General features: G+C 49.9%; 2 protein-coding genes across 2 annotated transcripts; both read right to left on the bottom strand.

Moving 5' to 3' along the window:
- Positions 1 to 11,477: 11,477 nt before the first annotated feature.
- LOC144929096 (uncharacterized) lies at positions 11,478 to 36,153 on the bottom strand. Its single transcript, XM_078848898.1, has 2 exons — positions 34,619 to 36,153; positions 11,478 to 15,002 (listed from the first exon to the last, which is right to left on the bottom strand). The coding sequence occupies exons 1-2, from the start codon at positions 35,676 to 35,678 to the stop codon at positions 14,077 to 14,079; spliced, it is 1,986 nt and encodes a 661-aa protein (XP_078705024.1). The 5' UTR covers positions 35,679 to 36,153; the 3' UTR covers positions 11,478 to 14,076.
- Positions 36,154 to 45,550: 9,397 nt separating this feature from the next.
- Positions 45,551 to 62,832, bottom strand: LOC140904635 (uncharacterized). The gene is given in 5 exon segments (XM_073327038.2): positions 45,551 to 47,624; positions 47,626 to 48,472; positions 49,147 to 51,061; positions 58,048 to 58,179; positions 62,486 to 62,832. Coding segments are annotated over 3 exon segments (2,646 nt in total). The 5' UTR covers positions 50,900 to 51,061; positions 58,048 to 58,179; positions 62,486 to 62,832; the 3' UTR covers positions 45,551 to 47,578.
- Positions 62,833 to 71,599: the final 8,767 nt, after the last annotated feature.

Raw genomic sequence — 71,599 nt, 5'->3', positions numbered from 1 at the left:
AGAGACAACTGGACTGGGACTATTCCTGGCTCTGCCACTGGCCTGCTGGATGACCTTGAGCAAGTCACTTTACCACTCTGTGTCTCAATTTCTCATCTGTAAAATGAGGATAATAATGTAAAGTTCTTTGGGATCTATTTATCAAAAGTGCTACGTAATGGATACATATGTAATGGATACATAAAAGCTAGGTTTTTTGGTCATTACCTAGCCACAGAAGCAATGAACTGCATTCTGAAACGAGAACTATAGCTGCCTAAACAACCACTAACTCCTACAACAAACATTTCTCTTTCTGTTTAAAAAACTCAGAAATTAAATGGCAAAAAAATTCATTCATGCAGAATTGAGGTTTAGCAGATTACTCTTGGGGGAATTCTGCACCACTGCGCAATACAAAATTTTAGCAGAATTAATGTTCTGCGCAGAATTTCCTTTTTCCCTTGCAGAAATGAGCTGAAGAAGTGCTGGCTTCCACTAGGGGCCACTGGACCTGGCAGAGCCCAGCTCCCCAGCTTGTAAAGGGAAGACACTGCCTGGGGGAGGGGGATGGAGCTGGAGGCTTCCTGGCAGGTGAAGTTCTCAGCACACCCTGAAGGAAGGAGGCGGCATGCAGGAAACTCCATAGAAACCCAGGACCCAGCATCAGCCTGTTTCTCCCTCTGGATCCCTGGACTCTTGGAGGCAAGGGGTGAGAGTGTCTGGACTGGTGGGGGTGGGCCTCCGGTTGGATTCTGGGGGTAGGGGATGTGGGTGTCCGGGATCGGGGGTGGGGGGCAGAGAAACAGGAACTGGATTGTCATGAGGGTTTCTTTAACTCTCTGCTCCTGTGGGAGTTTTTGTTGTTATCTGTGCTGTTACAGACATGGCTGCTGACAGGTATTTTGAAATAAATTACCAAAATAATTGAAATTGGCTTGATTATATAGTGTTATTTTGACAAATAAAATATGTAGAATTTTGCAGAATTTTAAAATATTGTGCACAGAATTTTTAAATTTTTGGTGCAGAATTCCCCCAGGAATACCAGCTGTACCTCAGCATCTTCCCGAAATTTGAGTTCAACAAAACTCAAACCTCTGAAATACAACAAATGAAGAGTTAAAATACACACCAATGCAACCTTAACTCTGCCCTCTTTAAGTGATGACCCAATAGTGCACATCCCTGCACTCTGCCTCTGTAGATAGTGCATGTCACTCAGGGAATAGGACACCTGACAACTGTAGCACAGAGTCAAGAAGTCAAGAAGAGTCAGAGAAAGAAGTCCAGAGGGATGTTCCAGGCTACCCAAAACTAGTGGAACAAATTATTAAACAATTATTTTAGCAGCATCTAGAGCATAATAGATTTATCAGGAAGAGCCAATAGGGATTTGTCAGGAACAAAATCATACCAAACCAACCTAATTTCCTTTGTTACATGGTTACTGGCCTAATGGATATGGGGAAAGTTGTAGAATGGGATATGTCTTGATTTTAATAAATTTTTGACATTGTCTTACATGACTGAGGAAATATGGTCAAGATTAAATTATGATAAACTGGGGGTACAACTGGTTGAAAGAGGATAATCAAAGAGTAATTATTAATAGTTCACTGTCAAACTGGGAGGAAGTACCTAGGGGGTCTCACAGGGGTATGTCTCGGGTCCAGTACTATTCAACGTTTTCATTAATTACTTGGACAATGGAGTGGAGAGTACGCTTATGAAATTTGAAGATGACATCAAAATGGAAGGGGTTGCTAGCACTGTGAAGGACAGAACTAGAATTCAAAACCACCTTGATAAATTAGAGAATTTGCCTGAAATCAACAAGATGAAATTCAGTAAACACAAGTGTAAAGTGCTACACTTAAGAAGGAAAAATCAAATACATAACTATCAAATGGGGAATAACTGACTAGGCAGTAGTACTGCTGAACAGGATCCGGGGGTTATAGTGGATCCCCAATTGAATATGAATGAACAAATGTAATGCAGTTGCAAAAAAAAAAAAGGTTACTATCATACTGGGGTGTATTAACAGGACTGTCATATGTCCGTTGTCTCCTTTTACTTAGCACTGGTGTGGCCTCAGCTGGAGTACTCTGTCCAGTGCTGGGTGATACACTTTAAGAAAGATGAGGACAAATTGGAAGGAGCCCAGAGGAGAGCAACAAAAATGATCAAAGGTTTAGAAAACTTGATCTATGAGGAAAGGTTAAAAAAACTGGGCATGTTTAGTCCAGAGCAGGGGTGGGCAAACTTTTTGGCCTGAGGGCTGCATCGGGTCATGATGACTTTATTTTTGATGAAAAAAATACTTGGCCTGTTTTTGAGATGGGTCCAGGAAAAAAGGAAAAATACAATTTTACCATTTTTTTTAAAATGTTTGGGTTTTGTTGAAAGACTGATGTGACTTGATTACACTTAGAAGGACCTTCAGCGAGAGACAATAATGAGTGCCAAAGGGAAATTCAGTTTAGTGGATAAAGGCGTAACATCAGCCAATCAGCAGCTGAAGATGGTGAAATCAGATGAGAAATTAGGCATAAATTTTTAATAGTGAAGGTGATCAACCACTGCAACAAATTAACAATGGAAGTGGTGGACTCTCCATCTCTTGATGTCTTCAGATCAACACGGGATGACTTAATAGAAAATATGCTTTAGCCAAATACAGGTTATTGGGGTCAGGATAGGGTAACTGGATTATATTTAAGGGCCTATCAAATACACAAGGTCAGACTGGATGATCTAATGGTCCCTTCTGGCATTAAGCTCCATGAAACAATGAAATTTAGGATCTCATCCCTCAAACACTCACACCTGTGTTTAATATGAAGTATCTGAGTGGGTCCATTGGCTTCATTTAATCTCTGTTACTGAGAGGGTTTAAAAAAGTCTCTGAGGGTTTAGTGCTGGAGGGAAGGACTGGGTCTGTGCTATAATAAAATGATGGAAAGCCAGGATCTTTACATGCAGGAGCCAAAATGTAGACACCTAAATCCATATTCAGGTGCTTGAATAAGTGTTGGACACTCAGAACTGAACCACATTGTTGCAGGCTAACCCAGTGCTGAAACTCTGTCCTCTTACTGAGAGATCGGACCAGGGAATTGGGTCTGAACTAGTTTGTTGTTTTTTAATATCATGTCTCTAGCATTTCCCCAGAACAGCAGAGCCTAGAACACCTGTCTGCAGGGAAAGAACCAGGGAGGAACTGGGCTGCAACTAAAGCCCCTTCCGAAATCTCCCCAGACGCTCTTCTCACCCTGACAGGCTGCAGAATAACATCCACATTTTGCTTCAGGACCTCACATCCCCTGAAGAGACAGGGAAGGGAAATGGCTGCAGAGGAGCCGGTGACTTTTGAGGAGGTGGCTGTGTATTTCACCAAGGGGGAATGGACTCTGCTGGACCCCGGTCAGAGAGCCCTCTACAGGGACGCCATGCTGGAGAATTCTGAGATTGTGACCTCACTGGGTAAGGATTCCTGTCCCCATGGGTATTAGAAGTTTAGAATGAGGGGGCGGGGGGTCTCGGAAGCACCTGGGTTAGCTTCTGTGCAGGATTCTTCACTGGTCCCCCAGAATCGGGGATGTTGGGTCTACAAATTTACCCTAATTGTGAGCTCAGCCATGAAAAGTGAGTGACAGTTTATAGTCCCACAAGAGCCTATAACAACAAATGGGGATGGGAAAGGGAGACAGAAAGACTGAACTGGTCCAAAGACTGAATTGATCCAAACAAAAAGGCCTATTGATATAATTCAAGAACCACGTTAAGATCATGCCTGGTAAACGAGACAGTGTGAGACCAAAAATCAATGAACTAAAATTAGTGTGTCCGAAATTAGGCCAAATTGGTGGACAAAATAATGGGGACAGTCTATTCCGCCCACCTCTTCCTTCTGGGGTCCTTAAAGATAGAGACTCTGAGGTAAAAAATTGGCCATTGGAGTGAGCTTCACTGTCATGGCTGCCACCCCCATCATTTCCCAGGACCCTGGACTTTATTCTAGTCCTAAAAAATGTCCTGACCACACTGGGCCAGAGAGAGGGAGCCAAATGGCATTGCCACCGGGGTGGTGGACCCTTCCCAAAAGGGGGGAAGCAGGGGCCCCCACCCCCTCTGTGGCCCCATGACTTCTACCCAAGGCTCTGCCCCTGGCAAAGCCGGAAACCGCAGCGAGCCAGAAGCCGCAGACCCTACACCTAAATAATAAATAAATCAATAAATAAAATAATAAACTGGCCATCCGGATGTTTAGACTTGAAATTAGATGAAGGTTTCTAACCATCAGAGGATTGAAGTTCTGGAATAGCCTTCCAAGGGGAGCAGTGGAGGCAAAAGACATATCTGGCTTCAAGACTAAGCTTGATAAGTTTATGGAGGGGATGGTATGATGGGATAGCCTAATTTTGGAAATTTATTGATCTTAGACTATTAGCAGTAAATATGCCCAATGGCCTGTGATGGGACACTAGATAGGGTGGGATCTGAGTTACTACAGAGAATTCTTTCCTGGGTGTCTGGCTGGTGAGTCTTGCCCACATACTCAGGGTTTAGCTGATCGCTATATTTGGGGTCAGGAAGGAATTTTCCTCCAGGGCAAATTGTCAGAGGCCCTGGGGATTTTTCGTCTTCCTCTTCAGTGTGGGGCACGGCTCACTTGCTGGAGGATTCTCTGCATCCTGAAGTCTTTAAACCATGAGTTGAGGACTTCAATAGCTCAGACATAGGTTAGGGGTTTGTTACAGGAGTGGGTGGGTGAGATTCTGTGGCCTGCATTGTGCAGGAGGTCAGACTAGATGATCATAATGGTCCCTTCTGACCTTAAAGTCTATGAGTCCACCTGCCCAGGGGGAGTGGGGTGGGCCAAGAGCAGGCCCCAGCCCATGTCCCCACCCCGTGGGCCCCCCACCCAGGGCAGAAGGGTCCGTGGCTCCCTACAGCTGTCTGGACGGCTCTTACCCTGACCCAGCTCCAGCCAGGGTATGGGCCCTGGAGCTGCAGCCCAGCTATGGTACGAACCGCACAGGGAGCCACGGACCTTCCATCCACCCTGGGCGGGAAGCCCGGGGGGCGGGGACACGGGCCAGGGCTGTTCTCGGTTCCCCGCCCCACCCCCTGCCAGGCAGTTGGAGGGTCCACGGCTCCCAGTAGATACATGGTGGGCCCTGACTGCAACTGGAGATTTAAAAACCCAAATTTTGGTCGCTGTGTTTGAAAATCTTGGCTGAACCATTTTCCCATCCTAGCAGAATCTCTAGAGCATTTGTCTGCAGGGAAAGAACCTGGGGAGAATCAGGACATTAATTGGATTAAAGCCCCTTCTGAAACATCCCCCATTGCCCTTCTCACCTTGACAGGCTGCAGAATCACATCCATGTTTCACTGGAGATCATCCCATATTCCCAGGGGACAGGGCTGGGAAATGGCTGCAGGGGAGCCGGTGACCTTCGAGGAGGTGGAAGAATTTCACGGAAGAAGAATGGGCCCTGATGGATCCAGGTCAGAGAGCCCTCTTCAGGGTCATCATGTGGGAGAATTTTGAGAGTGTGACCTCACTGGGTAAGGATTCCTGTCCCCTCAGGTGTTAGAAGCCGGCCTCTGACCCCGCTGCTGTCTCAGGGATGGACAACTGTCTCATGACTCAACTCTGCCAAAGTCCCCAGGGACAAGATTTTCATATGTGCTTCACCTTCATGTGGCCAGTATTCTGCCTTGGCCAGCTGAGTTAGCGGGAGGCCCCAGATGGCTAGTGCATCGGAGTTCAAAGTGCTGTCCAGAGTGGTCACATTGGAGCACTCTTGGATAGCTCTCGGAGGCCAATACCATCAATTTGCGTCCACATTACCCCAAATTCGACACAGCAAGGTTGATTTTAGCACTGCTCCCCTCGCCAGGGAGGAGTACAGAGGTTGATTTTGAGAGCCCTTTAAGTCGACAGAACAGGGTTGGTTGTATGGACGTATCCATTTTAAAATAGACCTAACACAGCTAAATTCAGCCTAACCCCGTAGTGTAGACCAGGGCTAAATTATTTGTCTTAGGGTGAAACCCAAGAAGGAACTTAGATGGTATGATGCTGAGCGTTACAGGACCCACACTGTGATCCACCAACCTGAGTTAGGTGCCAGATGTTCCTATACAATCAGTGGGAAAAGCTAGGCACCTAAAACTGTGATCCAACAAAACCAGCTTTCTAAGCAAGGACCTGCCTAGCAATCAATGGAAGATACCAACTAGCCAGATGTGTCCTAAGTCCAGGCTGCAGGAAGGAGCCTAGCTCTGCTTAGCGATTCAGGAATGGGAACCTGCCTTGGGAGATGGCTTAGGTTCCTAAGGCGTTTCTTGCAGGAATGAGCTAGGTGCTTGCCTTACTCCCCACAAAATGGTTGGAGGAGAAGATGGTGATGCCTCTCTTATAACTTTCACCATGGTGTTTTCAGCAGTCATCTGGGACAGAGGCTGATTTAAGCAATAGGTTACATACCACAGTTAGTAGTTCTGTAATTTCATATCTGAGTTCCTTCAGAACTCTGGGGTGAATCCCATCTGGCCCTGGTGACTTATTACTGTTCAATTTATCAATTTGGTCCAAAACATCCTCTGATGATACCTCAATCTGGGGCAGTTCCTCAAATGGAGATATGAACTCTGCATATACTTCACTGGAGGTCTGAGCTCTGCAGGCTGCCTTAAACAATGACTTCCCAGTCATCTCAGTGGGGTGTTAACCCCACAGGCTGTCTGAGGGCAATGGAAATACCACGGCAGGGTGGGGTTCTTGAGCCTCCATGGGGACTGCATGGGTGACTGAGGGCTCAGTCTGGCCCATACTTTGTAACTCTGTAAATCCATTAGATACACAAATTGCTGTGGATTCTCTGACCCATAATGAGTCTGAAGTGGGGATGGGGATCCTGTGCAACTGAGATTCTTGGTCCTTTGTGAATTTTTGTTATTAAAGAACAAAATGAGGAGAAAAAGAGAGAAGATGGAATAAAAATTTGAGAAAGTGCATCAGCTCCCGAGAGAGGAAGACCAGCTGCTTCTGCAGAGACTGGAGGAGGAGGAGGAGAGGGGAACTTCACAGAGACTATGGAGAAAAGTAACTAAACTGTCTCAGCAAAGGTCCTCTCTGCAGAAGCTGAAATAGAGGATAAGAGATAGAGGCAAAGTGTCAGCAACTGACTGCTGAGCAGCTGAAGAGGAGATGACATCAAAGATCTCCCCCTCCTCTACCCATTCCCCATCTCTGCATCAAGGCTTATGGCCAATGATCCTGTTGTTGATTAAATTGAATTTAGCCTCCCCCTTTATCCCCATCCCATGTGAGGGGCCCTCATGCTGCAGGGAGGTGATGTCTGGCAGGTTAAAACTCAGGTTGCTCACAAAGCAAATATTGTGAGGTCTTGGAGTTACTATGATGCAGGTTATTAGTTCTTCCCCATCTCTCCTCCCTCTTGGACTTGCAGAAAACCCAGGCCAGGTACCTCTCCATGTCATTCATCTGGGTGGCTCTGTAGAACCCAACACTATGTTCTTTGTCATGGGAAACAGTCTCACAAGAGATATGATGACTGGTTCAAGCACAAACCCTGTCAAAATAGCAAAAAACTGGGGCACAGACAAAACGTGCAGGTTAGTGAAAGAACCACTTCATGAGGGTAATCCAGAGGGTTTAAGATAAACCAGCTTGCAGGTGACAACATGGAGTCCACGGAGGAGGGTCTGTCTTCACTGCGGAGCTAACTCCAGTTATCTACTTGTGGCCACATTGAAATAACACGCAAGTTATAGTGTCCACACTGGCACTGTTCCCACTTTGCATGTCACTATGACTTCTGGTGGCAGATCCCATGACTCTCAGTACTACAGAATGATGAGTTGCTTTCCAGTTCAGGATTTTGTGTGTGGATGGACAGATCTTGAGTTAGGGTAACACTCAGGTTATAACTAGAGCCAAGCCAAGTTGTGAGAGTGTAATAACTTCTTAAGAACTGTTGAACTTAGAAGAAGATCGAGTATTATTTGGATTCCTTTACAAGCAAAAGTCAGACTTAAAATGGAGCTGGATAAAGATTCCACTGTGTTTCTAACTTCACAACAGGGCAATCAGAGGCTACTTAAAACAGTGAGGTTGCAGCAAACCTCAGTGCTACTAAAAACATACAGGGGAAATCTGTGGTCCCCTGGGTTTGTTACAGTGGGGGAGGTAACATCTAACAAAACAGCATATGCTAAACATCTGTGTTGTGAAGCGAACAGGTCAGATATTAAATGACAGAGAGATTCAGCTAGACCAGCAAAACAGCAGATCCCTGAAGTTAAATAAATGATGGACTCCAGTACAAAACAAATTAGCTAAACTTTTGGACAAGGAACTTTCAATGAACATGTCCTCAGGAAGACACCTAAACAGCTGCTAAGCACAAGTTCAGCAGGATGTTCTACCCCAGTGACAACCATTGAAAATATCGCACCTACTACCCAACCACAGACAGTGACTCCTGACAGCACCAACGAGCCTCATATCTTTGCTTCTACTACAAGTGACCCTAGCAGCATGGAGCAGATTGACTTTCTAAGTCAATCTGTCCAGCTCCATTCACTGCACCCCGGGCAGATTGACTTTCCTGGGAGAAGGTGAGGAGCAGGGAGAGGAAAAGCCAGTTCCTGCCTCTGCCTAGTCTCCGCACTGCTGGGGGGATGCACTGCCCTGGGAACAGTGTTGGGGGGGAAGGGTGGACGGAAGATTCCCCAAAGTGGCTCCTTTGAATCTACTCCTTTCTAATATTTGGTTCAGAGACACTGTTATTGGGAAGTTAACAACATCTCAGTGGGTTTGGTACCTGGTGTGTAGTGTGCTGGATATTAATCACAGTACTTTTGATAATAATGATTTGGTAAGGGTTTTTTTTTAAAATGTCCTTTTAAATTGAAGAGGGAGGGGTATGTAGTGTGCAAGAATTGGGTGGTTTCCCTTGAAATAATTTGCGAGCCCTCTGGTGACACACTTTGTGTTCTATGTTTTAAAGAAGCTGCTGTCAGAAACCACCCACCTGCATCAGTGTATGTACGTGGCTCAGCCTTGCATGTCTGTGTATAGAGGAGAACCTCAGAGTTACGAACACCAGAGTTACAAACTGACCGGTCAACCACACACCTCATTTGGAACCAGAAGTACACAATCAGGCAGCAGTAGAGACAAGAAAGAAAGACTAATACAGTGCTGTATAAACATAAATACTAAAAAAAAAAAAAAAATTAAGGGAAAGCAGCATTTTCCTTCTGCATAATAAAATTTCAAAGCTGTTTTAAGTCAATGTTCAGTTGTAAACGTTTGAAAGAACCATAAGGTTTTGTTCAGTTGTGAACATTTCAGAGTTACAAACAACCTGCATTCCTGACTGTTCATAACTCTGGGGTTCTACTGTAGTTACTTGTCCCGTCCCCCCTCACTGTTCCTCAGACGTTCTTGTTAAACCCTGGATTTGTGCTGGAAATGGCCCACCTTGATTATCATACACATTGTAAGGAGAGTGATCACTTTAGATAAGCTATTACCAGCAGGAGTTTGGGGGGAGGGGGGAGAGAAAACCCTTTGTAGTGATAAACACCCATTTTTTCATGGTCTGTGTGTATAAAAACATCCTCACTGTATTTTCCACTTTATGCATCCGATGAAGTGAGCTGTAGCTCAGGAAAGCTCATGCTCAAATAAATTGGTTAGTCTCTAAGGTGCCACAAGTACTCCTTTTCTTTTTAGTAAACACAGTTATTTGAGAGCCAGCTGTGCCCCTGCGGCTTCTCCATACTGAGCAAAAGACATAACTGAATATTTTTCATTTCCTGTTTTTCTCTCCTGTATTTATTTCCCCCTCCACATCCAGACCGCACCCCGCCAGCCCTCCCCCTCCCCACCTGACAATGGTTTTCCTGAGCTGTCGCACTGCTGCCATTGCTCTTCTCTATCCCCCCTGGGGGCGGGGGGGGGCAATGTTATTCTGCAGCCTGTCGGGGGCGAGAAGGGCGATGGGGGGAGTTTCAGGAGGGGCTTTGGTCCATTTCACACCTTGATTCCCTCCAGCTGCTTTCTCTGCAGACAGATGCTCCAGACTCTGCAGTGCTGGAAGAATCCTTGGTCACCTTATTGCAGCCCCGATCCACCCACTCCCACCAGGACTAAACCCCAAAAGCCATTTTTAAACCCTGGCAAGTAACAGTCCCTGAAGTTACCAAATGCTAGAAAAGAGCAGAATCGAAGGAGCCGCTCTGGGGGGCGGGGGGTCCCCTGACACGATCCCCAGGGCAGCGCATCCCCCCAGCAGCGCGGGGACCAGGCAGAGGCAGGAACTGGCTTTTCTTCTCCCTGCTCCTCTCCTTCTCCCCAGGGAAGTCAATCGGCCCTGGGGTGCTGCAGGGAATGGGGCTGGGCACGGCTGGGAGCCGGGAACCTCCCTCCCCAGATTGCCCCCGACTCCCGCCTGTCCCCTCCCCTGGGGGAGAGACTCGGTCCCGGGGCGGTCGCTCTCCCGGCTCCTGCAGGCGCTCAGGGGGGCAGAGCCGGGGGGGGGGGGGGCAGAGCCGGGGGGTCAGGGAGGGCAGCAGCTCCGGGACTCGCAGACCCCCGCCCCCCCCGGGAGCGGAGCTGGGGCGAGGAGGGGCCGTTGGTGCGGAGTCACTTTCCTGCCCGGCCCCGGCCCTTTCCCCGGGTCTCCCCCCTCACCTGCAGGCTCCGGCTCAGGGGCTGGTGTCGGCAGAGCCCGGGGCTGCCCCAGGGGCTGGTTCCACCCACCGCAGAAAGTCCCCCCGGCTGGGCACAGGGGGGCGCTGGGGAAGGGCTCTTCCCGCACAGACCCCGCTGGGCAGCGGCGGCGGCGGCTCCGCCCGGGCTCCCAAATCACCTGGAACCATGGAGGCAGCAGGAGCAGCGCCACCCTCTGAGCTGCCTGATTCAGGAAACTCAAATTGCAAATGCCCCCTGGCTCCATGGACAGAGTTAAAGGGCCAGCGCAGCCCGCCCGTCCCCAGCCCCCGCACCACCCAGGGCCCCCTGGTGGCAGGAGCTGATGAATCCTGCCCCCCTCCTGCGCTCTGCTCTGGGGATGAAAACGTGGCCCAGGAGGCATCCACCCAGGATCTTTTCCCAACCCTGGAAATGTGTCCCACAGAGCAGCAGCCCCCGCTGCCCGCCACGGCTGTCTCTCAGCTCATCCAGAGCGATGGCTCTCTGGTCCCCGGAGCATCGCCCCAGACTCCTGCTTCCCCCCCAGACTGCTAGGAGAAGGGAAGCAAACACTTACTCACCAGACACCCTGCAAAGGGCACCCAGATTGACAGGGCACCTTCAGCAGGGGCTGGCGGATAGATGGCTCTGATCCACCCTCTCTGAGCTTTCAGTTCCTTCTTGGGACTCTAAAGTATCATCATGCCCCTGGCAGAGCTCTGGGAGACAAAGACTTCACACCAAACCAACAAACAAAAATATTAGGAATTTATTTGTATAAAAAGAAAAAAATCAGGTAAAAATTTCAAGGAGACATAAAAAACTCACCCAAAACATGAATTTCCAGAAACACAAGACTTCACCCCATGGTCCAGACTTCACCTGCCTCACCCCATGGTCCAGAAACAAGGAGAAAATCCCTCCCAGGGCAATTATTTCAGGAATAATCCCAGTGGGTCAAAATCTCAGCTGAGCCCCTTCCTGAAAAGAGAGATAAGCGATTCCACATACAGACCTTCCTTTCCCTTCAGTAACACACTGCCCCCGCCAGAGAGAGCTGGGAAGGGACAGAAGAGCATCAAATCGTTATAATAATGGATGACAAAAAGGCTGAGGAGTTTAGTGAATACTGATGCAAAGTAGGCATTAGTCTGACCAGATACTTAACACAATTAACACAAACAGCAAAGGGGAAGAAATTCAAGCCAGAACAGGGAAAGAACAGGTTAAAGAATAGAGAGGTTAGACATATTGAAATTGGCATGGCCGGATAGAAATTGACTCTAGACTCGAGTACTTAAGTAACTAGCTGAACCAGTCTCTGAATCATTAGGGATTATCTAGGAGAACTCAGAGGAGGGGTGAGGTCCCAGAGCACTGGAGTAGGGCAAACATTGTAACTATCTTTAAAAAGGGAAACAAAGAGGACCTGGAGAACTATAGACTGGTCACCCTAACTTCAACACCTGGAAAGATACTGGAACAAATTATTAAACAATCAGTTTGTAAGCACCTACAGGATAACAGGATTATAAGAAATAGTCAACATGGATTTGTCAAGAGCAAAGCATGCCAAACCAATCTAAGTTCCTTCTTTGACAGGGTTACTGGTGTAGTGGCTCTGGGAAAGCAGTAGATAGATCTTGATTTTAGTAAGGCTTTTGGCACAGTCCCCTATGACAATCTCAGAAAAACTAGGGAAATGTGGTCTAGATGAAATTACTATATGGTGGGTGCAAAACTGTTTGAAAGGCCATACTCAAAGAATAGTTACCAATGGCTCATTGTTAAACTACAGGGACATATCTAATGAGGCTCCTCAGGGGTCAGTCACGATTCTGGTACTATTCAATATTGTCATTAATCACTAGGATAATAGAGTGGAGAATATGCTTATAACACTTGCTGATAACACCAAGATGGGAGGGATTTCAAGCCCTTTCAAGGACAGGATTAGAATTCAAAATGACCTTGACAAATTGGAGAATGGGTCTCTAATCAAGTTAGTAAAGACAAGTGCAAAATGGTACACTTAGGAAGGAAAAAATCATTTGCTTTCTAACTATTAGGGTAGATAAACTCTGGAAGAGACTTCCAGGGGAGGCTGTGGAATCCCCCTCATTGGAGGTTTTTAAGAACAGATTAGACAAACACCTGACAAAGATGGTCTAGGTTTACTTGGTCCTGCCTCAGTGCAGGAAATTGGACTTGATGACCTCTCAGGGTTCCTTCCAACCCAGGGGTCCTGGAACAATTTTTATAGAGGAGGTGCTGTGAGCCATTAAACTAAACTGTAAACCAGGGGTTCTCAAACTGGGGGTCAGCACCCCTCAGGGGGTCATGAGGTTATTACATGGGGGGTCTTGAGCTGTCAGCCTCCACCCCAAACCCCGCTTTGCCTCCAGCATTTATAATGGTGTTAAATATATTAAAACATGTTTTTAATTGGTGGTGGGGGGGGGGGTTGTCGCACTCAGAGGCTTGCTATGTGAAAGGGGTCACCAGTACAAAACTTTGAGAACCACTGCTGTAAACCTTGTATATAATAGAAACCATTTCAAGCCAGGGGGTTTGGCAGCACTCCCAGTTTCAGTACCTATGATCCAACCCTGCATTTCTGGGATTCTATGAACACACAGTAATTACTGGCCCCTCACAACTCTCCAGGGAGTTGGAGAACTATTATCTCCACTGTGGAGATGGGAGAAATGGACACAGAGAGAGGAGGGGAAGTGACCAGCACTAGCTCACACCCAGGAGTCCTAACTCATTTCCCCCACCCCACCTCCCAACCATTAGACCACATTCCTAAAAGGGCATCTCCTAGAGTTCCCACCTCTCTGGGGAATCTCCACCATGAAATCCCCAGGCTCCAGCAGCCCCGACCGTCCATGACTGTATAGATGTCCAATACACTGAGCAGTGCTCTGACAGCCTGTTAGTTCAGATCGAAAGTTGTTACTGCCTTGTAACTACAGCCCCTGAGGGCCCCTTGCTGCTTCCCTGAATAACATTTCCGTGTCCCTACCCTGAGATGCCCTAGGAGCTGCAGAGACAACTTGGACAAAAACTGCAATGGGGCATTTTTTACCTCTCTTCTAAACTGGAAAGTGCGTGTAGAACCCACAGAAATGTCTCTCCACTAATCCCATTGCCTGCTCCCCTCAGACCCTGCAATCACCCAGCTCCCCAGTGTTTCCTCCTCCTCCTCTGCCGCTGCCAACTATCCCCCAGTGAAATCAGAACCCTTCATCCACTTCTGCCCCTACACAGACCCTCCACCGATGAAGGACATTCACTCTTTGCTTCAGGAGGGCACAGACCCATTGCCCACACAGAGTTCCTGCCACCTGCTAGCCTATGTGGAGTTTCTGATGGGACGCTAGAGAGACCTTCCCCTTGTAGCTTTTCCCACAGACAGAACATTTATAGTTTCTCTTTGCTGTGTGAGCTCTCTGATGTGAAATAAGTTCTGACCTCTGCATGAAGCTTTTCTGACAGACAGAACATTTATATGGTGTCTTTCTAGTGTGGGTTTTCTGATGTTTAATGAAGTCAGAGCTGCTAGTGAAGTTTTCCCCACACTCAAGGCAGTTAAAGGATCTCTCTGGCCTGTGTATTTTCTGGTGTGAAATGACGTGAGCCTTCCGACTGAACCCCTTCCCACACTCAGGGCAGTAATAGGGTTTTTCTCCTGTGTGTATTATCTGATGATTCATAAGGTTTGAGCTCTGCTTGAAGCTTTTCCCACACTCAAGGCATTTATAGGGTCTCTCTCCGGTATGGATCCTCTGATGCCTCATAACAGCTGAGCTGTCACTGAAGCCTTTCCCACAGTCAGGGCAATGATAGGGCATCTTTCCAGTGTGCATTCTCTGATGTTTAATGAGGTGTGAACTCCAAGTGAAACTTTTCCCGCACTCAAGGCAATTATAGGGTTTCTCTCCTGTATGGATTCTCTGATGTTTGTTTAGGTTTGAGCGTTCACTGAAGCCTTTCCCACATTCAAGGCAGTTATAAGGTCTCTCTCCTGTGTGGATTTTCTGGTGTGAAATAAGGGTTGAGCTCCGCTTGAAGCTTTTCCCGCAGTTGGGGCATTTATAGGGTTTCTCTTCTGTGTGCACTCTCTGATGCACAACAAGGGTGGAGCTCCGAGTGAAGGATTTCCCACACTCTGAGCAGTTATAGGGTCTCTCTCCTGTGTGGACTCTCCGATGAACAATCAGGGATGAGTCATTACTGAAGATTTTTCCGCACTCAGCACATTTGTATGGTTTCCCTTTACTGCAGATTCCTGGCTGGATCAGGTCTTCAGGAAGGTCCTTCAAACCAACCCCTTGGTCAGTGGATTTACCCTGTTCTCTCTCCCATGAGGAGGCTCCCTGCTGCGCCTCTGGTCTGTGCTGATTTTCGCAGGCTTCTCCCTGCTCAGGAATCCAGGAAATGTCCCCTTCAGATCTTCCCAATAGTGTTCTCTGTGCTTCCATTTGCTCAGGACCTCCCCGCTGAGGATGATCCTCCTTGTTCTCACTCACCATCCCATCACCTGATGTGACAGAAAGAGAATCCAGACAGGAGTCAGTCCCTGCACTTGGAAAAGAGTGCAATGAAGCAGAGAAACTACCCGCTGGCTCAGCAAGGGTTAAAGAAGTGTTTGGGTTAAGCTAGTCCTACCTCACTATACCTGCAAACAATGCCAGGACTGGAGGGAGGATAAAAGAAGGGACCCTAGCTCTGCTCAGAGCTGAAGGGATAGAGCAGTGGCCTGCCAGCCAGGGCAGCCACCTGGAAGCCAGCACTGACTCCCCAACCAAGGGGAGACTGTGAATGAACCCCCAGCACCAGAGGTAACAGACTAAGTGGACCCCAGAGACATTGTGGGCTCATCCTCACCTTGCCTGAAGGAACCTGAAATCGCAGCAAGGCATTTCCCTAGACCCAAGAGGTAACCCTATGGGCAGCAAGCCACCGGCAGGTTGTACTAAAGGGGCCATGCCCCAAACTGAATGGACTTGTAGGAAGTAGCCCAGGCAGTGGGTTCTGACTCCCTGCCGGGAGGGACACCAAACCCACCTGTTCAGGGGTTGATATACACAGGGCCATGGGCTGGGACCCTGTGGAGAGGGAGGGCCTGGGTGCCCCTTACCACTCCCCTGGCCTTAAAAACAAAGTACTCAGCCCAGTAGGGGACTGAGAGCCTGGCAATCTAATCACTAGGTTCCCGACCACCCGAGCCCCTGTTACAAATGGGAATCTCAGAAAGTGGAACAGGAAAGGGGGGAAACAAATTAAAATATCTGGGATAATTAAAATATTGGGATAATTGTAAAATCAGGATCTAAATCCTTCCAAAAACATTTCCCTAGAAGGGGGGTGGAGGGGGGAGAGAGAGACACCAATTCTGCTTCCACATCCCATCCAAACATTCAAAGGCAGGCAGCTACTCCCGGGGGTCAGTGAGGGTGGGTGAGAAGTCACGAGCGACATCTGCCATGTGTATACACCACCTGCTGGGGACAATCCTGACCGGGGGACAGAGACCTGGAGATGCTCACAGGGCCTCTGTGAGAATGGCAGCTGTTTACATACAAGGAGGGCCATCTCTCCCTGGCAGCCACAGCCCTGGAGCTGGGGAAAGTCGCCTCTTTCTCAGGCCGCCGAAGCCCTGCATATCCCAAATTCCCCCCATCTCCTCTTCTCAACCCACTGCCCCCTCCCACCTACCCCCTATTCCCCCCAAGGCCGCCACCTCACCTTACATGCACATCTTCTCCAGGGTCCAGGCACTTAATTAGTGGAGACACACCTGCACAGCTCCACTAATTAGGTGGGTGACCCTTTGTTCTCCTGTGTGAGGCCGTCCAGGTGCGCACCTTAGAGGGAACTATCCGTGGACCACCTGAATGGAGCTCGTGGACCACAGTTTGATAACCTCTGATCTAGACCATCCCTGACAAGTGTTAGGAGATTTTTAAGAGTAGGTTAGACAACGATGGAGAGTCCACAACCTCCCTAGGAAATTTATTCCAGTGGTTAACTACCCTGAAAGTTAAGAATTTTTTCCTAATGTTGAACCTAAACGACCCTTGCTGCAATTTAAGCCCATTGCTTCTTGTCCTATCCTCAGAGGTTAGAGAGAACAATTTTTCTCCCTCCTCCTTGTAACAACCTTTCATGTACTTGAAAACTGTTATGTCCCCTCTCAGTCTTCTCGTCTCCAGACTAAACAACCCCCCCCCTTTTTTTTTTTAAATCTTCCCTTATAGGTCATGCTTTCTTGACCTTTAATAATTTTTGTTGCTTTTCTCTGGTCATTCTCCAATTTGTCCACATCTTTTCTGAATGTGGTGCACAGAGCTGGGCACAATACTCCAGCTGAGGCCTAATTAGCACAGAGTAGACCAGAAGAATTCTTGTGTCTTGCTTACAACATTCCTGCTAATACATCACAGAATGATGTTTGCTTTATTTATTTTTGCAGCAGTTACACTGTTGACTCATTTAGCTTGTGATCCACTATGACCCCCAGATCCCTTTCCACAGTGGTCCTTCCTTGACAGTCATTTCCCATTTTGTATGTGTGCGACTGACTGTTCCTTCCTAAATGGAGTACTCTGCATTTGTCCTTACTGAACTGCATCCTATTTACTTCAGACCGTTTCTCCAGTTTGTCCAGATCATTTTAAATTTTAATCGTACCCTCCAAAGCACTTGCAACCCCTCCCAGCTTGGTATTGTCCGCAAACTTTATAAGTGTCCTCTACATGCCATTATCTAAATCATTGATGACGTTGCTGAACGGAACCAGATCCAGAACTGATCCCTGTGGGACCCCCTCAATATGCCCTTGCAGCTTGACGATGAACCACTGATAGCTACTCTCTGAACAGCTTTCCAACCAGTTGCGCACCCATCTTATCGTAGCTCCATCAAGGTTGTATTTCCCTAGTTCCTTTACGAGAAGGTCATGCGAGACCGTATAAAAAGTCTTACTACAGTCAAAATATAACACATCAATGGCAGATGGCTTCTCCGTCTGTTTAACCAATTCCTCACCTGTGTGGCTGTTTCTCTGGATCTCCCTTTCCTCAGAGTCCTGGAGATCTTGGAGCCATGTCTCTTCCCTGGGAGATCACAACAAGTTTGGGAATGGAAAATCCTGCTCCAGACAAAGAAAACACGTGAGACCAAGATTTTACACTTATTCTAAGACACAGTTGTTTCCAGATGTACTAGCTGGGTGGGTGTGACATACCTGGGTACAATCCAGACTAATCAGTAGCTGTGTCACCCCTGCCCTGTAACCTTGGATGCCTTACAATGCCTTGCTGCAGTAGCACCCACTAGGGCCACACACAAACAGCCTACCAGCATGCAAATCACACCATGAGAGAGAGAGAGAGTGTGTAACTGCAAACTGCCAGGCACTCTTGGTTACACTTGGACTCTCACCAGCCTTGGTTATACTTCAGTGTGACACCCATGCACCCCCAGTCTTAGATTTCCCCCCAGAAATATATGTCCTGTACTACCCAGCCCTCTCCTGGACAATACAAATAAAATAAGTCCTTTATTCCTTTAAGGAATATGACTGCTTATTACATTAAATAAAGTACCCAGACACTCCAACTTAAACACACTAGATTGGATAAAACAGTAAAACAAGTTTATTAACTACAAAGAGAAAGGTTTTAAGTGAATACAAGTAATGAGGCATAAAAGTGAGAAATGACTACAAGAAAAATAAAGAGAAGACACTTTCTCACATCTAACAACAATTTATGTTAGATCTGAAGCAAAGTTTCTCAACACATGCTTCCAGCAGTGTTACTGACCAACCTTTGGGTCAGGACCCGTCCCCCATAATACAACGGCTATGTTCTTTGTCTGCTCAGGTGCAAAGAGTGAGATGAATGGGGGGAGGGGGGGGGGAAGGTTTCTTGGGGTGTCTGCCCCTCCTTTTCACAGTCTTATTCCCCCTTTGAGAAGCATTTCCAGCTGAGAACCAGGAGACAAAGCGTCTGTGTGGAAGGATTTTCTTTGCTGCTTTTTTCTCACCTGTTTGCACTCCCTTCTGGCTTGATGACTCTAGTTACTGCTTAAATGCTAATGAAGCAAAGCACACATTCCTTTGTTTAGGACAGACTGGTGTGCCAACTTCTGCTATGGTTTGGAACATGCGTTAACAACATCCTACAAGAAAATCTTAATTTTACATACAATGTTGCCACATATTTTATCAAGACAACAGTAACCACCAAATTATGAATTTTCAAAAGACACCTCAAAAATCATACTTTGTACAAAAATTATTTCAGTAGGGTGTAGGGTATGAACACAGGAGTGTATTCCATCACTTGTATAAACCAAAGGGATTGGAAACCATTCCTGGAGACCCTTTGAGGAGGTCAGATGGTTCCTTGGAGACTTGAGGTTCCCCCTTGTAGGAGATTGAGGGTCCTCCACATACCGAGGGATGTTATGACACAGGCGTAGCACAGGTCTTCAACCTCTTATCCCCACTTCTAGCCCTGCTGAGATCAGAGCCCTGACCAGTCACAGGCAGGGCTGGAAATTACCCCTCCCCACAGAGAGCAAGGAACCTCCCTGGGGAGTTGGGAAATTTCCCAGAGCTTTCATTAAAAATAAACACAATTTCTGCTGTGAAAGTGCGATGCCCAGACCTGCCAACTCTGGTGATTTTTATCACGAGTCTCATGATATTTAGTTGGGATTTCAATCCAAAACTTGCACATTTTCCCTTGTGAGACATGGATGCCATTTCCCATTATTGGGGGGTGGGGTGGGAGAAGCTCAAGTCAAATGGCCTTCAAGATGGCCACTGTTTCCATACAGATTTGTCATGTGGAGGTGAGGCTGCCCCTAATAAAGATGGCCACCAACTACCCTTGTTTCCAGTGTGAATGATGTCAGGGTCTTCTCAAGGAATATGGCTGGGGCTCTGTTAGGAGACTGGACAGGAAACTCAAGAGGAAAAGTGGAAATATGGGGAGCTAGAGGGACTCTGAGGGGGTCCAGGAGGATGTGTGGGGGACAAAGAGAGGTTGTGGGGGATTCAGCCAGCAGGAGGCTGAGCAGATGCAGGAGAATAGACAGTGCAGGGGCATGTGGGGCAGTAGCTGTGAGAGGTGGGAAGCTGTAAATGGAAAATGTATATATAATATACATTTATACATATAATATAATATATATAATATATATATAACTAATAAGGGAAGCAAAAGTACATAGGGAGAACTCTATGATCAGAATAGTTAAGGACAATAAGGAGTTTTTAAAGCTTACAAGGAAGAAAAGCAATCCTATCAATGTTATTAGTCCATTGCTATATGGAAATAGCTGTCAATACTAATACAGAAAAGGCAGAAGTATTCAATAAATATTTTTGATCCATATTTGGGAAAAAACTGATGATATATTATATCATCTGATGATAAAATACTGTCCACTCTAACAATAACTTAAAAGAGAATGCTAAACAGCAGCTATTAAAGGTAGACGTTTTAAAATCAGCGCATCTGATTTGATTTAAAAAAAAATAAAAAGCTTGGAGCAGTAGAGAAGTTCCAAAGGGCTGGAAGGAAACTAATGTTGAGCCAATATTTTAAAAGGGTAAATGGGGTGACCTGGGTAATTATAGACCTGTCAGCCTGACATCAGTCCTAGGAAAAATAATGGAATAGCTGATGTGGGAATTGATTTCTACAGAATTAGAGGAGGGTAATATAATTAATGTCCATCAACATGGATTTATGGAAAATAGATCTTGTCAAACTTAGGATATTTTTTGATGATTACGAGTTTCATTGATCAAGGTAACCTTTGGGGGGAGGGATAGCTCAGTGGTTTGAGCATTGGCCTGCTAAACCCAGGGTTGTGAGTTCAATCCTTGAGGGGACCATTTAGGGGTCTGGGGCAAAAACTGGGGATTGGTCCTGCTTTGAGCAGGGGGTTGGACTAGATGACCTCCTGAGGTCCCTTCCAACCCTAACCTTCTATGATTCTATGTTAATGTTGTATACTTGACTTCTGCAAGTCATTCAACTTGATACCACATGACATTTTGATTAAGAAACTAGAATGATACAAAATCAACATGGCACATTAAATAGATTAAAAACCGGCTAACTGTGTATAATGTCTCTTTAAACAAAAGTTAACTCTCGTAACAAGTGCTTTCTGTCTGATATGTGCCAGGCAAGGATTTGTGAACTTGTTAGAAATTAATAAATAAATAGTTCAAAAAAATAAACTGGCTAATTGATAAGTCTCAAAATATAATTGTAAACAGAGAATCACCAGAGAACGGGTGTGTTTCTAGTGGAATCCCACAGGGGCTAGTTCTCTATGGCCCTATGCTATTTAACATTTTTATCAATGACCGGGAAGAAAACAAACTCATTATTGCTAAAGTTTGCAGATGACACAAAGATTGGACGAGTGGTAAATAATAAAGAGGACTGGTCATTTTACAGAGGTTTGGATCACTTGGTAAACTGGATGTCGGCCAACAAGATGTGTTTCTCCACAGCCACATATAAACTCCCACATCTAGGAACAAAGCAGGCAGTATTTGCAAAATGGGATACTCTTGCAGGGTCTCTGCTTCCCAGGATAAAGATCTGAGGCTCAAGGTAGATAATCAACTGAACGTGAGTTCCCAGTGTGACGCTGAACCTGCTCAAAAAAATTGGTTAGTCTCTAAGTTGCCACAAGCACTCCTTTTCTTTGTGCTGTACCTGAAGGATCACATTAGTCCTTTTAATGTATAAGCAGGGGAAACTTGAGTAGGAATAGATAGGTTATATTACCTCTCTGTGTGTTACTGGTGCAACTGCTACTTGACTACCATGTCCCGTTCTGGTATCCACAGTTCAAGAATGAGGCTGAAAAATTGGAAAGGGCTCAAAGAACCACAAGAATGATTAAAGGATTGGAAAACCTGCCTTATAGTGATTGACACAAGGAGCTCAATCCATTTATCTTATCAAACAAATGATTAAGTGGTGATGTGATCCCCATCTACAGGTACTCATATGGGGAACAGAAGTTTGATAATCATAGAATCATAGAATATCAGGGTTGGAAGGGACCCCAGAAGGTCATCTAGTCCAACCCCCTGCTCAAAGCAGGACCAATTCCCAGTTAAATCATCCCAGCCAGGGCTTTGTCAAGCCTGACCTTAAAAACCTCTAAGGAAGGAGATTCTACCACCTCCCTAGGTAACGCATTCCAGTGTTTCACCACCCTCTTAGTGAAAAAGTTTTTCCTAATATCCAATCTAAACCTCCCCCACTGCAACTTGAGACCATTACTCCTCGTTCTGTCATCTGCTACCATTGAGAACAGTCTAGAGCCATCCTCTTTGGAACCCCCTTTCAGGTAGTTGAAAGCAGCTATCAAATCCCCCCTCATTCTTCTCTTCTGCAGGCTAAACAATCCCAGCTCCCTCAGCCTCTCCTCATAACTCATGTGTTCCAGTCCCCTAATCATTTTTGTTGCCCTTCGCTGGACTCTCTCCAATTTATCCACATCCTTCTTGAAGTGTGGGGCCCAAAACTGGACACAATACTCCAGATGAGGCCTCACCAATGTCGAATAGAGGGGAACGATCACGTCCCTCGATCTGCTCGCTATGCCCCTACTTATACATCCCAAAATGCCATTGGCCTTCTTGGCAACAAGGGCACACTGCTGACTCATATCCAGCTTCTCGTCCACTGTCACCCCTAGGTCCTTTTCTGCAGAACTGCTGCCTAGCCATTCGGTCCCTAGTCTGTAGCTGTGCATTGGGTTCTTCCGTCCTAAGTGCAGGACCCTGCACTTATCCTTATTGAACCTCATCAGATTCCTTTTGGCCCAATCTTCCAATTGGTCTAGGTCCTTCTGTATCCTATCCCTCCCCTCCAGCGTATCTACCACTCCTCCCAGTTTAGTATCATCCGCAAATTTGCTGAGAGTGCAATCCACACCATCCTCCAGATCATTTATGAAGATATTGAATAAAACCGGCCCCAGGACCGACCCTTGGGGCACTCCACTTGATACCGGCTGCCAACTAGACATGGAGCCATTGATCACTACCCGTTGAGCCCGACAATTTAGCCAGCTTTCTACCCACCTTATAGGCTAATGGGCTCTTCAATCGAGTAGACAAAAGTACAACAAGATACAGTGTCTGGAAGCTGAAGCAATAGAAATTCAGACTAGAAATTAGGTGCAAACTTTCTACCAGAGAGCATAATTAAACACTGGGGAAAACTTACAGAAAACTTACGGGAAAAAAGGGTTGCGGATTCTCCAATACTGGAAATTTTAAAATCAAGATCAGATGCTTTTCTAAAAGATCCACTCTATTTCAATCAGGAATTAATACAGGGAAGTCCTATAGCCTGCATTATACAGAAGGTCTGAGTAGATGATCACAATGGTCCATTATAGCCTCAGAACTTATGAATCTCTGCCTGTCTCCTGACTTTCTCGAGTGACGTTTGGCTTCGGAGTTCTGCGGGTTGGTAGTAGGTCTTTGATAAACCCCTGAACATGTGGCTGTTTCCTCATAGTGGGTAATTTCTAACTCTTCTTGCTGGGCCTTTCCCATATCTTCCAGCTCCACCTTAAAGAGAATGTAGTGTCCCTATAAATAGTTGTTAGCCCTCACCATGTTCTAGTTTTAGAAAGCTCTAAAAACCTGTCAGAACAGCAGTGAATGTAGTTAGGCTTTGGATAGCTGAACGAGTTAAATAAGTATGGTTATTTGGAACTCAACAGTGCCTGGGCTTTCTACAAGTTTCTCTTTGTTGTGTAAAGAGCAAAAGACACAACAATTGGTTATGCAGATGGGATCGGAACCCAGAGATAGAGTGGAATAGGCAATGACTCCGGAGACCCAGTGGAAGTGAAACAAAAAGGAAATCACAGCCTGCGATCACTGGGACTGCCAGTAAACTGCTCATTTACTGGGGAGAGAGGGGGGAGAAAAAAGGGTTAATATGTCTGGATGTTTGGAGGAAATGGACTAGTTTGTTAGCTCAATAGAGGACGGGCCCTCACCTATCCAGGAACTAGAACAGTACCTAATCACTAACTGCCCAAGAAGGAAAAGCTGGTGGTTTTATTAAGTGTAATGGAGGGGCACACAGAGTTCTCAGGGGTAAGAGGGAAATCAGGGACACTGGTAGGGACCCGATAATTGCTTATCTGTGCCTGTTACACTGCAGCCATTTCCCTTCACTATCCCCAGGGACAGTGGGAAAATCTGGAGTGAAACCTGGATGTTACTTTCCAGCCTATCAGGGTGAAAAGGGCAGAGGGAAAGATTCAGAAGGGGGGTTTAAACAATTTGACACACTGGTTCACCCCCCTCCCCTTCCCTGCAAACAGATGTTCTGCATTCTGCCACACTGCAAAAACGCTGGGGCATTTTTCTAAACCCATCAACACATAATTAAACCCTCCCAGAACCAAATACTAGAAAAGAACAAAATCAAAACAGCTGCATTGGGGTTCCCCCTGAGATGGTCACCCAGGGCTGTAGCAGGGCCCAGGCAGAGGTAAGAACTGACTTTTCCGGCCTCTGTTCCTTATCTTGTGCAATGAGAAGTGAATCTAAAGTCAACAGACCTGGGCAGGTTTAGGAGCCTGTAACTTCTCTCCCCACTTGCTTCTCCTTTCCCACACTTTTTCTCCCCCCCTTTCACTCCCCTTCCCCCCTCCGGACAGGAGATCTGGTTGCTGTTTTGTTGCGGCCATGTCTACTCTGCAGAGCTGATGCCTACATAGCCCTTTAGTGTAGAGGCAGCAGGAGTGTTTCTTCCGGTGCAGGAACCCCACTTCTCTCGATAGCCCTGCCAACAGAAACCCTTTGTCGGCACAGCTCTGTCTACCCTGGGGGTTTTATCCGCATGGCTAGGCTAGTCCGGGGTGTGGAAGAAACCACACAACTTTGTTGCATCCGATGAAGTGAGCTGTAATTTGTATGCTCAAATAAATTGGTTAGTCTTTAAGGTGCCACAAGTCCTCCTTTTCTTTTTGCGAATACAGACTAACAGGGCTGTTGCTCTGAAACTTTGTCACTGTAACCTTTAAGCTGGCTCCGGCTGGCTGCAGGCGCCCAGGGGGGCAGAGCCGGGGGGCGGGGGGGGGGGGGGGGCAGCAGCAGCTCCGGGACTCGCACACCCCCGCCCCCCGGGAGCAGAGCTGGGGCGAGGAGGGGCCGTCGGTGCAGAGTCACTTTCCCCCCTGGCCCCGGCCCTTCCCCCGGGTCTCTCCCCTCACCTGCAGGCTCCGGCTCAGGGGCTGGTGTCGGCAGAGGCCGGGGCTGCCCAGGGGCTGGTTCCACCCACCGCAGAAAGTCCCCGGGCTGGGCCCCGAGGGGCGCTGGGGAAGGGCTCTCCCCGCACACACCCCGCTGGGGCGCAGCAGCTCAGCCCGGGCTCCCGGCTCGCTATGGAGGCGGCAGCAGCGTCGCCTGCGCTGCCTGACCCAGGAAGCTCAAATTGCAAATATCCTGGATCCCTTGGCAGCCCGAGTTAAAGGGCCAGCGCAGCCCGCCTGTCTCCAGCCCTCGCACCACCCAGAGCCCTCTGGTGGCAGGAGCTGATGAATCCCGCTCCCCTCCTGCGCCCTGCCCTAGGGCTGAAAGCCTGGCCCAGGAGGGATCCAGCCAGAATCTTCTTCCCAACCCTGGAAACGTGTCCTACAGAGCAGCATCCCCTGCTGCCCGCCAGGGCTGTGTCTCAGCTCAGGGGGTCTCTTTGATGGGGGACTCTCTCGAGCGATGGGATCTCTGGTCCCCAGAGCATCTCCCCAGATTCCCACTCAGACCGCAGCGCCGCTAGGAGAAGGGAGGTGGACACTCCCTCACCAGCCGCCTTGCAAAGGGCACCCAGACGGACAGGCATACCTTCAGCAGGAGCTGGGGGACAGATGGTAAATGATTAAAAAAAAAAACAGTATGGCACAAAACAAATGGATTGAAAACTGGCTAGCTGAGAGGTATCAGAATTGTATAGTGAGGAACCATCACTGAGCCGGTGTGTTTCTGGTGGCATCCTGCAGGGATCAGTACTTCGCCGTACCCTACTTCACGTTTTCACCAGCGAGCTGGAAGAAAACCAAAAAGTATCACCCATAAAGTTTGCAAATTGCAAAGAAGGGGGGCAGTAAATATCAAAGAGGACAGGTTGCTGACAGAGAGCATCTGGGTGGCTTGGTGAGCTGGGTGCAAGCAAACAATTTATGTTTTAATATGGCCAAATGCAGAGTTATGAATCTAGAACCAAAGAACGTAGGCCACACTTGCAGGATGGGGTGTTGTCTCGTGGGAAGCAGGAACTCTCTGAAAAAAGACTTGTGGGACATGGTGGACAATCAGCTGAACCTGAGCTCCCAGGGCGATGCTGTGGCCAAAAGGGCTGATGCGATCCTTGGATGTATAAACATGGAGAAAAGAAATGTGATACAGGGGGGCTCTTCATGTTGCCAGAAAAAGGTGTAACAAGATCTAATGGCTGGAAGGTGAAGCCAAATGCAGACAAGAAACAAGGTGCAATTGTTTAACAGTGAGGGTTATTAGCCAGGGAGGAAATTTACTAATTTTTCAATCAAGACTGGCTGTTTTTGAAACCATATGCTCTAGTTCAAGCAGGAATTAATCCGAGGAAGTTCTATGGCTTGTTATAGAGGAGGTGGGACTAGGTAATCACAATTGTCCCTCCTGGCCATGTAATCAATGAATCTATGTAAAGCTTCCCCATAGAGACCAGCCCTCAACCTATTTGGAAATCAGTTGAGAGTAGGATTGCCAGGTGTCCGGTTTTCAAAGGGAATCTGCTGCATCCCATCAGCACATCTGACCAGACACTAAAACTCCGGTTTGGCTGCAGTAACTGGCCTCTACTACTGGGGGGTAGGACAAGCAGCAGCTGAGGCTAGAGCCCCATGGAGGAGCTGCTCAGCTGCTGATGCCTGACAGAGAGCCGTGGCTGGCTTCCAGACGGGGCTGTAAGAAGTAAGTGCCACTGCCCGGGGGAGAATCCTATTCACCACCTCCCTTCTACCCCCCGTGCCCTGATTGCCCCGGCCCTGGCTCCTGGGACTCGCCCCTCCCCACCCGTGGCCCCTTACTCCAGGGACTCTCCCCCACATGTCCCAGCTCCTTGCTTTGGGGACCAACCCCCCCGCTCTGCTGTGCCCCACTTGGGCAGGCTCCACATCAGCTCCTCCCAGCCTGACTCTGCAGGCAGCAGGTGAGTCCTGGGAGACGGGGAATGAGGGGGGAAGGAGAGTGAAGAGTGAGCGACAGAGGGTGGGGGGAGAGGGGGAGGCCTCAGGGGAAGGAGCTGGGCAGGGCAAGGGTGTTCAGTTTTCAGCAATTAGAAAATTGGCAACCCTAATGGTAACGCTGAAGGTGAGGACCAGGAGCAGCAGGGGAGACCTGAGATCTAAAAGCTCCGTGTGTTGCTATTTCTTCCTCTCCCTTCTAACCCTTGTTCATTTCCAATCATTCCCCTTTTCTTCTATTTTCCTCCTTTTGTTACTTTCACTCTGTTTTTGCCCCCTTCACACAGCCACATTTTCTGTCTCTCACACTCACCACAGTCTCTGAGTCCACACAGCCCTTGGGGCTCTCATCTGTCCCTGGGCCTCCTCTCTGCCCATTGGGTCTCTCAGATCCACCCCACCGGAACTCTGATCCACCCTCTCTGAGCTTTCAGTCCCCTCCTGGGACTCTAAGGATCATCATACCCCTGACAGAGCTCTGGGAGACAGACTTTGCACACACACAAAAATGATTAGGAATTTATTTGTATAAAACAAAACAGATTCATGTAAAAATTTCAATGAGACATAAAAGACTCCCCCAAAACCTGAATTTCATGAAACATGAGTCCCTGCCCCACCCCGCTGTCCAGAAACAAGAAAATCCCTCCCAGGGCAATTATTTCAGGAATAATCCCAGTGTGTCACAATCTCCGATGAGTCCCTGCCTGAAAACAAGGATAAGGGATTCCAGCTACCGTCCTTCCCTTCCATTCAGTAATACACTCCCCCTGACAGAAAGAGCTGGGAAGGCACCAGAGAACATCAAATACTAATAATCATGGATTACATCAGAAAGGCTGAGGTGTGTAATGCCATTTTTTTGCTTTAGTATTCACTTTTGTGACCACATAGTTAACATAATTAATATTAACAGCAAGGGAGGAGTGCAAGCCAAAATAGGGAAAGAACAAGTTAAAGAATAGTTAGATAATAGTATTCAAATGGGGCTGTTCTGATGAAATTTACTCTAAGGTGCTTTAAGGAACTAGCTGAAGCAGTCTCTGAATCATTAGTGAGTATCTCTGAGAACTTGTGGTGGGTGGGTGAGGTCCCAGAACACCGGAGTAAGGCAAACATTGTAGCTATCATTAAAAAGGGAAACAGATGACTGGGGGAACTATAAACCAGTTACACTAACTTCATTAACTGGAAAGATACTGGAACAAATTATTAAACAATCAATTTGTAAGCACCTACTGAATAATAGGGTAAGAAATAGCCGACATGGATTTGTCAAATTTCAAAAAGGCTTTGACAAGGTCCCTCACCAACGGCTCTTAAGCAAAGAAAGCTGCCACGGGATAAGAGGGAAGATCCTCTTGTGGATCAGTAACTGGTTAAAAAATAGGAAACAAAGAGTAGGAATAAATGGTCAGTTTTCAGAATGGAGAGAAGTTAGGTAGTGGTGACCCCCAGGGGTCTGTACTGGGACCAGCACCGTTCCACCCATTCATAAATGATCTGGAAAAAGGGGTAAACAGTGAGGTGGTAAAATTTACAGATGATAAAAAAACTACTCAAGATAATTAAGTCCACAGCAGACTGCGAAGAGTAACAAAGGGATCTCACAAAACTGGGTGACGGGGGAACAAAATGGCAGATGAAATTCAATGTTGATAAATGCAAAATAATGCACATTGGAATACATAATCCCAACCATTGGAGTCTGTTTTTGAAGTTTTGAATAGACTCCAACGAGAGACTGCTGAATTGGAATTAATCTGCAAACTTGATACAATTAACTTAGGTTTGAATAAAGACTGGGAGTGGATGTGTCATTACACAAAGTAAAACTATTTCCCCATGTTTATTTCCCCCCACCCCCACTGTTCCTCACACGTTCTTGTCAACTGCTGGAAATGGCCCACCTTGATTATCACTACAAAAGGTTATCTTATCTTCCCCCCGCCCCCCGCTGGTAATAGCTCACCTTACCTGATCACTCTTGTTACAGTGTGTATGGTAACACCCACTGTTTCATGTTCTCTGTGTATATAAAATCTGCACACTGTATTTTCCACTGCATGTATCCAGTGAAGTGAGCTGTAGCTCACAAAAGCTTATGCTCAAATAAATTTGTTAGTCTCTAAGGTGCCACAAGTACTCCTTTTTCTTCTTTCAATGTGCAGTGGCAGTCAAAAAAGCAAACAATGTTGGAAATCATAAGGAAAGGGATAGATAATAAGACAGAAAATATCATATTGCCTCTATATAAATCCATGGTACGCCCACATCTTGAATACTGTGTGCAAATCTGGTCACTCCATCTCAAAAAAGATATATTGGTATTGGAAAAGGTACAAAAAAGAGCAACAAAAATGATTAGGGTATGGAACGGCTTCTGTGTGAGGAAAAATTAATAAGGCTGGACTTTTCAGCTTGGAAAAGAGACAACTAAGGGGGGGATAGGACAGAGGTCTATAAAATCACAACTGGTGTGGAGAACGTAAATAAGGAAGTGTTTACTCCTTCTCCCAACACAAGAACTAGGGGGTCACCAAATGAAATTAATAGGCAGCAGGTTTAAAACAAACAAAAGACCTATTTCTTCACACAACGCACTGTCAACCTGTGGAACTCTTTGCCAGAGGATGTTGTAAAGGCCAAGACTATAACAGGGTTAAAAAAACAACTAGATAAGTTAATGATGGATAGGTCCATCAATAGCTATTAGCCAGGATGTCCAGGGGTGCAAAACCATGCTCTGAAGTGTCCCTAGCCTCTGTTGCCAGAAGCTGGGAATAAGCAACAGGGGATGGATCACTGGATGATTACCTGTTCTGTCCATTCCCTCTGAAGCATCTGGCACTGGACGCTGTCAGAAGACAGGATACTGGGCTAGATGGACCATTGGTCTGACCCAGTATGACTGTTCTTAAATGATACCAAACCAATCTAATTTCCTCTTTGACAGAGTTACCGGTCTAGTAGCTAGGGAGAAAGCAGTAGATGTGATACATCTTGTACTCCTGACGCAGGGGCGGGCAAACTTTTTTGGCCTGAGGACCGCATTGGTTTTCTGAAATTATATGGTGGGCCAGTTAGGGGAGGCTGTGCCTCCCCAAACAGCCAGGCCTGGCCCACCCCCATCCAACCACCCCTTCTCCCTGACCACCCCCAGACTCCCCACCCCCATTCAACCCCCGTGTTCCCTGCCTTCTGACTGCCTGACCCCTATCCACACCCCCGCCCCCTGACCACCCTCCCTGAACTCCTCTGCCCTCTATCCAACCCCCCTGCTCCCTGCCCCCTTACCGCGCCGCCTGGAGCACCGGTGGCTAGCAGCGCAGCTGCACCAGGACAGGCAGCTATGCCGCCCAGCTGGAGCCAGCCACACACTGCACAGCACAGAGCACCGGGTCAGGCCAGGCTCTGCAGCTGCACTTCCCCAGGAGCTTGCAGCCCCACCGCCCAGAGCATTGCGCCGGCAGCACAGTGAGCTGAGGCTGCATGGGAGGGGGAACAGCAGGGGAGAGGCCGGGGGCTAACTTCCCGGGCCAGGAGCTCAGGGGGCGGGCAGGAGGGCCCTGTGGGCCGGAAGTGGCCCACGGGCCGTAGTTTGCGTGCCTCTGTCCTGATGGAATTCTGCGCACCTGTGTAGGTGCAGAATTCTTATGGTTCACTGTTTTCTGTGCTCCCCGCTCAGAAAAATGCAGAAGAAATATGCAGGGGGGACACACCTCTTCCCTGGCAGCGCAGGCAGAGCATCTGTCCCAGCATGCCTAGAGTAGCTGTCAGAGATGCAAATCACTGCGGGGGAGGGAGGCTGGGCATGCACGCCTGCGGGGGGGGACATTCGTTACTGTCAAGGGGCAGGGCTGGGCGCACGTGAGCAAACAAGCGGGAGAGACTCTGGCCTTGGCTACATTTGCGAGTTACAGCACAATAAAGCCGCCCAGAGTGCTCTAACTCACTCCCCATCCACACTGGCACGGCATGTAGAGTGCTCTGACTCCCTGGCTAGAGCACCGCTGGTATGCCACCTCCCTGAGAGGGATAAGGTTTGCTGCATATTGGGTGAGACGCTACAGCGTCAGTGTGAATGAGGAGTTACCTTACAGCACTCTGATTGCCCTCCGGAAAGGTCCCATTAACTGAAGTGGCTTCTCGTCTTTGTTGTGAACTCCGGCAGGAATGCAGAAGTGGCCCTTTCAAAGCTCCGTTTTGGAGTGCCGGCTGCTTATCATCTCCGAGAAAAAAACAAACAGCTAATGTTTGCTGAGTGAGAGAGAGAGAGAGAGAGGTGGGGGAGGGGTCTGTGCTTACAAGACAGCATGCTGATGCACTCTCAGCACCCCAAAAACCCACTCTCTCTCCCCCCACATACACACAACACACTCCACCCTACCCCCTCCCCATTTGAAAAACACACTGCAGCCACTTGAACGCTGGGATAGCTGCCCATAATGCACAGCTCCCAATGCAGCTGCAAGTGCTGCAGATGTGGCCCCGCCAGTGCGCTTTCAGCTGTCAGTGTGGACAGACTGGAGCACTTTCCCTACTGCGCTGTACGAAGGCTGGTTTAACCCAAAGCGCTCTACATCTGCAAGTGTAGCCAAGCCCTCTGTCCCTCTTCCTTTCTCCTGCAGAGTGCCCGGCGTGGAGGGGTAGGGCTTTTTGTTAGGCAGGAGGCAGGCTCTGTCCCCCGAGGCAGAAATGTAGCAGCCTGCCTGCCTATGTTCCTTCACTGCAATGAAGCAAGCAGCTGTTTTGCCAGGTTTGGAAATGCAATCAGCCAGTGCTATCCCTTAAATTGCCTGGAGGCTCACTTTATAGAAGATCACAGGGATTGGATTGAAACAAAATTCAGTCAGTTTTTATTTGAGAGGGGATAAGGTGTGGAAGAAGAAGAGTGTTCTTTCTGTGCAAAACTGTTTCAACGTTTGAAACAAAACACTGTTCTTGATGGGGAAAAACAACATTGTTAATGGTGATTTTGATAGTTGATCTCATTTTCTGAGGCAGAAATGTAGCAGCCTGCCTGTATAGTAATGTGGTTAATGTTTCTATTGTCAGTTAACTGTTCCCATTCTCAGTCAATTACCCCAGGAGCATAAAACCTATAAACATTTTAAAGCTCCTTTACATTGCCAGAGTGATGTAAAGGAGCCTTATTATAAAGGACAGTAAGGAAATCCTCAACTAGGAAGATCTATGTGCTTTCTCACTTTTTTCCTGTGCCAAAGTGACACAATGGGGTTAGATTATAGCTCAGGATTTATTTTACTTACCCATTTAAAAAAAAGAAGACTTTGAGGGCATATAAAACATTTATCAAGCAGTTAATAAAATGTCAGAACAATCAGAACCAAGCACTTCCCAAAGTACCCAGCCAGGTCCAGATGAAGTTACCAAATGACAAACGGATATTCATTCTTTTGCACGACATGAACAGCCTTCACATCATGCATCAAAACTGCTACACCAGCTTCTCGTGCTCGAGAATTCCCTACAAAATTGCATGTGGATGGGGACAAATTATTTTGCATATCCTGCAATGTTGTTCTCAGTCATGAGTGACTGTCTGTTATTGTGGATCTTTTTGCATTAAAAAAACGCATTATTTTGACAAATAAAATATGCAGAATTTTAAAATATTGTGTGCAGAATTTTTTTTTTTTTTTGGTGCAGAATTCCCCCAGGAGTAATCTTGATTTTAGTAAGGCTTATGACACAGTCCCACATGACATTCTCATAAGCAAACTAGGAAAATGTAATTTCATCTAGACTACTATACGATGGGTGCAAAACTCTTTGAAAGGCCATACTCAGAGAATAGTTATCAATGGTTCATACTCAAATATGAGGAACATATCTAGTGGGGTCCCTCAGGTCAGTCCAGGATCTGGTACCATTCAATATTTTCATTAATGACTGGGATAACAGAGTGGAGAATATGCTTATAAAATTTGTAAATGACACCTAGATGGGAGGGATTTCTAGCACTTTCGAGGACAGGATTAGATTTCAAAATGACCTTGACAAATTGGAGAATTGGTCTGAAATAAAGTCAGTAAAGACAAAGGCAAAATATTACACTTAGGAAGGAAAAAAAATCAACTGCTTTCCAATAAGGCAGAGGTCCTGAAACTGTGGGGTGCGGAGGAACATTTGGGGGGGTGCGGGGGAGTCCAGACCAGCCCCCTTTGGGGGTGGGAGGGAATGCCACCCAGCCCTGCTTCACTCCCAGCTCTGCTCTGGTGCTGCCCCCAGCTGTGGCCCCATGCCCCTGCACCACCCCCAGCCTCAGCCCCTGACCATGTCCCAGTCGTGGCTTCCTCCCTCCTCCCGGGAGCCGCAGTCCCACTCCTGAACCTGGCTCCCAGGGGGAGCAGGGGGGCATGAACAGGGGTAAGGGAGGTCACTACTCTGAAAAATTTGGGGACCACTGCTATTAGGATAGTTAAGCTCTGGAATAGACTTTCAAGGGAAGCTGTGGAATCCCCATCATTGGAGGTTTTTAAGAACAAGTTGGACAAACACCTGTCAGGGATGGTATAGGTTTACTTGGTCCTGCCTCGGTGCAGGACACTGGACTAGATGACCTCTCAAGGTTCCTTCCAACCCTGCATTTCTGTGATTCTATAATCCTGTGAATACAGTACACAGTAATAACAGTGAAACTCGGCCTTTCCTATACTTGCATTCTCCTGAACCATTTCATACACAATAATTAGTGGCCCATCACAACTCTCCAGGGAGTTGGACAACTATTATCTCCATTGTAGGGATGGGAGAAATGGACACAGAGACAGGAGGGGAAGTGACCGGCACTAGCTCACACCCAGGAATCTTAACTCTCATTTCCCCCACCCTCCCCTCTAACCACTAGACCACACTCCCAAAAGGGCATTCCTCAGAGTTCCCACCTCTCTGGGGAATCTCCACCATTAATTCCCCAATCTCCAGCCGCCCCTACCATCCATGACTTCAGAGATGTCCAGTACACTGAGCAGTGCTCTGACATCCTGTTAGTTCAAATCAGCAGCTCTTTCTTCCTTGCAACTACAGCCCCAGAGGGCCCCTTGCTGCTTCCCTGAATAATATTCCCCTATCCCTACGCGGAGATGCCCTAGGAGCTACAAAGACAACTCAGACAAGAACTGCAATAGGTCATTTTTACCTCTCCTCTAAATTGGAAAATATGTGTGTAACCCACAGAAATGTCTCTCTACCAATCCCATCACCTGCTCACCCCAGACCCTGAAATCGCCCAGCTCCTCAGTACCCAGCGTTCTGTTCTTTTCTGCCCCTGCCAACTATCCCCCACTGAAACCCAAACCCTTCATCCACTTGCTGCCCCTGCACAGACTGTCTATCAATGAAGCACATTTACACTTTGCTTCAGGAGAGCACAGACCCATTGTCCCATAGTGAGAGCTCCTGCCACTTGCTAGCCTGTGTGGAGTTTCTGGTGGGACATTAGAGAGACCTTCGCCTTGTAGCTTTTCCCACAGACATAACATTTATAGTTTCTCTGTGTTGTGTGCGCTCTCTGATGTGAAATAAGTTCTGACCTTTGCTTGAAGCTTTTTCGACAGAGAGAACATTTATATGGTGTCTTTCCAGTGTGGGTTTTCTGATGTCTAATGAGGTCAGAGCTCCTAGTGAAGTTTTTCCCACACTCAAGGCAGTTAAAAGATCTCGCTGGCCTGTGCATTTTTTGGTGTGAAATAACATGAGCCTTCCGACTGAACCCCTTCCCACACTCAGGGCAGTAATAGGGTTTTTCTCCCGTGTGGATTCTCTGATGATTCATAAGGTCAGAGCTCTGCTTGAAGCTTTTCCCACACTCAAGGCATTTATAGGGTCTCTCTCCGGTATGAATCCTCTGATGTCTAATAACAGCTGAGCTGTCACTAAAGTTTTTTCCACAGTCAGGGCACCTATAGGGTATCTTTCCAGTATGCATTCTCTGATGTCTAATGAGATGTGAGTGCCGAGTGAAACTTTTCCCGCACTCAAGGCAATTATAGGGTTTCTCTCCTGTGTGGATTCTCTGATGTTTGTTTAGGTTTGAGCGTTCACTGAAGCCTTTCCCACATTCAAGGCAGTTATAAGGTCTCTCTCCTGTATGGATTTTCTGGTGTGAAATAAGGGTTGAGCTCCGCTTGAAGCTTTTCCCGCAGTCGGGGCATTTATAGGGTTTCTCTTCTGTGTGCACTCTCTGATGCACAACAAGGGTGGAGCTCCGAGTGAAGGATTTCCCACACTCTGAGCAGTTATAGGGTCTCTCTCCTGTGTGGACTCTCCGATGAACAATTAGGGATGAGATGTTACTGAAGATTTTCCCGCAATCAGGACAGCTATAGGATCTCTCTCCTGTGTGGATTTTCTGATGCACAATGAGATGTGATCTCCGATCAAAGCTTCTCCTGCACTCAGCACATACATACAGTTTCCCTTTAGTGCAGATTCCTGGCTGGATCATGTCTTCAGGAAGGTCCTTCAAACCTCCCCCTTGGTGAGTGGGTTTATCCAATCTCTCCCCAGGGGAGTTTTCCTGCTGCCCCTCTGGCCTGTGCTGATTTTCACAGGCTTCTCCCTGCTCAGGAGTCCAGGAAACTTCCCCTTCAGATCTTCCCGATAGTGTTCTCTGTGTTTCCATTTGCTCAGACCTCCCTGCTGAGGATTCACCTCCTTGTTCTCACTCACCATCCCATCACCTGATGTGACAGAGAGACAATCCAGACATGAGTCATTCCCTGCACTGGAGGAAAGGGAATCTCAGAAAGTGGAAGACGAAAGGGAGAAACAAATTAAAATACCTGTTGGGAAGATTGAAAAATCAGTTGTATCCTTCCCAAAATCTTTCCCTAGCAGAGAGGTGGGGGACCAGTCCTGCCCCCACAGCCCATCCGAACAGTCAAAGGGAGGGAGCTACTCCCAGGTGTCAGCCAGGGTGGTGGGGAATTCATGAGCAACATCTGCCATATGTCTACAACACCTGCCTGTGACAATCCTGGGTGAGATAAGGCAGAACTGGAGGAGCTCACAGAGTTTTTTGTTCCCCAGTAATTCCTGCATCAAGCCCATACATTCTTGGGGAGCTAAAGTAAATTTTTTAGAAAGACTCAATTTCTGCTTTAAACACTTCCAGTGACAAGAAAAACCAATCCACACCATTTTAGATTGAATTTCACAGGCCTTTTCTTCCCGGGGGAAAAAAACAAACAAAGCCTTTTTTAAAAGCTATTTTGAAGTCCTAGGAGCTGTTTAACAGAGATTTATTTTTTTTTTTTTAAAAAAGAAGGCTTTTTCAAAACAAAATATTTCCTCCAACTCTGAATAACAATACCATCCCCCCCCCGGCTCCCTCCATGCAGGTAAAGCTCTTCGTAAGTATGAGTATCAAAATAAGTCAGTACAAAGTAAAATGTCATACACATGACTTGTTCATACTGCTCTATATACCATACACTGAAATGTAAGTACAGTATTTATATTCCAATTGATTTATTTTATAATTCTATGGTAACAATGAGAAAGTCAGCAATTGTTCAGTATCAATGTGCTGTGACACTTTTGTATGATTTTGTAAGTGAGTAGCTTTTAAGTGAGGTGAACTTGGGGGCTATGCAAGACAAATCAGACTCCTGAAAAGGGTACAGTAGTCTGGAAAAGTTGAGCGCTACTGACCTGGAGTCTCCGGTGCAGGAGCCAGTGTGGGTAGAGCCCGGGGCTGCCCCAGGGGCTGGCTCCAGCCACTGGAGAAAGTCCCTCCTGCCTGGGCATAGAGGGGGCTTTAAGGAAGGTTCCCCCCACACAGACCCCACTGGGGGAGCAGCAGCTGCTCAATCCAGGCTTCCAGCTCACAATGGAGACAGCAGCAGCGTCTTCTCACAGTGACCACCCAAATGCAGGAGCGGCACAATCTCTGAGCCTCTGTGACAATAATTATTATGTATTGCAGTGCGGAAGTGCCAAAGAGCCTTTAATTCTCCCTACTTCCTGCCTCACCCCTGCCAGCACCGGATACAACAACCGCTCTCAGCAACCCCTTCCTATGTCCCTGAATATCAACTCAGGCAGCCTGCAGCCCTCCCTGGGACCGGCTGTAACCTGAGCTCAGAATGTCTGTCTGCAGAGAAAGGGGTGGGGGAGGGAATTGGGGGTGTGAAATAGACTCAAGTTTGTCTCTCTCTCCAGCAGAGACCTGGAACAGAGCTCTGTGTGGCTCCAGAGCTTGTTTCTCACACCAAAAGAAGTTGCTCCAATAAAAGATATTACCTTACCCACCTTGTCTCTCCAAACTCCAGTATAAGCCCCTTCTGAAATTACCCTACTTGCCCTGCCAGGATGCTCATCCGCATTTTGCTCCTCATGGAGCCCTCCTCTGGGGGCAAAAAGGGAAATTGGCTGCTTTGTTGTTACTGAGCAGGTTGGATGGATCTGAACATGCTCAGTAACATCTGCTGAAGCCTCTGCCCTTACTCGCAATCAGAATCTGCTATACACAGTTTTAAATGAGGGGAGAGAGGGGGCAAATTGGTGGGGAGGGATGGGCAGATTTTGTTTTTACAGGGCTCAAAATGTATCCAGAGATGGGTCAAACTGGTGGAAGGAGGGGAAGGGGAGGGGCAGATAGACGGAATCGGGGTTCAGAAAGGGGGGAATGCAGCACCAGACAGGGGCAGAGGGGATAAAAAAAAGTTACCATAGGTGGGATGAGCCATCTGCCGTGCTTATCAAAATAGGGTGTGGGTAGCAGAGGGGCTTGTGCTCTTCCCTGGAGAGTCCATCTCAGCACCCTTTCCCCAGGGCTATGGTGTTAAAGCTGCAGTGTGGCTCAATGCCCAGTTACAGCAGCTCGTCTCTATCTGAAATGATTCACTGAGCTGCCAAAAGAAATCTAATTTCGTTGCCACCATCTTAGGTAGGGTTACCAGATAGCAATTGTGAAAAAACAGGACGGGGGTGCGGGGTAATAGGCACCTGTATAAGAAAAAGTCCCTAAAAATGGGACATCTGGTCACCCTAATCTTAGGAAAAAGAAAAGGAGTACTTGTGGCACCTTAGAGACTAACCAATTTATTTGAGCATGAGCTTTCGTGAGCTACAGCTCACTTCATCAACATGGGCAGCAGGGAGCCCTGGCTGATGTGGCTTTAACACAGCACAGAAGGGGAATGGAGCTGGAAGGGTCCATAGCTGTTGGGGAGGGGGCAGCAGAATGGGCGGGGCAGGTGAATGGCAGCTGGTGGTTGTGGGGAGCTGGGTTGGGCTGTGGCCAGGAGTGGGCAGCAGCAGCTGGGATGGGATAACCTGGGTCTGGGCAGTCTCCTTCAGAGACCTTATTCTTCCCTTCTCCTCCTGGGCTACCCTGAGTGCTACATAGGGTGGCATTTTGTAAACATTTAAAAACTCAATTCCCCACCTCCCCTTCAGGAATATGAAAACAATCACACCCACTCCGGGGATTCTGCAAAAAGACTCCTCAACCTGTAGTTAATTGATACAACTTCCCGGACCCCCAGCTAGTCCTTCCATTACTTTGGGAATTGCTGCACTAGGGACCCAGGAAGCATGGAGCAGCCCTGGAGGGAGGGGAACCCCTCATTCTTCCTCATCCTGCCTTGTCTGGGGCAATAAGATGGCCAACTGCCCCATTAGCAGCAATACAAACATCATTATTCCTAATGGGGAAGGACCAAACTTTATTATGAACCACAAAGCAAGTCACTTTAATCAGAAAAATATCAGTTTCATCAATGCAAAGAGGAACAATTTGATTCCTTAATGTGAGGGAAAGTAGATTATTGAGTGGTTTAATTCTGTAACTGGTGTAAGAACTCAGGGAAACTGTTTCCCTCCAAAACCAGGAGAAGTTGCTGCCATTCAAAAGGGTGAATAATCCCCCAAATCTGTGAAGATTTTATCGCAGTATTTCAGAATTAGGTGGAAATTGGGAAAATCTGAGGCAATTTTATACTAATAACTGAAATCTACAGGGAAGGGGCAAAATCAAAGGAGATTTTAAATCTAATTCCGTAATTAGATGGGGAATACAGAAATTTTGAATGGATTTTATATTGATATTAGATCATTAGAGAGAAAAAGAGCGAAGGTGTTGTTGGGTTTTTTGGGGCGGGTGGGAGCTTACATAATTTCCGAGAAGGAAAGGCAAATGTCTCAGAGCAATTGTTTCCCTCCAAACCAGGGATCCAGGATCCTCTCTCCACCTTGTCACCTACTCTCCTCCTCTGCCTTTTATATCCCTATCTGCACAGAAAAAAGAACAAGGAGTACTTGTGGCACATTAGAGACTAACAAATTTATTTGAGCATAAGCTTTCGTGGGCTAAAACCCACTTCATTGGATGCATGCAGTGGAAAATACAGTAGGAAGATATATATATATATATATATATACACACACAAACAGAGAACATGAAAAAATGGGTGTTGCCATACCCACTATAATAAGAGTGATCAGTTAAGGTGAGCTATTATCAGCAGGAGAAAAAAAATCTTTCGTAGCGATAATCAGGATGGCCCATTTACAACAGTTGACAAGAAGGTATGAGTAATAGTAGGGGGAAAAATAAGCATGGGGAAATAGTTTTAATTTGTGTAATGACACATCCACTCCCAGTCTTTATTCAAGCCTAATTTAATGGTGTCCAGTTTGCAAATTAATTCCAATTCAGCAGTTTCTCGTTGGAGTCTGTTACTGAAGTTTTTTTGTTGTAGTATTGTGACTTTTAGGTCTGTAATCGAGTGAACAGGGAGATTGAAGTGTTCTCTGACTGGTTTTTCAATGTTATAATTCTTGATTTCTGATTTGTGTCCATTTATTCTTTTACGTAGAGACTGTCCAGTTTGGCCAATGTACATGGCAGAGGGGTATTGCTGGCACATAATGGCATATATCACATTGGTAGATGTGCAGGTGAACGAGCCTCTGATAGTGTGGCTGATGTGATTAGGTCCTATGATGGTGTTCCCCGAATAGATATGTGGTCAGAGTTGGCAATGGGCTTTGTTGCAAGGATAGGTTCCTGGGTTAGTGTTTTTGTTGTGTGGTGTGTGGTTGCTGGTGAGTATTTGCTTCAGGTTGGGGAGCTGTCTGTAAGCAAGGACTGGCCTGTCTCCCAAGATCTCCCAAGACAGGCCAGTCCTTGCTTACAGACATTACAGAGGGGAAGAAATTACAGAGGGGAAGAGATCCAAGAAGTGGGATGGGGCAATCCTGGGGAGGGGCAGAGTGGGCAGAAGGGAGGGATCCAGGAGCAGAGAAGTCTGGAACCAGGGAAGGGAGAGAGGTCTGGGCCCCGCCTGCATTCTCAGTCTTGTTCTGGGGATGTCATTAAATGAATCATGGTTCTCAAAACCCTTAGAGCATGGCTGGGCACTGCAGTGTAGACAGGACTGACCCAGGTCTCAGGAGCTGCACCGCCCCAGGGGGTGTCTGCAGAACCCTGCACTACTTGAGGGAAGGGGAACGTGGATCAGAACCATATTCTACTGCAAACCCCATTCAGGTGTTAGCCGGGCCAGGGTTGTTCTGTCCAGAGACCAGATTCCATAGCGGGTGGTTTGATGGTGTAGGCAGACCCATAGAAGGGGGAGAGTGGGGAAAACAGATCCTGTCCATGATGGGGAAACAGCACTGCCAACCCCAAATGTTCAACAGTCATGAGTCAGGCTCACCAAAAACCATGAGACTGCCTTTAAAATCATGAGATTATGTAAGAATAACAGCGTTGGGGTTTGTTTTATTTGCCTTCTGCTTTTTAAGCCTTTAGGGTGAACTGGGGGTCACATTTTGAAGCTTTTTCCACAGCCATGAGGGCTAGAAACTTACTTTTTCTTTAAGAATGAAAGCTGAAATCATCACATCTCCACTTGACTCCAGGAGCTTGGGCTTTAAGGAAAACATTATCATGAGACTCGTGACAAAATCATGAGTGTTTGTAACACTGGGGAAGGAGCAGTGGCCAGCAAAGGGGGCAGCCAACTAGCAGAGAGAAAGAGAGAATGGGACAGAGATAAGGGAGTTACAATGGGATGATGTAACATAGAAATGCCAGGGCCAAGATGTTAGCAACTCCTCCATTCCTTCCACCACAGGTTTGATTTCTCTGTATCAGGAGACATGGTGGATGCTGGGGGTGACATGGCTTTTGCTGGCAGATGGGGCCCCTCTGCCCCAGTTATTTCTCCTGCCCTACCATCTCAGGCCCCCTCACTGCACAGAGTTCCCACTTCAGTTTTTCCCTGCACCTATTACCCTATGTTGTTTAAAGCGGGTGGAAAGTGAGGAACGTAGGTTTTGCATTACAAACATTTCAGATCCAATTCTTTCTAAAATGAGTGGGGATGACAGTCAGAGAAATGCTCCCACCCAGCTGGGGCTGAACAGAGAGAGCTGTGAGCAGGGGGGACCTATGGCTCCAGGGAAGGCCCTGATCTGATTCAGCCACAGCCCAGAGCACTGCTGAGATGGGAGGATGTGTCCATACCCAGGGAATCGGGGTGGGAGGGGGGAGGTGTTGGTTAATGTAAGGGCTGAAGTTGCTGCCCCTGATTGGACAATGTTTCTCTGGGAGGAATCTGGCAACTAGCTCCCCCTCCCCCAATTCACTACAGCCCATCAGCATGTGCTTCAGGCCCATTTAGGGTAACTATGTCCTGATTTTATAGGGACAGTCCCGATATTTGGGGCTTTATCTTATATAGGCACCTATTACCCTACCCCCCACCCCATCCCGACTTTTCATACTTGCTGTTTGGTCACCCTAGGCCCATTGAACTGAATTCACACCCCTGTTACACACAGTGACCAGTGTGACAGAGACCTTTATCTACCCCTGACTGGGTCCTACTCAGCATTAGGTGGAGGGGGGAACAGAAGTGGGGTGAGGATTGCAGGATTCCCAGGTCCCCTCCGGGCCATTAACTGCATTATCAGAATCCCACAGAAAAGGCAAGCCCAGGAGCCCAGAGAATGTGATGGGGCCAGTGAGTGAGGGGAACATCCTGGCATTTCCTACCCTGGCAGACTCTCTGCCCATGGAGGGGAGTGAAACGGCCTCAGGGGGCAGCCTCGTAAGGGGAGCTGGTCCCAGCGCGACGGAGGGAGGGGTGGGGAGAGCTGGGAAAGTGGATTTGGTAGCTGGGCCAGGGGAAGGGAAGTGAGAGCCCAGCCCCAGGGCTGTGTGAGCAGTGGGCCCAGGCTGGGTGAATGGGACCTGCTCAAGGAAAGGAGCCCAGGAAGCTTTTTATCCCTTGCCCCTCATATGCGCTCGACCCTGGCCACACAAACACACACCTTCTCACCTCTGCCTGGACCCTGCTCCCCCGGCCCCCATCCACCTTCCCGCCCCTCCTCAAACCTTCTTCTCCAGGGAACGCTCAGCCCCCCCCTCTATGCCCGGGAACATTTAAACATGTGCAGAGTGTGAGCTCCCCAGGCAGAAGCCATGCCCATGGGTCTTCTGTGATGTGCCCGGCACTGACAGAGACTAATGAATAATCACAATAATCCCACTAGCAGCACAAAGGGGTCTGCAAGCTCCCAGCGCAGTCTCCTCGTTGGTCTGTACAGTGCTCTCTGCACGTGGTAGGAACCGCAGGACTAGTAGTGATTCCCAAGCAGAGCAAAAGGGGAATAATAGGCAGGAAGAGCCAGAACCCCAGAGAGGGGTGAGAAAAGGGCCCCAAGAATCACAAAGCACAGAACGTGCAGGGAATAAGGAGTGGCAGGAATTCAGCTCCTTTCCCTGTGTGTTACCCAGAGACGGAGCACAATTCTCTTGGATTTATTCATTATTCAAAGTGATTTGCCAAATAAGACTTGAAAACCATCTGAGCTATGTGAGCTGTTTCTGACTGACCCATGTCACAAGATGTAGTTCCTGTTTCCCGATTGGGTGAGTGTAACACTTAGAAATTAGGTTTACAGGCCATGACCTCATGGCTGGAGGGGGCAATGGGCTGGGTGCCTGCACCAGGGTCCTGCATCCCAGGGGGCCGAGTGCCCTCTCTTAGCCATGGGAACATGGGAAAGCACCTGGGCCCCGATGCTCTGGCCTAGGGCCCCTTCTGGTTAGCAAGCTGTGAAACAAGCTAGTTCCTTACTGGCTCTATTGCTCTCCGGATGTAACATGTAGCCCTGGAGGGACCAACCTCTTCTGTCTCCAGTTTAATTCCTGTTCTAGTCTCCTCAGGGCTCTAGCCTGAACCCAGGTGCTGGTAGAAGTGAGCGGGCGTGACATTACACTCCATATTCTTTATAATATGGATATGACATAACTGAGATATACTTTATGCAAGATGGATCTTGTAAGGTATCATTGGAAAGGTTATGGTTTACTGAATGTGATTATCCAATTTGTATGCATGTATCATTTCTGTATCTAAAGTTAGGAATATGGACTATGTAACAATTACAACTGGGTGTGTATTGGGAAAACCCCCACCAGACAGGCCATCATAAGAACAGAAGAATGGCCATAGGGGGTCAGATCAAAGTTCCGTCCAGCCCAGTATCCTGTCTACTGACAGTGACCAATGCCAGGTGCCCCAGAGGGAGTGAACCTAACAGGAAATGATCAAGTGATCTCTCTCCTGCCATCCATCTCCACCCTCTGACAAACAGAGGCTAGGAACACCATTCCTTACCCTGGCTAATAGCCATTAATGGACTTAATCTCCATGAATTTATCCAGTTCTCTTTTAAACGCTGTTATAGTCCTAGCCTTCACAACCTCCTCAGGCAAGGAGTTCCACAGGTTGACTATGCACTGTGTGAAGAAGAACTTCCTTTTATTTGTTTTAAACCTGCTGCCCATTAATGGATTTGATTGGTCATTTGGAAGGAACATTAAGACCATGAAGATACTAATCTCTCTCCCTCCTGGGAGGTGTCTTGGGACATAACTGTGACACTACTAGGTCGGGTGGTCTTGTCACCTTATACTAAACGTACTGCTTGTAACTTTCCACTAAAAGAGAAGGAGGGTCAAGTTTGGGAAACAAAGGATTCCCACCTTGTGTAAATCTTATTTAAGGGTGGGGAGAAAAGCAAACGGGACTCCTCTCCATGGCCTATCTGCCCAAGAAGAAAGACTGTTAAAGACACCTGTTAAAGACAGGAAGGGAAGGCAAGGAGGTGGTCCAGACTGAGACAGGGGTCCAATCTGAAAAGAAATATAACTGGAATGCTAAACCACGGAAATTTTGTAACCTGCCTAAAATAACGTTTAGGGTAAGAAACTACATTTTGTAACCTGTTTCTTAAGTATATTGAGCTTAGCTTCTGTATTTTGTTTTATTTGCTCAGTAATCGGCTTTGTTCTGTCTGTTATCTCTTATATTCATTTAAAACTCACTTTTTATAGTTAATAAACTTATTTTTTGTTTTGTTTATAATATAACCCCCTTTGTACAATTCACAATTGGGAGAGCGTGGGGGGTAAGGGCTATGCATACTTTCTTCCACATTGAGGGAGGAGGCGGATTTCATAATATACCTTTGGGTCTGCACTCCAAGGGAGGTGGACACCTGAGTGCTGGGGCAAGTCCCTTAAGCTGAGCCTTCCCAGAACTGATCTCAGCGTCTGTTCGTTCTGCAGTTGGGTGTGGCCCTGCCTGCATGTGTTCTGGAGGAGGCTCAATAGCCTGGTTCAGCAAGACAAGTAAAAAAGCTGCCCAGGCTGACATAACAGGCAGGCTTTGTGGTATCTCAGCACCTCAGGTGGCATTCTAAGTGGGGCAACCTGTCACAGCGGGACCAGGCCCTGGAACTTAATCTTAGAAGACAGAAGCAGGGGATTTTCAAAGAGGAAGGTCCCAGCTGTGGTATTTTGGGGTCAGACCTGGGGGACAGCAAGGCAAAGGTGGGAATTCAGAGGATACGTGGTAGCAGCAGCCACGGCAATAGGAGACCAAGGTGGGGATTGCGGTGAATCATTTTATCCCTAGGGGGCTGGAAAGCATTGGATGGGAGGGGTCTGAGACAGCAGGGGAAGCTCTGGCAGGATGTGGGAAGAAGGGCAGAGAGGAGGTAGGTAGGAGGTGAGAAATCTGGGTGTGAATCCCAAGGGCTGCATGGCTGGAATGAGCAATCCCGGCTCCTCTCACAGATGGGTTTGGAACTGAAGAAGCAGATTCCAGATGTGTCTGTATCTGCAGGTTTTCTTCACCAGAATGAAGCATAAAGAGAAATAAAAGAAATGGCCGGAAGATGGTTCTGGGAGAGGGACTACCCAGAGTAGAGGGGGCAAAATGTCACCCAAAACAGGCCCTGTGCATCAAAGAATAACTCCATTCACTGAATTCCCTGTGACCAGCTTGTTATCACACAAAAGCCTCACTAAGCCTCACTAAGCCCTACCCTCTATTTGGAGAAAGGCATCACCAGTCATGTGCACATCATTTATACGCATCCTTAGAAGGTTAATCGGGCTGATTCCAATGAAAAGAAATTAACTGTCGCTGGTGATCGTTTCCTATAATGAGGGACTGAAAAGAAATGGGACAATAACTGTTTTATTTAAATGTCAAAATTATCTCCCCCTCAATTTATATAATCCAGATCCTGTTTTTCACACACACACACACACACGCAGACCCACCAGGACACCATGCTGCTGCCCCCAAATGCAGAGGATTACTTTGGAACTGCTCTCTAATTGCTCTTGAAATTTCTTCATTAGGCAGAACCACCGGCAATTCGTTAATTTCCCCTTGAGTTCACTGCACTCTGATGGGGTCTTAACCAAATGTTGCAACCCTGAGAGAGCGCTTTAGGGCTATGACTGAACTCCCTGAGCTGAATGCCCATCTCTCTCCAAGTCGTTGGCAGCTACAGGGCTGCCAGATCCTTCAGACTGTAATTGTGAGCCATCTGTGGCTGGGCAAATACTGTCTTAGCTTCTTCTCTGGGTGTTGGCTATGGCTACAGCTCCTCTTTGTAATGACAAGCTGTGCTCAGCTAGTGCAGCAAGTTCTCCCGTCTCAGCGCTCTCACCATCACTCACTGATTCACACACTCAATCCCTTGGTTCCCATCCCCCTGTGCTCAAACACAGGCTCTTTCCTGCCCATCACCCATCTCTCCTGGTCCCTTCATACTGGATCACCTCAGGTCCCTGGGCGTCTTTATGAATAAAGGGTATGAAAGGTTCCTCAGATACCCAGTCCACAGGACACTGGCTGGGGAACCAGGTAAGATGAGATAGAAGATTCCAGCTGAGACAGAGATGGATGGCAGCAGAGCGGAGGGGCTGATCAGGGCTTCTTTGCTAAACCAGGCAGAGCCAGAGGAGGGCTGAGCAGATGGGAGATGGCTACTGTCTCCTAACACCAGACACTGAAAAGTCAAACGGTGATGTCATTTGTGGAATCAGCAAATATATTAACTGTCCAAAACTTTAGTTAATGCAGAGCTAAGGTTGCCCAGCACTGCCTTGTGCCCTTCCACAATGTGGAGAGTAGCTAAACTTACACCTCTAAAAACTAAGAAATTAAGGTAAATGTCATTCCCACAATGCAACCTTAACTCTGCCCCCTTAGAGCTGGCAATAGCCAGTGAGAATGGTTCAGTAACTGTGTTGCCATAATAATTAGATATGAAGGACTAAGAAAATGTACCATTGCTTGTGTTGTATTCCACAGATTTGAATCCTAGAATTCATCTGCATGCACTCCTCTCCCTTCACTGTGTGTGTGAGGCATAGCTGTGTTGAATAGTGAAGAGATTAGCTGGAGCAGGCTGGCAGAGCTGTCACTGTGATATGAGAAGAGGTGCAGGTGTACTTTAAAAGGATCAGTTATGGTTCACTGCAGTGCTGAATTCTGTAGGCTGTGTCAGTAGAAATGCACAAGGGAGTATAGCCATGGAGACTGTCAGCAATCTGGTGGCATATGTCATGGGATCTCCAGGGCTTACTGCGGGGTCAGTGAAAGCCATGTCTCAAGGAATCCTCAGTGCAGGGGTGAAGGCATGGGAACACTTTGCAATTCTGGGGTGGTTTGTGTGGAGTAGGCTTGGTTTCTGAGTGTAAGTGGCAGCTGCTCACTAGGCCTGACCTACACCAGAGTCTTTCCTATCAAGAGAAGGTGGCAGACTTTGTCCTACACTGCTCATCGGTGCTCGATTCCTTAAGTGTTCTGTAGCATCTGTAAAGGTAGAGGGCTAATGTGTGTTATCGGTACGTTGGGACTTCACTCAAAGAGGGCAGAGTTAAGGTTATGTTGTGGGGGTAGCATGTTCTCTAATGTTATATTTCCTGCTTTTCGTGGGAGTTAAATTTGCATAGGGTTTCAGAACTATCTGAATAGTAAAAGCAGCTCCTTATTGGGGGAGCTGTATCTGAGGAATCCCTAGACCAAAAGACTACAACCTCCCATCGCTAGCTCTGCCCCCAGCCCAGATGAGGCACAGCAATTTTCAAGACAATCCAAGTCCACATGTGGATTTTAGAGCACACAGAAAAACTGGCAGTTAAAAAGGAAGCTAGTCTCAACTTTAGCTGTAGTGGTGCAACTGCTTCAGTATAATTCACTTCAGCCAGCCCCCGTCAGGGCATTTATTCACTTTCTCCCCAATGGGTTCTCAGATGTCTACTGCGGGTTGATCTCCGACTGAAGCTTTTCCCACACTTGAGGCACTTATAGGGTCTCTCCCCAGTGTGAACTTTTTGGTGCCTGGTAAGGTTTGAGCGCCGACTGAAGCTTTCTCCACAGTCCAGGCAGTTATAGGGTTTCTCTCCTGTGTGAATTCTCTGATGCCTACTAAGACCCGACCTATCACGGAAGTTCTCCCCACACTCGAGGCAGTTATAAGGTTTAGATCTCTCTCCGGTGTGGATTCTCTCATGTCTAAGAAAGGTTGACCAGTTACAGAGGGTTTCCCCACATTGAGAGCATATGAAAGTTTTTGCTTCTGTGTGGATTTTCTGGTGGCCAATAAGGTGTGGTCTCTCACTGAAGCTTTTCCCACAGTCAGGGCACTTATAGGGTTTTTCTCCCATGTGGATTCTCTGATGCACTTTCAGGGTTGGGTTGTCAATAAAGCTTTTCCCACACTGAAGACATTTAAGAGGTCTTTGTCCTGTGTGGGTTCTGCGATGTATAATAAGGTGTAAACTCCGACTGAAGCTTTTCCCACACTCGGTGCATGTGTTTTTTCCCTCCCCTTTGGAGAGTCCCTGGTGCATCATGTTTTTACTAAGATTTTTCAAACCACCTTCACATTGAATGGATTTACCCACGTTCTTCCCTGACTGAGTTCCCTGCTGTCTCTCTGGCTGGTGCTGATACTCACTAGCTTTTCCATGCTCTGGACTCCAGGACACAATCGCTTCAGATCTTTCTAATAATGTAACATGAGTTTCAACTTGCTCAGGATCTTCCTGCTGAGGATTCTCTTCCACATTCTCAATCATCCCCTCATCTGCTGGGACACAGAGAGAGAGAGTCCAAACATGAGTCATTCCCTGCACTGGAGGGGGAAAGGAGAGAAACAAACCCAAATAGCATTGGAGAAACTGAAAAATCACGAACAGAATCCTCCCCAAACCCTTTCCCAAGGGAGAGAGAGAAGGGGACAAATCTGGACACCATATCCCATCTGAACAATCAGAGGCAGGGAGGTCAGGGGAGAGGGAGCTACTGCCAAGTGTCTAGAGTTCTAGGAACAACTCTGACCTGGCTAAGATGAAGCAGACCCTGGGGGACTTTAGAAGTAGGGTTGCCAACTTTCTAATTGCGGAAAACCCAACACCCTTGCCCCACCCCCTGCCCTGAGGCCCCGCCCTCATGCCCTACCCTTTCCCTAAGGCCCCACCCCTGCTTACTCCATCCCCCCTCCCTCTGTCGCTCGCTCTCCCCCACACTTGCTCATTTTCACTGCAAGGCGCAAGCAGGCACCAGGAGAAGACAGGAGCCGCCACAGTTTGAATGTGGGAGATGGAACGTGTGATTCAAATACCCTTCACCTCACCAGGGAGAGATTTTAAACGCTACTGTAAAATTAAAAAACTCTTAACTCCTTCTGAAGTGTAAAGAAGATGCAAACAAAATTAAACAAAAACAGTTTTAATGAGAGTGGCCATTAAAACTACTCACATTTATACTTCTGTTCTTTTCTTGCTGCCACCACAAGCTCTTTAGCCGCTTCTGTCTTCAAAAATCCAGCAAACTCGGCACATGTCATTTTGTAGTTGAAGTGCATGAATAGCTCAGCTTTCACCAGGTCCACTTGGAGCCGATTCCTTTCATCAGTCCACAAGTTCTTCATAACACTGAAAACGCGTTCCACAAATGCGTTGCTGGGTGGTATAGCAAGCACATGCTGCACAATTTTAAGTAAGTTTGGGGCCTCCCAGTGCTTAAAGAATTCTACCCATACCTCAGAGACATTGATTCGATGATGGCGCTCTTGTTGCTCCTGACACAATGTCAATTCAGGATCATTTGTCAAACTCTTTAGGGTTGGTAGCACATCATTCAATGTACACATTTCTGTAAATAGTTCATCTCCGTCCACTTGAATGTCCAAGTTTGTAGTCAAAGCACACAGTTTGTCTAGTTCAAGAGGTCCGTCCAGATTGAGTGGCGCACACAACATATAGAAAGAGTTTTCGCTGAAATCAAACCACTTTTCCAGGTACTGTAGCATGCGTGTGTAAACCCGTTGGGCATCTCCAACAAATTTATTCTGCTCGTTAGGCGGCAGTTTCTTCAAGAACTGTGTCACCTTGTATCCATAGAAGCCTTGCTCTTGTCGAATCTGAATCTCTCTTCTCAGCTTGCTGAATATAGCATACAGTTCAGTTACCTGAATGTAATCACTTTCAAGAACCTTTATGGTGTTGTTAAAATGGCTCATAATGTTGTGCACGAAGTAGATGTACAGCTCGGGAAGCGTAATAATGTCATCATCGGATACTGCGACCTCCTGCTCAGAAAGAAAGGCCCATATTGCGCAGCTCACTGTTTCCTCTCCTTTGCTCACAAAGTAAGACTTGAGTGCAGGCCAATTCTTCAGTAACCTGTCGACGGCAGTGAAAAGGGTCAAAAAATGTGTAGGTACATGGCATAAGATTTCTGAATATTCTCTCTCCATGAAGTCAAGGAACTCTTTAAGTTCACTAATATTCTTTGCACAGGACGAGAATTCACTGAAAACCTTGATGACCAAGTTCTCTACATCATAAGAGAGCATTTTCAAGCCATGTTTCACTGTATTGTGCACTATGTGAGCACTGCAGTACCCTGGTACAAGGTTTGGTAAATCCAACATTCGTTTTAGGTGCACCAAAACAGACTTGTGTTTTCCAAAATTGACAGCTACGTTGTCTGCTCCATATGCCACTATTTTATTATGTATCAGACTGGCATTTTGAAGACAACTTTGTAAGTTGTTTGCAATTGCCTCTGATGTCTCATCTGCATCCTCAAAAAAGTCTATGATACATGTGCAGCTTCCCTTATCCTTATTAAAGTAGCGGACAGCAACTGGGAATAATTTTGTGTTCCCTTTATTAGAAGCACCTGTCACTATTGAGAACGATGTTGATCCAATGTCTTGCACAGCCAGTTTCAATGAATGGGGGGCTAATACAGTCTCAATCAAAGCCTCCGCTTTTCTCCTTCCACAGTGAATTTTGGAGGCGATCTTGGAATCAGTGAAAATGGAAGGGTACAGTTTATTTCCACAGTCTTGAGAATGGTAGCTGTGGTGGTGTTTAACTCCATGGTATGTTAAAAGCAATTCAGCCATGCATATGTGTTGTTCTTCGGAGGTATCAGCCTTTAAAAAGAATTTATCGATTGTACTGGACAACCTTTGAATCTTTTGCTTTTCAGGTTCTGCCATTTCACCTCGCCCTGGTCTGACTGCAGCACAGTTTAGCCGATAGATAAAACAGTGTCCACTGTGGATGTGGCAACACTAACTAGGTAGATGACTGTTGATGCCTGCTGGCTAGGCTCTTAACTCTTTAAAGGCCAGTTGCTCCCCACTGCCTGTGGCTGTGCACTGAAAAAGTTATTCAAAGATTCAATCAAATATATTTTTGACAGACATATTATGCTAATTTCAGGTTTTATTAGTTACAGAACGCTAGAAAACTAGAGAAAATTATGGTAACCGGACTTTTAGTCTCCGGTCAATACTTCTGACTGCACAGGTCCCCGTAAAATTGGGCATATTATATTGTATTATATTATATTTTTCTGTTTTCAGTGGAGCTAAAGTTAACATAGATGTTTTGACCAGCTTGTGTAACATCTAATTCTGCAAGGAACTCTCTATATTTGCAGCAGTTCAATTAGCACCCCCCCGGGAACAGCAGGAACTGATGCAGCTAGCACATCAAAGACAAAACCACATGCTTACAATTTTCACGGTTAGTGCAGTTTTATTAAGCCATGGCAAAATGATGTGACAGCTATAAGATAAAAATATAATTTACATTTGATACCAGCGACTCTCCAGATTAACAAAACAAGGAAGTAACATGTTGATATATTAAGTCAACTGTATTAAGATAATATATTCAGAATTTTGTTTTAATCTTTAAGACAATAAAAAACCCATCCAGAAGAGAGCAGGGCATAGTTTAAAAAATATCAAACTGCCGTATAGTTGTAAGATGAGAATTTTCAATGGTCCTCATCATGTCCTGATGTTTACATTGTCACATCATCTCAAAATACCACCCTATTGGTGATGGGCAGTGCTATTTTTATGGGTGCCAAGTGACCTTGAGACTTGTAACCATACCAAAAACGGTGGTTTACTTGCACAATCTGGCATGAGGGCAGCCCTTAATTTATTTTATTTATTACTCTACCAGAAGAGTGTTTATTGCTAAATGTCGTACAAAAGAGGAAACAATGTAACTGGAGCAGCGAACAGCAGAGAGGCTAACAGAGGGAGTTTGCCTGGGATCTGCCTGAGAGAAGGTACACTAAGGGCTGCATTAGGGAGGCTGTGTTGGTGAGTATCTGAATGTCTGTTGTGGGGACAGTTTGACAGTCTGACCTTGTGCTTGATTGGTTGTTTGAAAGGTGTGAATTTGGAGTGCTATGTTCCAGGTGAACCTTGAGTGGACCTGACTGTTATAAAAAGCCAGTCAGCTGCGAACCAGCTGAGCAGCGAACAGCAGAGAGGCTAACAGAGGAGTTCGCCTTGGGAGAGCCCACTGCGGCTTACATCTTGCCGGCTTCTCTGAGTAGTAACGACAACTCCTGAGGAAGCTCATAGAAGGAAGGTAGTATGGATGGGGACTGTTCAGCTGTTGTGACCTGCACTGGATGTCCCATGTTTGTCTGTCTTTCTTCCACAGGACAGAAGCGACTTTGTCTGTACAAAGTGCAAGCTGGTCTCCATATTGGAAGAGAAGGTTCCGGGTCTGGAGAAACAAGGATTGACCCTGCGTTGCATAAGAGAAACTGAAGATTTCCTGGACAGACGTCAGGATATGCTTCTACGGGCACAATGTTCTGAAGATTCAGAGCAGGCTGCGCAGCAGGGACAGGAGGATGGGGAAGCAATTTGGCAGCATGTGACCTCCAGAAGAAGAAAGGGGAGCGTCCATGTATCAGCAACGCAGACACAGGTAAGCAACCGTTTTCATGTTCTCTCCACAGGTACTAATGTGGAGAGTGGACTAGATGATACATCTGAGAGAAGGGAACAGAAGGAGACTCCACCGATTGGAAGGCATGAGATGTACTGTCCTAGGGATGGGGGTTCCATGACCACCACTCCCAAGAGAAGAAGGCGGAGGATGGTGGTCGGGGACTCTCTCCTCAGGGGGACTGAGTCATCTATCTGCCGCCCCGACCGCGGAAAACTGAGAAGTCTGCTGCTTGCCAGGAGCTAGGATTCACAATGTGACAGAGAGACTGCCAAGACTCATCAAGACCTCGGATCGCTACCCCTTCCTGCTTCTCCACGTGGGCACCAATGATACTGCCAAGAATGACCTTGAGCGGATCACTGTAGACTACGTGGCTCTGGGAAGAAGGATAAAGGAGTTTGAGGCACAAGTGGTGTTCTCGTCCATCCTCCCCATGGAAGGAAAAGGCCCAGGTAGAGACCGTCGAATCGTGGAAGTCAACGAATGGCTACGCAGGTGGTGTCGGAGAGAAGGCTTTGGATTCTTTGACCATGGGACGGTGTTCCAAGAAGGAGGAGTGCTAGGCAGAGACGGGCTCCACCTAATGAAGAGAGGGAAGAGCATCTTCGCAAGCAGGCTGGCTAACCTAGTGAGGAGGCCTTTAAACTAGGTTCACCAGGGGAAGGAGACCAAAGCCCTGAGGTAAGTGGGGAAGTGGGATACCGGGAAGAAGCAAGAGCAGGAGAGCATGAGAGGGGAGGGCTCCTGCCTCATACTGAGAAAGAGGGACGATCAGTGAGTTATCTCAAGTGCCTATACACAAATGCAAGAAGCCTGGGAAACAAGCAGGGAGAACTGGAAGTCCTGGCACAGTCAAGGAATTATGATGTGATTGGAATAACAGAGACTTGGTGGGACATGACTGGAGTACTGTTATGGATGGATATAAACCGCTCAGGAAGGACTGGCAGGGCAGAAAACGTGGGGGAGTTGCATTGTATGTAAGAGAGCAGTATGACTGCTCAGAGCTCTGGTATGAAACTGCAGAAAAACCTGAGTGTCTCTGGATTAAGTTTAGAAGTGTGAGCAACAAGGGTGATGTCATGGTGGGAGTCTGCTATAGACCACCGGACCAGGGGGATGAGGTGGACGAGGCTTTCTTTTGGCAACTAATGGAAGTTACTAGATCGCAGGCCCTGGTTCTCATGGGAGACTTCAATCACCCTGATATCTGCTGGGAGAGCAATACAGCCGTGCACAGGCAATCCAGGAAGTTTTTGGAAAATGTAGGGGACAATTTCCTGGTGCAAGTGCTGGAGGAACCAACTAGGGGCAGAGCTCTTCTTGACCTGCTGCTCACAAACCGGGAAGAATTAGTAGGGGAAGCAAAAGTGGATGGGAACCTGGGAGGCAGTGACCATGAGGTGGTCGAGTTCAGGATCCTGACACAGGGAAGAAAGGAGAGCAGCAGAATATGGACCCTAGACTTCAGAAAAGCAGACTTTGACAACCTCAGGGAACTGATGGGCAGGATCCCTGGGAGAATAACATGAGGGGGAAAGGAGTCCAGGAGAGCTGGCTGTATTGTAAAGAATCCTTATTGAGGTTTCAGGGACAAACCATCCCGATGTATAGAAAGAATAGTAAATATGGCAGGCGACCAGCTTGGCTTAACAGTGAAATCCTTGCTGATCTTAAATTCAAAAAAGAAGCTTACAAGTGGAAGATTGGACAAATGACCAGGGAAGCATAAAAATATTGCTCGGGCATGCAGGAGTGAAATCAGGAAGGCCAAATCACACCTAGAGTTGCAGCTAGCAAGAGATGTTACGAGTAACAAGAAGGGTTTCTTCAGGTATGTTAGCAACAAGAAGAAAGTCAAGGAAAGTGTGGGCCCCTTACTGAATGAGGGAGGCAACCCAATGACAGAGGATGTGGAAAAAGCTAATGTACTCAATGTTTTTTGTCTCTGTCTTCACGAACAAGGTCAGCTCCCAGACTACTGCACTGGGCAGCACAGCATGGGGAGGAGGTGACCAGCCCTCTGTGGAGAAAGAAGTGGTTCGGGACTATTTAGAAAAGCTGGATGAGCACAAGTCCATGGGGCCGGATGCGCTGCATCCAAGGGTGCTAAAGGAGTTGGCGGATGTGATTGCAGAGCCATTGGCCATTATCTTTGAAAACTCATGATGATAGGGTGAGGTCCCGGACGACTGGAAAAAGGCTAATGTAGTGCCCATCTTTAAAAAAGGGAAGGAGGAGGATCCTGGGAAATACAGGCCAGTCAGCCTCACCTCAGTCCCTGGAAAAATCATGGAGCAGGTCCTCAAGGAATCAAATCTGAAGCACTTCGAGGAGAGGAAAGTGATCAGGAATAGTCAGCATGGATTCACCAAGGGCAAGTCATGCCTGACTAATCTAATTGCCTTCTATGACGAGATAACTGGCTCTGTGGATGAGGAGAAAGCGGTGGACGTGTTGTTCTTTGACTTTAGCAAAGCTTTTGACACGGTCTCCCACAGTATTCTTGCCACCAAGTTAAAGAAGTATGGGCTGGATGAATGCACTCTAAGGTGGATAGGAAGCTGGCTAGATTGTCGGGCTCAATGGGTAGTGATCAATGGATCCATGTCTAGTTGGCAGCCGGTTATCAAGTGGAGTGCCCCAAGGGTCGGTCCTCGGGCTGGTTTTGTTCAATATCTTCATTAATGATCTGGAGGATGATGTGGGTTGCACCCTCAGCAAGTTTGCAGATGACACTAAACTGGGAGGAGAGGTAGATACGCTGGAGGGTAGGGATAGGATACAGAGGGCCCTAGACAAATTAGAGGATTGGGCCAAAAGAAATCTGATGAGGTTCAACAAGGACAAGTGCAGAGTCCTGCACTTAGGACGGAAGAATCCCATGCACCGCTACAGACTAGGGACCGAATGGCTAGGCAGCAGTTCTGCGGAAAAGGACCTAGGGGTTACACTGGATGAGAAGCTGGATATGAGGCAACAGGGTGCCCTTGTTGCCAAGAAGGCCAATGGCATTTTGGGATGTATAAGTAGGGGCATTGCCAGCAGATCGAGGGACGTGATCGTTCCCCTCTATTCGACATTGGTGAGGCCTCATCTGGAGTACTGTGTCCAATTTTGGGCCCCACACTACAAGAAGGATGTGGAAAAACTGGAAAACGTCCAGCGGAGGGCAACAAAAATGATTAGGGGACTGGAACACATGACTTATGAGGAGAGGCTGAGGGAACTGGGATTGTTTAGTCTGCAGAAGAGAAGAGTGAGGGAGGATTTGATAGCTGCTTTCAACTACCTGAAAGGGGGTTCCAAAGAGGATGGATCTAGACTGTTCTCAGTGGTAACAGATGACAGAATGAGGAGTAATGGTCTCAAGTTGCAGTGGGGGAGGTTTAGGTTGGATATTAGGAAAAACTTTTTCACTAGGAGGATGGTGAAGCACTGGAATGTGTTACCTAGGGAGGTGGTGGAATCTCCTTCCTTAGAAGTTTTTAAGGTCAGGCTTGAGAAAGCCCTGGCTAGGATGATTTAGTTGGGGATTGGTCCTGCTTTGAGCAGGGGGTTGGACTAGATGACCTCCTGAAGTCCCTTCCAACCCTGATATTCTATGATTCTATGGAGAAAATGCACATAATATCAAAGTAATTAACAAAACTGTCCATTTTTTGTACAAAAAGCCATGTTTTAAAGGTCTTATGTACAAACAGATAAAGGAAAACAATAGTACCTGTAAATTTGGTTATAAATGGCCCTGGGTAGATTTCAGCAACATCAAACTGCATTCTGCTAGCTAATTATCATTACTATTAAACATCTACCTTAGTGCAAAACACAGCTTAGGCGCTTTAGGGCTCAGACTAATCAAGAAGCAAGATTAACCACTGATGTACGTCATCTGTTCCACAACTCAGTTGATACAAAGCTGCTACTCACTGCTTTTTACCACAAAGTAATTTATATTGGAAAAAATAAAAGGATACTATTCTCTGATCTGAAATATTGGAGTAATTACATTTTTATTACATGGTGATCAGTCACAAATCTCACTGTATACCCATTCCAGTGCAAAAAACCTAGCTGTATAGAGGGCAGAGAATTAGATTAAATCCAATGATATATCTTCTAGGTTATACCTTTTATAAAAAGTGCTATATGGTTCCACCTTAAGTGCTCAACACACTGAAGTAATGTTGTAAACATTATTTATTTGTATTACAGTAGCACTTACACCAGACAATTGTGCTCAGCAATGTACACATCTATAACATACAGTCCCTGCCCCAAAGATCTTATAGTCTACATATTAGACAAAAGGTAGATCTAACAAACAGACCGGGGAGCAACAGCAGTGCAAGCTTCTCCATGTGGCCCTAACCAATGTGCCTCAACTGTGGAGTGGAGCCTCCCAGCCATGAGATATCTTGTTGCTCTTGATTCACACTTCTCTCTCTTTGCTGGGAGTGCCAGTTTAACAAGAATGTGGGACTGAACGTAGGGCCTAATGCTGCAAACCCTTGTTCACCTGAATATTCTTATGGAACCGAATGGGACTACTTACTGGCCTGCAACCTCAGCTGGATTCATACCCTTGACCTGGTGGGATTTTCAAAATGTCCAACTTCATCTTTAGGCATCTAATCTTAATGAAGTCTTGATCCTTTTATATACCTCCTACGATATTCTCCAAGAATACCTGTGCTAAGCAGGCCTTGCAATTATATGCAACCTCATAGTACTTGATAGCTTAAAAAAAAGGGGGAAGAGTTTTTAACTGTCAATGCTGACCATATTCAAGGGCTTGATTCTCCTGTCACAATGGTATTACATTGTTATAATGCTGCTCGGCCAGATCCTCAGCTACTGTAAACTAGCATACCTCAAAACAAAAAACAAAACAAAAACACCAAAAACCAGAGCTCCACTGATTTGCACCAATTGAGGATCTGCTCCATTGATTTTGATGGAGCAACTCTGTATTTATACCAGTGGAAATGAGAGGAGAAGCAGCTCATAAATATCAATTACTAATGACTTACCAAAAAAAAAAAATTTGTGAACTTGTAAGACAATATTTTTCATAATATGAAGAACCTATACAAATAGTACAGTCACTTTCTTTTTGTGTGAAAAACTGGCTCTCTAGTATGGATGCAACAACAACTTCTGAAGTAGATTGCAATGGTTTTTCAAATCAGCAGAACACAAATAAATTAGAAATGCTTGATATATTGCAAGTTCATATAAATCCTAGTTCTGTCACAATATGTACTTCAGCCAGGTTGCTATTAAAGATCATGTATATTTTCTTAATCATGCATGATTGTACATTAAAGTCTCTTTCTGTACTAAAAACAGCTTTTTGAACATTAATTTTACTTACATTTGCTGTCTCAAGTTTAGATGTAGAAACCCAAATCCTGAATAATTCAGCCTGAATAATTCTGTTCTTTGAGCTGGACTTCTCCACTCTGTAGCTACGTATCTTTGTCTGTGTCACCCATCAAAGTAGTATCTAAGCACATGAATGCTAAATTAGTGTACTTTTATAATCTGGCTGTGATTTTTACTTTGTAATATCACTTGTAAATACATGTGGCAATTTCAGTAATGGTGGGAGATTTCCAAAGCCTTGATTGGATTTAAAGTTTGAATATGTTTTTTTAATTATATGGTCTGAACACTAAAGGCAAATCTCAGTTAAGAATATTAGATACTGTGGTGGCTAGAGCAAATAAAGCCCTTAATAGTTAAGGAGAGAACATCTGGGAACTAGTGAACTTGATTTTCATTCCAGCAACTACAGGATCTTCATTAATTGCTTGAATACTGTAGTTCATTTTGGAAATTTTACAGCTTTAACGAATAGGTTTGACACTTACTTAATTCTCATCCCCAGCCTCTAGCTTGCTCCCTGGCCTGCCACAGCCACGGAGGGCGAGTGAGCGGGGTTAACAAACACAGTGGGGGTGGCAAGGGGCACCCCGTAGAATCATTATAGGCCCCAGACCCAGGCAGGGCCAGACCATTGCACCAGGCCCAGGACTGGCAGGAGCCAGGTGCCCGAGGCCAGAAGGGCCCCACTGGTGAGCTGGGAGGAGGCTGAGACACGCAGCACCAACAGGATGCGGGCCCCTACCAGGGAGGCGGCACAGGAGTCCCTGCAGGCCACAGGGTCCTGGGAGGGGCAGTCTCGTCCTCCTCCCCTCCCAGAGCCCCTTGCAGTGCTCAGATACAGGGATACCTTGAACGCCTGGGTGCCAGCGACGGGGAGATAGAGCGTGGGGGCACGCACCGCAGCTTGAGTCCAGCCACAGGAGCGCGAGCAGGAGACTAGGGCTGCAGCGGGAGAGGTGTGCGCCACGCCCCCTCAACAGCTGCCTCCAGCTGAGCACTCGTGAGTCATGCTACATAACCCTGCCCTAACCTGGCCAATGGGAGCTGTGTGTGCGGGCGAGGGGTGAGGGCAACGCATGGAGCCACCCTGGCTGCCCCTCCACCTGGGAGCTGGACATGCCAGCTGCTTCCCGGGAGCAGTGCGGAGCTGGGCAGGGAGCCTGCCAGCCCTGCTGAGCCTCCAACCGGATTTTTAACAGTGGTCAGCAGCGCTGACCAAAGCTGCCAGGGTCCCTTTTTGACCCATGGGTTTTCACCCCATTCAAACCAGGAAACCACATCAGGCTTGGAAATCCTGCTCAGGGGAAAGAGAACAAGCGAGATCCGGTGAATTTGTGGAATATTTCTCACAAAGCATGTTCCATGATTTTAAACCTGAGCCTGTTTTAAAGCAGTAAAATCCTAAAAACACACTTATCAGTATGTCTTCGTCAGTAACAGTTTCTTTCCAAAATACAGACAAATTCCTGCAGTTCAAAAGGTTTATGTATGGGTTGGAGGTGGGGGAATCTGAGAGGATATTATGTAAACTTTTGAAAATTAGTGGGAAAGGGTACAAGGTATGAGATTTTTTTAATCAGACTGACAATCACAAGGAAAACAGCAAAATCTGAGGAGATTTGATATTAATAGTCAATAACTAGAGACAAAAGTGAGGGCATTCAATAACTAGGGGAAAAAAGGGTGACTAAAGGGGAATTTAGATCAGTATTCAGAATCCGAAGGGAAATTAAATAAATAATAGTTAAGATGGTAAAAAAATCACAGGCTGCGACTTTGTTGCGGAAACCACAACTTTTAGCACACACAACACATCTGAATGGTGTTGCAACTTCGTGCACCAGGCAGTAACACCAACCCACTCAGATTTGTCCTGCAGCCGGGGAGGGGCTCCTGAGAAAGTGCCATCTCCAGACCAGATGTGCTCTACCCCACCTGTCCATGGCTCCACTGTTATATCATTGTTGATAAATGCAAGGTAATCCAAATTGGAAAACATGATCCCAACTATACATACACAATGATGGGGTCTAAATTAGCTGTTACCGCTGAAGAAAGAGATCTTGGAGTCATTGTGAATAGTTCTCTGAAAACATCCATTCAATATGCAGTAAGAGTCAAAAAAGTGAACAGAATGTTGGGAATTAGTAAGAAAGTGACAGATAATGAGAGATATATAAATATAAATCCATGGTACGCCCACATCTTGAATACTGCATGCAGATGTGGTCGCCCCATCTCAAAAACGATATATTGGAATTTTAAAATGTTCAGCAATAGGAAACAAAAATGATTAGGGGTATGGACTGGCTACCATATGAGGAGAGATTAATAAGACTGGGATTTTTCATCTTGGAAAAGAGACAACTAAGAGGGGATATGATAGAGGTCTATAAAATCATGACTGGGGTGGCGAAAGTAAATAAGGAAGTGTTATTTACTCCCTCTCATAACATAAAAAGTAGGGATCACCAAATGAAATTAATAGGCAGCAGGTTTAAAACAAACAAAAGGCAGTATTTTTCACACAACACAGAGTCAACCTGTGGAACTCCTTGCCAGAGGATGTTGTGAAGGCCAAGACTATAACAGGGTTCAAAAAAGAACTAGATAAATTCATGGAGGATAGGTCCATCAATCGCTATTGGTGGAGGAAGGATAGCTCAGTGGTTTGAGCATTGGCCTGCTAAACCCAGGGTTGTGAGTTCAATCCTTGAGGGGGCCATTGAGGGATCTGGGGCAAAAATTGGGGATTGGTCCTGCTTTGAGCAGGGGGTTGGACTAGATGACCTCCTGAGGTCGCTTCCAACCCTGATATTCTAAGATGGGCAGGGATGCTGTCCCTCGCCTCTGTTTGCCAGAAGCTGGGAATGGGCGACAGGGACTGGATCACTTGATGATTGCCTCTTCTGTTCACTGTTTTGTTCAGTGGCATTGGCCACTGTTGGAAGACAGGATACTGGGCTAGATGGACCTTTGGTCTGACCATTCTTATGTGCCTGAGGAACGGAGCTGTGGACCATGGTCCTTCTCCTGAAACTTCAGGTGATATTTAGGTCCCCTGAGCATCAGAGACTGAATAGGGGGAAGCTTCCAGCTGTGATGTTTACTACATTTGGGGAAATCAGTCAATTTTAATGTACATAAAGGGAGGGGGAATTAAGACATGAGGGGGAAAGTTGATTAGCAGGGAGCTTATTCCCCTTCTTCAGCCCCTCTTCCCACATCTGGGATAGTAACTCAGGGCAACACTTTCTCTCCAAAACAAAGGGGAAATTGCTGCAGATTAAAAGGGTAGAAAACCCTCCATAATCTGAGATTTTTATATTTTGAGTATTATTAGTGAGAAAATAAGGCAACATCTGAGAGGGATAATCTTCAAGAATTTCAGAGAAAGACAGAAAGAAAGACAGAAAGAAAATTCAGAAACATCAGGGCTAACGTGCACAGCTGATGAGAGTTGAGAGTGTCTCTCATTGACATAGCTACTGCCTCTCCCAAAAGTGGATTAACTATGTGGATAGGAGAGCTCTCTCCCATCAGTGTAGAGCAAGTCTTTACATTAAAGTGCTGCAGCTGTGCCAATGCAGTGTTTTAAGTGTAGACCTGCCCTAAGATTTTGTAAATTATTAAATGACTATTTAGAAATGGACTCATTGCATTAAAATTCATTTTCTCTAAGAATGCAGGTTAGCACTTTATTCTTCTGTCATTAAGACTCTGAACACCTAGACTTGATTTAGAATTGCACTAAATGTACAGAAACCATATTTTTCTCTAAAAATGAGGAAAAGGCATAAACGCTATATTTATTTATTCCTTTAATTGTAATGCTTCCAATAAGGATACATTAGATAGAGAAGGGACTTGAATGAGGGCTCCTCTATATCCCAGGTGAGCGCTCTGACCACTGGGCTAAATGCTGGGCTTAATGCTTCCTCTTCCTTGCTAAAATGGCATAGGCACCGAAGGCCAAGAAAGGGTTTGCAGCTGAGAATCCCAAGCACTGGGAAGTGCCTCCCTACACTCTGGATTTAGGAACTTCTTTCCAAGAGCAGAGTGGGGGCCCTGCAACATTTTTAAAAATAGGACTTAGGCACCTTTGAAAAACTGTACCCTCCAGCCCAGGTCCACAAAGACATTTCAGCATCCATTGAAATCAGTGGAAAATAAGAACCTAAAGAACCTTCGTGGCTCTGGGCCAAAGTGGTTTTCCCCCCAACATCTCACCCAGCCTGAGGCAGAGCACAGAACTGAACATCCCTCTCCCACATTCTAAATTAACACCCTAACCATGGGGCAGTGTAACCAGCGACTGCAGAGAATTCAGTCCCAGAGGTTCGCATAAACCTCCCCCGCTCTGCAGACAGGTTTACCCAAGACGCCTCATTCCACCGGGAAGGTGATGGCAAAAACCCGCTTACCTTTGCTCTAGGCTGTGGCCCCCTGAAATGTGGGGGGGGGCCCAGCTCTTTTGGGAAGGGAAGGTCTATCTTCTCGGTCAGGGTGTCCTGGGCAGGGTGGGGCGGGGGGGTCTCTGAACTAGACTGTCTTGTTGGGAAACAGCGGGTATGTTGCTTCCTCGGTATCAACCCCTCCCTTGCACGGCCAGGGCGCTGGAGCCCCGGCAGCTGCAGGCTTTTGCGAGGGACACAAGGGCGAGAGCGGCCTGCAGGCAGCAGCCTTCGCGCGGCAGTGAACGCAAGGCACTTCCTGCTGGGGACGCGTTTCCCTGCGACACAGACCCCGCGCCCGGTTGGCTTTGCAGGTGTCTCGGGTGAAGGGGCCGCAGGGAGAACTGGATCCTGGCCGGGGCCCGCTCAGGTCGCGGGTTTGTGCCCGCGGGCGTGGGGGGCGTTAGCTGTTGGGTGCAAAAGGGTCAGGTGCGCTTCTTCCCCTCGGGGGCGGGCCCACGCCGCGCCATGCACCCCCCTGGCAGCACCCCTTTCAGCCCTACGCACAGTGCCCCACCGCCCCGAGACCCCCACAAACCCCTATGCGCAGTGCCCTTCCCCAGACCACTATGTCCAGCATACCTCACCCACCCGGACCCCCCCCGATCCTCTCACTGCCCAGTGCCCCCCACAGCCCTCCCGCAACTGCACAGTGCCCGGCACCTCCCCGCCCAGAGCCCCCCCCCCGATCCTCTCACTGCCCAGTGCCCCCCACAGCCCTCCCGCAACTGCACAGTGCCCTGCGCCTCCCCGCCCAGAGCCCCCCACAGATCCTCTCACTGCCCAGTGCCCCCCACAGCCCTCCCACAACTGCACAGTGCCCGGCGCCTCCCGCCCAGAGCCCCCCCCGATCCTCTCACTGCCCAGTGCCCCCCACAGCCCTCCCGCAACTGCACAGTGCCCGGCGCCTCCCTGCCCAGAGCCCCCCACAGACCCTCTCACTGTCCAGTGCCCCCCACAGCCCTCCCGCAACTGCACAGTGCCCGGCACCTCCCCGCCCAGAGCCCCCCCCCCCGATCCTCTCACTGCCCAGTGCCCCCCACAGCCCTCCCGCAACTGCACAGTGCCCTGCGCCTCCCCGCCCAGAGCCCCCCACAGATCCTCTCACTGCCCAGTGCCCCCCACAGCCCTCCCACAACTGCACAGTGCCCGGCGCCTCCCCGCCCAGAGCCCCCCCCGATCCTCTCACTGCCCAGTGCCCCCCACAGCCCTCCCGCAACTGCACAGTGCCCGGCGCCTCCCTGCCCAGAGCCCCCCACAGACCCTCTCACTGTCCAGTGCCCCCCACAGCCCTCCCGCAACTGCACAGTGCCCGGCACCTCCCCGCCCAGAGCCCCCCCCCCGATCCTCTCACTGCCCAGTGCCCCCCACAGCCCTCCCACAACTGCACAGTGCCCGGCACCTCCCCGCCCAGAGACCCCCCCCCGATCCTCTCACTGCCCAGTGCCCCCCACAGCCCTCCCGCAACTGCACAGTGCCCTGCGCCTCCCTGCCCAGAGCCCCCCCGGTCCTCTCACTGCCCAGTGCCCCCCACAGCCCTCCCACAACTGCACAGTGCCCTGCACCTCCCCGCCCAGAGCCCCCCCCCCGATCCTCTCACTGCCCAGTGCCCCCCACAGCCCTCCCGCAACTGCACAGTGCCCTGCACCTCCCCGCCCAGAGCCCCCCCCCCCGATCCAATCACTGTCCAGTGCCCCCCACAGCCCTCCCGCAACTGCACAGTGCCCTGCACCTCCCCGCCCAGAGCCCCCCCCCGATCCACTCACTGCCCAGTGCCCCCCCCAGCCCTCCCGCAACTGCACAGTGCCCGGCGCCTCCCTGCCCAGAGCCCCCCACAGACCCTCTCACTGTCCAGTGCCCCCCACAGTCCTCCCACAACTGCACAGTGCCCTGCACCTCCCCGCCCAGAGCCCCCCCCCCCCGATCCTCTCACTGTCCAGTGCCCCCCACAGCCCTCCCACAACTGCACAGTGCCCGGCACCTCCCCGCCCAGAGCCCCCGCCCCGATCCTCTCACTGCCCAGTGCTCCCCACAGCCCTCCCGCAACTGCACAGTGCCCGGCACCTCCCTGCCCAGAGCCCCCCCCCCCCGATCCTCTCACTGCCCAGTGCTCCCCACAGCCCTCCCGCAACTGCACAGTGCCCTGCGCCTCCCTGCCCAGAGCCCCCCCGATCCTCTCACTGCCCAGTGCCCCCCACAGCCCTCCCGCAACTGCACAGTGCCCTGCGCCTCCCCTCCCAGAGCCCCCCCCCGATCCTCTCACTGCCCAGTGCCCCCCACAGCCCTCCCGCAACTGCACAGTGCCCTGCGCCTCCCTGCCCAGAGCCCCCCCCCGCGATCCTCTCACTGCCCAGTGCCCCCCCCCAGCCCTCCCACAACTGCACAGTGCCCGGCACCTCCCCGCCCAGAGCCCCCCCCCCGATCCTCTCACTGCCCAGTGCCCCCCACAGCCCTCCCGCAACTGCACAGTGCCCTGCGCCTCCCCGCCCAGAGCCCCCCCCCCACAGATCCACTCACTGCCAGTGCCCCCCACAGCCCTCCCACAACTGCACAGTGCCCTGCGCCTCCCCGCCCAGAGCCCACCCCCGATCCACTCACTGCCCAGTGCCCCCCACAGCCCTCCCACAACTGCACAGTGCCCTGCACCTCCCCGCCCAGAGCCGCCCCCCCCGATCCTCTCACTGCCCAGTGCCCCCCCCAACCCTCCCACAACTGCACAGTGCCCGGCGCCTCCCCGCCCAGAGCCCCCCCCACAGATCCACTCACTGCCCAGTGCCCCCCACAGCCCTCCCACAACTGCACAGTGCCCGGCACCTCCCCGCCCAGAGCCCCCCCCGATCCCCTCACTGCCCAGTGCCCCCACAGCCCTCCCACAACTGCACAGTGCCCGGCACCTCCCCGCCCACAGCCCCCCCCCTGATCCTCTCACTGCCCAGTGCCCCCCACAGCCCTCCCGCAACTGCACAGTGCCCGGCGCCTCCCTGCCCAGAGCCCCCCCCCCGATCCTCTCACTGCCCAGTGCCCCCCACAGCCCTCCCACAACTGCACAGTGCCCTGCGCCTCCCCGCCCAGAGCCCCCCCCGATCCACTCACTGCCCAGTGCCCCCCACAGCCCTCCCACAACTGCACAGTGCCCTGCGCCTCCCCGCCCAGAGCCCCCCCCCCAGAGCCACTCACTGCCCAGTGCCCCCCACAGCCCTCCCACAACTGCACAGTGCCCGGCACCTCCCCGCCCAGAGCCCCCCCCCGATCCTCTCACTGCCAGTGCCCCCCACAGCCCTCCCGCAACTGCACAGTGCCCGGCACCTCCCCGCCCAGAGCCCCCACCCCGATCCACTCACTGCCCAGTGCCCCCACAGCCCTCCCACAACTGCACAGTGCCCGGCACCTCCCTGCCCAGAGCCCCCCCCCGATCCTCTCACTGCCCAGTGCCCCCCACAGCCCTCCCGCAACTGCACAGTGCCCGGCACCTCCCTGCCCAGAGCCCCCCCCCAGATCCACTCACTACCCAGTGCCCCCCACAGCCCTCCCACAACTGCACAGTGCCCGGCACCTCCCCGCCCAGAGCCCCCCCCCGATACTCTCACTGCCCAGTGCCCCCCACAGCCCTCCCACAACTGCACAGTGCCCGGCACCTCCCCGCCCAGAGCCCCCCCCCGATCCTCTCACTGCCCAGTGCCCCCCACAGCCCTCCCACAACTGCACAGTGCCCGGCGCCTCCCTGCCCAGAGCCCCTGTGACGATGTGACTCAGCAGGGAGGGGGGAGTGTTGACCTGGGAATGTGCCCTGGGGATGGGAGACCTGAGAGCCTGTCACCTGAGCCAGGAGGGGGAGGGGGAGGTGACACCTCTGCCCAGGAATGTGAACAGAGGCTGCAGCAGGGAACCTGCTGGGTGGGTTTAGTTTCAGTTTGGGGCTGGGTGGAGAAACACAGGGAACCCCAGGGCTGGGGTCTAAGCTCCCTGCTCCCCCAGAAGGACTTGACTGAGGGGTCCTGGTTGTACCCACAAGCTCTGTTTGGGACTGTTCCTGTTGTCCAATAAACCTTCTGTTTTACTGGCTGGCTGAGAGTCTCAGTGGATCCCAGGAAGAGGGGTGCAGGGCCTGGACTCCCCCACACTCCGTGACAGCCCCCCCCCCGATCCTCTCACTGCCCAGTGCCCCCCACAGCCCTCCCACAACTGCACAGTACCCGGCACCTCCCCGCCCAGAGCCCCCCCCCCCGATCCTCTCACTGCCCAGTGCCCCCCACAGACCTCCCACAACTGCACAGTGCCCGGCGCTTCCCCGCCCAGAGCCCCCCCCCCCCCGATCCTCTCAGTGCCCCCACAGCCCTCCCACAATTGCACAGTGCCCGGCGCCTCCCCGCCCAGAGCCCCCCCCGATCCTCTCACTGCCCAGTGCCCCCCACAGCCCTCCCACAACTGCACAGTGCCCGGCACCTCCCCGCCCAGAGCCCCCCCCCGATCCTCTAACTGCCCAGTGCCCCCCACAGCCCTCCCACAACTGCACAGTGCCCGGCACCTCCCCGCCCAGAGCCCCCCCCCCGATCCTCTCACTGCCCAGTGCCCCCCACAGTCCTCCCACAACTGCACAGTGCCCGGCGCCTCCCCGCCCAGAGCCCCCCCCGATCCTCTCACTGCCCAGTGCCCCCCCACAGCCCTCCCACAACTGCACAGTGCCCTGCACCTCCCCGCCCAGAGCCCCCCCCCGATCCACTCACTGCCCAGTGCCCCCCACAGCCCTCCCACAACTGCACAGTGCCCTGCGCCTCCCCGCCCAGAGCCCCCCCCCCGATCCACTCACTGCCCAGTGCCCCCCACAGCCCTCCCGCAACTGCACAGTGCCCGGCGCCTCCCCCGCCCAGAGCCCCACCCCCGATCCTCTCACTGCCCAGTGCCCCCCACAGCCCTCCCACAACTGCACAGTGCCCGGCGCCTCCCTGCCCAGAGCCCCCCCCCCAATCCTCTCACTGCCCAGTGTCCCCCACAGCCCTCCCACAACTGCACAGTGCCCGGCACCTCCCCGCCCAGAGCCCTCCCCCCCGATCCTCTCACTGCCCAGTGCCCCCCACAGCCCTCCCGCAACTGCACAGTGCCCGGCACCTCCCTGCCCAGAGCCCCCCCCCCCCCGATCCTCTCACTGCCCAGTGCTCCCCACAGCCCTCCCGCAACTGCACAGTGCCCTGCGCCTCCCTGCCCAGAGCCCCCCCCGGATCCTCTCACTGCCCAGTGCCCCCCACAGCCCTCCCGCAACTGCACAGTGCCCTGAGCCTCCCCGCCAGAGCCCCCCCGATCCTCTCACTGCCCAGTGCCCCCCACAGCCCTCCCGCAACTGCACAGTGCCCTGCGCCTCCCCTCCCAGAGCCCCCCCCCGATCCTCTCACTGCCCAGTGCCCCCCACAGCCCTCCCGCAACTGCACAGTGCCCTGCGCCTCCCTGCCCAGAGCCCCGCCCCCAGCGATCCTCTCACTGCCCAGTGCCCCCCCCCAGCCCTCCCACAACTGCACAGTGCCCGGCACCTCCCCGCCCAGAGCCCTCCCCTCCGATCCTCTCACTGCCAGTGCCCCCCACAGCCCTCCCGCAACTGCACAGTGCCCTGCGCCTCCCCGCCCAGAGCCCCCCCCACAGATCCACTCACTGCCCAGTGCCCCCCACAGCCCTCCCACAACTGCACAGTGCCCTGCGCCTCCCCACCCAGAGCCCCCCCCCCGATCCACTCACTGCCCAGTGCCCCCCACAGCCCTCCCACAACTGCACAGTGCCCTGCACCTCCCCGCCCAGAGCCGCCCCCCCCCCGATCCTCTCACTGTCCAGTGCCCCCCCCCCAGCCCTCCCACAACTGCACAGTGCCCGGCGCCTCCCCGCCCAGAGCCCCCCCACAGATCCACTCACTGCCCAGTGCCCCCCACAGCCCTCCCACAACTGCACAGTGCCCGGCACCTCCCCGCCCAGAGCCCCCCCCCGATCCTCTCACTGCCCAGTGCCCCCCACAGCCCTCCCACAACTGCACAGTGCCCGGCACCTCCCCGCCCAGAGCCCCCCCCCCGATCCTCTCACTGCCCAGTGCCCCCCACAGCCCTCCCGCAACTGCACAGTGCCCGGCGCCTCCCTGCCAGAGCCCCACCCCGATCCTCTCACTGCCCAGTGCCCCCCACAGCCCTCCCACAACTGCACAGTGCCCTGCGCCTCCCCGCCCAGAGCCCCCCCCCGATCCACTCACTGCCCAGTGCCCCCCACAGCCCTCCCACAACTGCACAGTGCCCTGCGCCTCCCCGCCCAGAGCCCCCCCCCCACAGATCCACTCACTGCCCAGTGCCCCCCACAGCCCTCCCACAACTGCACAGTGCCCGGCACCTCCCCGCCCAGAGCCCCCCCCCGATCCTCTCACTGCCCAGTGCCCCCCACAGCCCTCCCACAACTGCACAGTGCCCTGCGCCTCCCCGCCCAGAGCCCCCGCCCCGATCCACTCACTGCCCAGTGCCCCCCACAGCCCTCCCACAACTGCACAGTGCCCGGCACCTCCCTGCCCAGAGCCCCCCCCCCCGATCCTCTCACTGCCCAGTGCCCCCCACAGCACTCCCGCAACTGCACAGTGCCCGGCACCTCCCTGCCCAGAGCCCCCCCCCAGATCCACTCACTGCCCAGTGCCCCCCACAGCCCTCCCACAACTGCACAGTGCCCGGCACCTCCCCGCCCAGAGCCCCCCCCCCGATCCTCTCACTGCCCAGTGCCCCCCACAGCCCTCCCACAACAGCACAGTGCCCTGCGCCTCCCGCCCAGAGCCCCCCCCCGATCCACTCACTGCCCAGTGCCCCCGACAGCCCTCCCACAACTGCACAGTGCCCGGCACCTCCCTGCCCAGAGCCCCCCCCCCCGATCCTCTCACTGCCCAGTGCCCCCCACAGCCCTCCCGCAACTGCACAGTGCCCGGCACCTCCCTGCCCAGAGCCCCCCCCCAGATCCACTCACTGCCCAGTGCCCCCCACAGCCCTCCCGCAACTGCACAGTGCCCGGCGCCTCCCCGCCCAGAGCCCCCCCCCCCGATCCTCTCACTGCCCAGTGCCCCCCACAGCCTCCCACAACTGCACAGTACCCGGCACCTCCCCGCCCAGAGCCCCCCCCCCGATCCTCTCACTGCCCAGTGCCCCCCACAGCCCTCCCACAACTGCACAGTGCCCGGCGCCTCCCCGCCCAGAGCCCCCCCCGATCCTCTCACTGCCCAGTGCCCCCCACAGCCCTCCCACAACTGCACAGTGCCCGGCACCTCCCCGCCCAGAGCCCCCCCCCCCGATCCTCTAACTGCCCAGTGCCCCCCACAGCCCTCCCACAACTGCACAGTGCCCGGCACCTCCCCGCCCAGAGCCCCCCCCACCCCGATCCTCTCACTGCCCAGTGCCCCCCACAGCCCTCCCACAACTGCACAGTGCCCTGCGCCTCCCCGCCCAGAGCCCCCCCCCCGATCCACTCACTGCCCAGTGCCCCCCACAGCCCTCCCGCAACTGCACAGTGCCCGGCGCCTCCCCGCCCAGAGCCCCCCCCCGATCCTCTCACTGCCCAGTGCCCCCCACAGCCCTCCCGCAACTGCACAGTGCCCTGCGCCTCCCTGCCCAGAGCCCCCCCCCCAATCCTCTCACTGCCCAGTGCCCCCCACAGCCCTCCCACAACTGCACAGTGTCCGGCACCTCCCCGCCCAGAGCCCTCCCCCCCGATCCTCTCACTGCCCAGTGCCCCCCCCAGCCCTCCCACAACTGCACAGTGCCCGGCACCTCCCTGCCCAGAGCCCCCCCCCCGCGATCCTCTCACTGCCCAGTGCCCCCCCCCAGCCCTCCCACAACTGCACAGTGCCCGGCACCTCCCCGCCCAGAGCCCTCCCCCCCGATCCTCTCACTGCCCAGTGCCCCCCACAGCCCTCCCGCAACTGCACAGTGCCCTGCGCCTCCCCGCCCAGAGCCCCCCCCCCACAGATCCACTCACTGCCCAGTGCCCCCCACAGCCCTCCCACAACTGCACAGTGCCCTGCACCTCCCCGCCCAGAGCCGCCCCCCCACGATCCTCTCACTGCCCAGTGCCCCCCCACAGCCCTCCCACAACTGCACAGTGCCCGGCGCCTCCCCGCCCAGAGCCCCCCCCACAGATCCACTCACTGCCCAGTGCCCCCCACAGCCCTCCCACAACTGCACAGTGCCCGGCACCTCCCCGCCCAGAGCCCCCCCCCGATCCTCTCACTGCCCAGTGCCCCCCACAGCCCTCCCACAACTGCACAGTACCCGGCACCTCCCCGCCCAGAGCCCCCCCCCCGATCCTCTCACTGCCCAGTGCCCCCCACAGCCCTCCCACAACTGCACAGTGCCCGGCGCCTCCCCGCCCAGAGCCCCCCCCGATCCTCTCACTGCCCAGTGCCCCCCCACAGCCCTCCCACAACTGCACAGTGCCCGGCACCTCCCCGCCCAGAGCCCCCCCCCCCGATCCTCTAACTGCCCAGTGCCCCCCACAGCCCTCCCACAACTGCACAGTGCCCGGCACCTCCCCGCCCAGAGCCCCCCCCCCCGATCCTCTCACTGCCCAGTGCCCCCCACAGCCCTCCCACAACTGCACAGTGCCCTGCGCCTCCCGCCCAGAGCCCCCCCCCCGATCCACTCACTGCCCAGTGCCCCCCACAGCCCTCCCGCAACTGCACAGTGCCCGGCGCCTCCCCGCCCAGAGCCCCCCCCCGATCCTCTCACTGCCCAGTGCCCCCCACAGCCCTCCCGCAACTGCACAGTGCCCTGCGCCTCCCTGCCCAGAGCCCCCCCCCCAATCCTCTCACTGCCCAGTGCCCCCCACAGCCCTCCCACAACTGCACAGTGTCCGGCACCTCCCCGCCCAGAGCCCTCCCCCCCGATCCTCTCACTGCCCAGTGCCCCCCCAGCCCTCCCACAACTGCACAGTGCCCAGCACCTCCCTGCCCAGAGCCCCCCCCCCGCGATCCTCTCACTGCCCAGTGCCCCCCCCCAGCCCTCCCACAACTGCACAGTGCCCGGCACCTCCCCGCCCAGAGCCCTCCCCCCCGATCCTCTCACTGCCCAGTGCCCCCCACAGCCC

The sequence above is a fragment of the Lepidochelys kempii genome, chromosome 14, assembly GCF_965140285.1.
Source record: "Lepidochelys kempii isolate rLepKem1 chromosome 14, rLepKem1.hap1, whole genome shotgun sequence".
NCBI lineage: Eukaryota > Metazoa > Chordata > Testudines > Cheloniidae > Lepidochelys > Lepidochelys kempii.
The sequence above is the reverse complement of the archived record's forward strand: the minus strand, read 5'-3'. Positions and strand labels throughout refer to the sequence as shown.

Coding starts and splice junctions, on each gene's coding strand:
- LOC144929096 (XM_078848898.1), bottom strand. CDS start 35,678: ATGGAAACACAGAGAACACTATCGGGAAGATCTGAAGGGGAAGTTTCC. Junction 15,003..34,618: donor TGGAAAGACACCATATAAAT/GTTCTCTCTGTC, acceptor TCTGCAGTAAAG/GGAAACCATACAAATGTGCT.